This window comes from Chanos chanos, chromosome 2 (assembly GCF_902362185.1).
Source record: "Chanos chanos chromosome 2, fChaCha1.1, whole genome shotgun sequence".
NCBI classification, from domain to species: domain Eukaryota; kingdom Metazoa; phylum Chordata; class Actinopteri; order Gonorynchiformes; family Chanidae; genus Chanos; species Chanos chanos.
The window spans coordinates 3,720,398-3,791,852 of record NC_044496.1 but is presented as its reverse complement, the minus strand read 5'-3'; the positions used below and the strand labels follow the sequence as shown (position 1 = coordinate 3,791,852).

General features: G+C 40.4%; 6 protein-coding genes across 6 annotated transcripts in view; all 6 read right to left on the bottom strand.

Moving 5' to 3' along the window:
* The window catches only part of LOC115829906 (high choriolytic enzyme 1-like), a 3,335-nt gene extending 3,031 nt beyond the window's left edge, over window positions 1-304 (bottom strand). Inside the window, exon 1 of the mRNA XM_030794080.1 lies at window positions 230-304. Within this exon, the coding sequence (XP_030649940.1) occupies window positions 230-304 (75 nt within the window). The remainder of the gene's footprint in view (window positions 1-229) is intronic.
* A 5,492-nt stretch (window positions 305-5,796) lies between these two features.
* LOC115829896 (high choriolytic enzyme 1-like) lies at window positions 5,797-13,553 on the bottom strand. The gene is made up of 8 exons (XM_030794070.1): window positions 13,479-13,553; window positions 12,175-12,244; window positions 7,792-7,947; window positions 7,297-7,414; window positions 6,742-6,920; window positions 6,350-6,431; window positions 6,121-6,268; window positions 5,797-5,874 (listed from the first exon to the last, which is right to left on the bottom strand). Exons 1-8 carry the CDS (start codon window positions 13,551-13,553, stop codon window positions 5,797-5,799), a joined length of 906 nt encoding a protein of 301 aa, XP_030649930.1.
* A 5,216-nt stretch (window positions 13,554-18,769) lies between these two features.
* Window positions 18,770-25,022, bottom strand: LOC115829873 (low choriolytic enzyme-like). Its single transcript, XM_030794048.1, has 9 exons — window positions 24,840-25,022; window positions 24,631-24,670; window positions 24,311-24,391; window positions 23,750-23,902; window positions 23,496-23,613; window positions 23,004-23,182; window positions 22,397-22,478; window positions 22,090-22,255; window positions 18,770-18,991 (listed from the first exon to the last, which is right to left on the bottom strand). Exons 1-9 carry the CDS (start codon window positions 25,020-25,022, stop codon window positions 18,770-18,772), a joined length of 1,224 nt encoding a protein of 407 aa, XP_030649908.1.
* A 1,685-nt stretch (window positions 25,023-26,707) lies between these two features.
* Window positions 26,708-29,483, bottom strand: LOC115829846 (low choriolytic enzyme-like). Its single transcript, XM_030794018.1, has 8 exons — window positions 29,412-29,483; window positions 29,077-29,116; window positions 28,768-28,833; window positions 28,458-28,607; window positions 28,224-28,341; window positions 27,726-27,904; window positions 27,027-27,108; window positions 26,708-26,885 (listed from the first exon to the last, which is right to left on the bottom strand). Exons 1-8 carry the CDS (start codon window positions 29,481-29,483, stop codon window positions 26,708-26,710), a joined length of 885 nt encoding a protein of 294 aa, XP_030649878.1.
* Window positions 29,484-43,054: 13,571 nt separating this feature from the next.
* LOC115829836 (high choriolytic enzyme 1-like) lies at window positions 43,055-45,996 on the bottom strand. Its single transcript, XM_030794006.1, has 8 exons — window positions 45,916-45,996; window positions 45,578-45,617; window positions 45,265-45,330; window positions 44,958-45,107; window positions 44,715-44,832; window positions 44,175-44,353; window positions 43,417-43,498; window positions 43,055-43,283 (listed from the first exon to the last, which is right to left on the bottom strand). Exons 1-8 carry the CDS (start codon window positions 45,994-45,996, stop codon window positions 43,055-43,057), a joined length of 945 nt encoding a protein of 314 aa, XP_030649866.1.
* Window positions 45,997-62,228: 16,232 nt separating this feature from the next.
* LOC115829652 (high choriolytic enzyme 1-like) overlaps window positions 62,229-71,455 on the bottom strand; it is a 15,113-nt gene continuing 5,886 nt past the window's right edge. Inside the window, exons 5-14 of the mRNA XM_030793818.1 lie at window positions 67,541-67,625; window positions 67,213-67,252; window positions 66,904-66,969; window positions 66,594-66,743; window positions 66,351-66,468; window positions 65,807-65,985; window positions 65,048-65,129; window positions 64,786-64,914; window positions 62,452-62,536; window positions 62,229-62,288 (exon numbers count right to left, since the gene is read on the bottom strand). Of these exons, the coding sequence (XP_030649678.1) occupies window positions 62,229-62,288; window positions 62,452-62,536; window positions 64,786-64,914; window positions 65,048-65,129; window positions 65,807-65,985; window positions 66,351-66,468; window positions 66,594-66,743; window positions 66,904-66,969; window positions 67,213-67,252; window positions 67,541-67,625 (994 nt within the window). The remainder of the gene's footprint in view (window positions 62,289-62,451; window positions 62,537-64,785; window positions 64,915-65,047; window positions 65,130-65,806; window positions 65,986-66,350; window positions 66,469-66,593; window positions 66,744-66,903; window positions 66,970-67,212; window positions 67,253-67,540; window positions 67,626-71,455) is intronic.

The window sequence follows — 71,455 nt, the reverse complement described above, 5'->3', positions numbered from 1 at the left end:
AGTTGTTCTGTACTGATACAGGCACTGACACATACTTCCATACTCAGTGACACCGAGACATTTTACTGATACAGACTCAGTGGACAGAGCAGATGCATGACTTTTAAACCTTAGATTCAACACTAAGGCATGCACTGAGCCAGTGAGCAATGTAAGTTATTAAATAAATAAATAGATAAATAAATAAACAAATACAAATCTTTTAGAACAGGAGAGGAGTTTGTCTCACCTCCACCTCCTCAGCCCTCACAGAGCACACCAGCATCAGGGCCAAGAGGCCAATGGTAAACTTGCTCCACATCATGATAACCCAAAGCCTGTGTCCAGATTCAGAACAGAATTAGACCTTCTGATACTGGATTCACTGCTGAGGTGCTCAATTTCTGCAGTGTATTCAAGCAGGATTTGAAACGGTAACCAGCAAACATCAAATCAGGTTACACAGTTATGTAAAAGACCTCTTGCTATTGGCATGGACAAGGCGCATCTATTAAAACAAGCTGAACTGTTCCAGCTGAAGTCACCAACAGTTACTGATACAGCTGTTAAACAAACGACTTGTAAACAAGGTTCAGACTGCAATAATGAACTGAAGACCACCGAGGTGTAAAATTTCTGTGCAGAGTGTAGGAAGTTCTTACCTCAAACCTGCAAGGAGAGATGAGTGAAACTGTGGCAGCAGACATGAGCATTTTATACCCCTCTGAGTGTACTAAGCATCGATAAGAAACCTACAAATATGGTCAAAAGGATGGAATTGCTGACACATATAGAAATTGTTCAGCTATAGATTCATGAGAACTTAAGTGAACTTCGATGAAAGCATGGAGTTTTGATATGTTTTACAGTGACATTTTATCATATTCAAACATGTGTAACCTTGCACAGAAGTACACAGGTGTACGTTTCTCTCTTCTCCCTCTTCCATCTGTCCAGTTCACATGAGTGTCAGCACATCATCCAACTTTACATGGAGTAAACAACACAGGAAGCATGAGTTATGCCTTATACAACCCAGCTATCTTTTGTTAAAAACTTTTTCTTTCAGAACATCAGTCACAGAATTTGCAGAATCAGAATATTATCCCATGTACAAACATGTAAGTGCTTGTGTGACATACACACACACACACACACACACACACACAAAACTTTGTTTATATATGGTGAAAATTTGCTATATCAGAATCAGAATCAGCTTTATTCACCAAGTACATTTATATCTACCAGGAATTTATTTTGGTGTCACTGGTCATGAGATCACAAAAAACAGTGTGAATGAGAAAACAAACAAAGAAGCCAACAAAAATACTAACAGAGCATTAACAAGGTTGTTAGGTACACTAGGTAGGTACACTATATGTAGAATATAGAGGTACTGTGTGTGTGTGTTAAGTGAAAGTATGTGTATCGGGAGTGTGTGACGATAAAGTGTAAGTCCCTCAGGGAGCTGATTAAGCAGGGTGACAGCTCTAGGAAAGAAGCTGTTTACATGATAGGTGGCTCTGGTTTTGCGCGTTTCTTCACCCTCAAGTTGTACTGCCCTGTAATCAGAAGTAAACAGTATCCAATCACCTTTTATACTCTCAGAACTCTCTCAACGTATCAGAGAGACAGTTTCATGTGTGTTATATCTAGTTAAATGTTTAGTATGTGAACTAGCCCCTATATTCACTCTGAATGAATGACACCAGGTAGTTTTTGGGGGTGATCTGGATAAAGTGCACCAGATCCTCTGACAATGGTAGATGTTCCAGAGCTGTCAAGATACTGCTCCAAGCAACTGGAGAGAGCCTGTGAGTTTCTCTGGCTTGACTGGGGAAAGAAGATTTTTTCTTACCCATAATGAGTCCCACAAACCATACAGAGCCCTCTGTAAGGACTTTTCAGGATGGTAACGGAAAACCGTCCAATGGCAATATATCTTAATGGCTTGATGGATCCAAAATGGGAATACAATCCATTGTACCACACATTGATCATTTGTAAATATATTTTAATGGGTCACATTTCCAGTTGGCATATAGAAGTCTATATGCCCACCTCAACCCCCCCACCAAACACTCTGCACCCATCCTATTATCATTTCCATTCCACATTAACTGGAGTCCATAAGTCAGTTCTGATGTTGTCGCTGAACAACATGAAAACCCCTTAATGACCTTTGATGACCTCAAGAAGGCTTTTTACATTGTAAACAGAAAGCTCCTATGAGGCATGCTTCTACAGTTTGGCTTGTCAACCAAATTTGTCGGCATTCACTGCCAATTTCATAATGACATGATGGCTTTTGTGATCTTCGGAGGTCGCGAGTCTATTACTTTCCCTGTACATACAGGAGTAAGACAATACGAAGTCACCTTTGCTCTTCAACATCTTCCTCTTTGTGTCACCCACCCTCTCCATAAAACACCTGAGAACAGCAGCGGTGGCTCCACATCAGCATCAGGGGGATCCAAACAACCATCAAACTATCCAGAGACAGGGTCCTTGAACTGCAGTATGTAGATGACTGTGCTCTTGTGGCTCCATCTGTGCACGACCTAGTCAGAGTTGATTTTCCAGTGAAGCCCCAGAACCCCACCCACTGTGCCTGTCTTCATCATTGACCACAGACATCTTGCAACAGTTCCATCTTTAAAATATCTGGGCAGTGCTCTCTCTGTGGATGGCAGGAATGATCTTGAAGTCTGCAATAGGATCGAGCAAGTGTAGCAGATATTGAATGGGTGTAGCAAGTGTAGGTGGGTGTGACCAGATGAATGGACAAGGCAGGGCTGAATGAAGCAGACACACACAGGAATGGGGTATCTACAGCTCTTTTTACTGATCATGGAATGGGCCAGTTAACACACGCACACACACGCACAGTCTTTCTCTCTCTCTCTCCCCATCCCCCTCACAGCATCCACTTTGTAACGGTGTCTTAGTTCAAAACATGACATACATCACCAGTTACAAATGATACACAGACTAAATAAATATGGGTAACAGACATAGACTATATGTAAGCAATGCATACATATGTAAGACTATGTCAAAGAATGCAGGTATATGGAATATGTCTAGTGTACACAATATTTATAATATGCATACATAGAATGAAATGCAGAAAAATAGAATCAAACATACATAGAGTATAATATACAAAATAAAAGTAACACTGAGTTGTATCACTTTATCATAGACTGTATGATTAAGGACATTTCCTTCACATAAGCTGACAATATAGTCTAATAATGGTGATTACTGAAGAGCAAGCCATAATACAAATTATTCTGTGATCGCACATGCTCATTAATAACTGACAGAACCTAGTTTTCTAGAAAGAACTGTTACTCTGGTCTTCTCATACCTGAACACAGAATTGAACCGTTAACACGCGCGCACGCGCAGTCTCTCTCGCTCCCATTCTGTATAAACAGTAACGGTAAATACTAAATGAAGAAAATGCTACGAACGGTAAAACTATTATGTAGTCTCAAAGTTCGCTAAATAACAATTACAAATGATAACACGACATCTATAAATGGTTGACATCGTTTTTCAAGTGTTGGATAGCAGGAAAAATGTTATGTTCTAACATAAAACGTTACATTAACAGTAACGAGAAAAACGTTAACAACACTTAAAGTATTCATTTCTCTCAAAAGCTTGACAAACCAAAGTTACAAATGATTATACAATATTCACAAAGGATTATGACATCACTTTCAAGGTTTTTTCTATAAGGAATTATATTCTAAAATAAATTATTAATACAGCTCTTTTAGGAGGAAAGAGCATAGCGGCTTACCCTTCACACAGTTACCCTTGTAACTGTGGAAAAGCTGTAAACTCAGGTTGCATAGCAACGGTGTGCACCGCCAATCAGCACACCTTCTACCAGTAATGGGAACACCCAAAGTAACTTCTGTACATGTACAGTATATACATAAAACCAATAGTTTTGGTAAAATTCACTTCCAAAACTAAAGAAAATAAAAGAACAAAGGATTTTACTGCTATACAAGCATCAAGTGCCTCTGGAAGACCCTGACATCTGGTCTTCAAGAATAAAGAATAAAAATAAAAATCTCCATCTCATCAGATAATAAAATTCAGTAAAAATCAGCCAATAAAAAACCCATCACATCAAGTCCCAATAGTGTTTCCATATAAAATTTCTACAACACATCCTGTCACCTGATGTGACCGTGTACTCTATAATCGCCCAGCATGACATCAGGATGCCTCTTAATCGACTGCTGCACAGAGTGCTATATGTCTAGTTACACCCTGGCCAGTGCTCAGCAGGAGGACAGAAAAAGAGATACAAAGACCAGCTGAAGGCCCCACTCAGGCAGTGCAAGATTAGATCTGAGGACTTGAAGGATGCTGGTGTTCACCGTGACGCCTGGCAGCAGTGCTACATAGATGGGAATCCCAGGCCATAGGAGGAAAGGACAGCCAAGAGATCAGAGAGCAAGAGGAAAACACCCATGAGTTTCATTGCCATCACTACGCCTTACACATGCCACCCCCTACAACAAAATGTGTGGGACCAGGATTGGTCCATCAACCATCAAGGAACTCACTGTTAAAGGACCCAGGTAGAACCTGTAATCGGATATGATGGACAACCTAAGCTAGCTAAGCTAAGCATAAAATCACTAACTTTTTATGTGGACAGAAACAGGAAGAGAGACCTCTGCTGAAGCCCCATCATCAGCAGCAGCAGGTACTAGCATCAGCTAAGCTAACATTAGCGTTCGTGCAGAACAAACCAATCTCAGTGTTATATGGGTGGGACACATGGCTACATAAATAAATTTGTAGGTAGAGCAGAAATTTTTAGCAGATGAGAAGGTAGAATTTATACTCTTGTGTTCAGCTCTTCATGCCCAGGCCAGTCTTCTTGCTTAACCATTTTGCCAGACTGAATACAGTAGACCCTAACATTCTCTGCAAAACAAACCAAAAAAATCTATATGCATTTTTAACCTTTAATTACCCAAAGATTGAGAAAAAAGTTAGTTGTTGCGGTCAGATCATTCATATGCGCTATTTTAAGCCGCATTTCACAATACAAGGTGTTTTGTTTTGTTTTGTTTTGTTTTTACATTTGAGAAAACAGACAATTTTCCATAGTGCAGAGACATTACAGCAGAGTAAACACAAATATGCTTCAAGATTCTCTGAAGTGATCTCTGTCTCCATGATACACTATATGTTAACTATTGTACTGATTTGAGTAATTTTTCATATTCTGAACCCAGGAAATGCCTCTCTGAATTGTTTATCATTCCTTTATGCTCATCTTAACAAGGAATTTGCCACTGAGTCCCAAGCACGTATACACAGTCTCAGTACGTCCCATAATCCCAACCCCATTCACACTTCTAAACTCAATTCACAATTTCACTGAAAAAAATCCCTCAATCATTATGACCTATTGAAGGAACAGAAGTGTTACTGTCTCCTTACATCAGCCTTACTGAAGACACCGACAGCAATTGCCACTACAAAATACTCCAAATATTCTGCTAATACACTGCTACTGCTTACAATGATTAGGATTATAACCATTATTATTATTATTTGCTACTATTGTTGGTCTTATTTTATTACATCTTTTTCAATTACAGTATTCTGGGCCTAACAAATCTAATTTGACCAAGAGATCATTGTACTGCAATAAAATCAAAGGATCGACACAAGAGAATCTTTGCGAGTGAAAATGTTTTAATGATGTTTTGATGTGGTTGAACAGCTCCAAACTGAACAGACGTCAAAAGTAAAATAGACCTTTCATTATCAAACAGCTCCTGTGTAATCCAGTCTGACGAACACTTGTACGTTGCAATCATGAAGACTGCTGAGGCTGGAGAATTTCTGTTTGGAAGAAGAGAAAATAAAATGAACAATAAACATATAGAAACTCCAATAACGCTGATGTCCTCTCATCTGCAGTTTGGTGTTTTTATGTCAGCATTTTTACGTTATTTGAAAATGTTCTGTTCACCTCATTTACCTTTTCTCATTACAGTGCATTGCTTAAAGACCTGTAGTTTAAATAGGTAGACTGAGGCTGAAGCAGGCCCCTAAAACCTAAATTCAAATTGCTTTTTTCGTTATTGCCCTGTTCCGTGCGATGTACTTACAGCACTTGTACAGCCTGTTGAGACGAGTGATGTCGTTGTTGCTCATCTGGGTGGCCTTTCCCAGGACCACGTTGCTGTTGGGGATGGGAACCATGGTGGGACGGTTGTTCTTGGAGAAAGCGTACCTGTAACAAACGGCAGCGTGAGTGACAGCGTTGCCATGGCGAAAGTCACGGTCACGACTCATAGGCCTTGGAGTCTCTCACCTTTCGTACTGCATGACAGAGTTGTAGTCATAAGCAGTGCCCTGGTTAAGGGTGTTAATCTTGTTGAAGTTGTACTTCATGTCTAGGAAAGACACAAAAGAGATGTTTAAAAAATTCATTAGTAGGAGTAAAATTCCTTTGGCCCCCCCCCCCCAAAAAAAACAGAGCAGTTACTTCAAAGCAACAAAAGCAAAAAATTCTTATAACATCCTGTGTTGTATTTGACAAACTACAATAAATGCTATCCAAATACCATAACTACTGTACCATACTACTGTAACTAGGCCATAACTACTTCACCCTTGCCAAGAGATTTCTTTTTTATGCAATCTGTTTTAGGTCACTTTGTGAACTTGCTGTTTAAGTTCTATTTATTTTTCGTTCCACAGTACCATCGATGATGTTCTCCCAGTAGACGCGAATGTAGTTGTCTCTGTCGTTGCGTGTCTGCTCGTGGTTGAATCCCAGGGCGTGGAGCAGCTCATGCTGAACAGTGCTGTGGTACAGGCAACCCTGACGACTCAGAGACACAGTCTGAGCGTAACCACGACGACCCACGTAGGAGTAGCATCTGAGGGGGCAGAGCCAAACACAGGAACAGACAATCGAAGGAAAAAAACGTCACATCAGTCAGAAGGGAGTTCTGCACACTCTGCAACACTGTCATTTGAAATTAATATTCAATTAACATTCGAAATTATTTTTAAAAAAGCCTATTATGTGTGGAAAACCAACAACCAATCCATTGACAGAAACCTCAACCAATTGCTGACTCTCTCATATGTTACTAGACTTGTATACTCTTGAGCCTTGACTTTCAGATTGTGGGATGTGCACAGGTACAAGTTTCATGAGGCTGGAAAATGTTTGTTGGGTGCAGGTTGTGGATTAGTGTGTGTTTTGTGTTGCCGTTTCTCTTTGTGCAAAAATGCAGATGTTGGACTGACCCATTGCGAGACTCAATGCTAATGTAGTCTCTCTCGTTGGTGCGACGCTTGAAGCGAATGCAGCTGCTGGAGGCAAAGGAGTCCAGGCCACGCTGAATGATGGACAGCTCACGAGAGGCTAAAGTAACAATGTCAAAAGTCATCACACATTTATCCTGTTCAGGCACTTGGTTTCTGGTTCTTGGGTCAGTCTCTGGTGAAATTTCCTGAATTAGGAACATTTTGTGTGTGTGTGTGTTCTGTGTTAATGTTACACCTTGTACTTATACAGTTAAGCAGGCCATACCCCTGCTTACTCAGACTTAGCATACATCCCATAGCTGAATATGCAGAGCAATATTGAATATTTGACACTTTTTTGGGAAAAACCTCAAAACAAAGAGACTGGCCCCTTTTGTTTTCCCAAGTATGACTGCAGGATACAGCAAAGCTAAAAGACAGAATCAGACAGGCACGTTGTGGTTTTGGGTCACTAAGAGAGGGAGAGAAACTTACAGTAGTGATTAGCAATGACGTAGGGCACGTAGACCTTTCCGTCGTTGTATTTGGGCCACAGGCAGCCCCTGGAGGTGCAGGGATCAGCGTTTCTTTCACTGTCTGAGTCGATGGCGATGTCACCACCGATCAACTGGGGCTCATCAAAGTCACGAACTGGAGAGAAAAAAAAATGAAGTAACAGCAAAACAAAAAAAAATCAGTCAATGACAATTTGCTGAATAAGATGTGTAGGTTTGGACATTTGTTCGGATGTCGCCACTGTACAAAGACTATATTACAATAATTTAGCAGACGCTTTTATTAAAAGTGACCATACATGGGCAATAGGTGAAGGGTTTTTTTGTTTGTATGTTATGGATTACTTTTGTAAACTGTAATCTGTTTATTGTTAATGGACTAGAGAATGCAGTTAGACACATTTATGTAGTATCTTCGGAGAGATTACCGAGTCAGGAAGCCTTTCATGAAGTTTAATTTCTCTTGTAACTGGGTATAACAAATATGACAGGCTGTACTTAAGCATCCATTTTACTATCAGACTGAATTTATATACCATATGGATATACCTGTTCACAATATTACATCTCCCTCCTCTTTAGGCTAAAACATTTTCTAACATAACTTTTGCAGTCTCAAATAATAACAAAACAAAAACAATCCTCCAATTATAACAGCCTCGTTCATTAACAAGTGTACCCACTTCAATCTTTCAAGGTGTACCACTTTTTTTTATATCAAACATGCCATCTTTGCAAAACACCATTCAACAAAACAAGAAGTATTGTATTACAGTTCTGGCCTTTACAAACTCAGCATTACTTTACAACATCAGTTTACACCACAACATTTGTTCTGAACATTGTGCTGTTGTTTCGCTTTTTTTTTTATTTTACATTTTGTTCCATGTGTGAGGTTATGCACTTAACTCACAAAGTCCCTCTCTCTCTTGTCAATGTCTTGTTGTAGCCTCAGGCTTTTGGTGTTGCCCTGGACTCACAGCCTTTTCAGGAGCAGTCTGTTCAGTTGATCTTGACTCTGCCTCCATGGAGGAATCCTTTGTTGCTGGAGGGGTCTGGGCCACTGGAACCTCAGGGCTGTTTGACACTGCTTCTGGGACCCCCTCTGATTCCGAGAGCAGAGGTTCCCTTGTGTACCTTGCCCTCATCTGATCCACATGTCTATACAGGCTTTGACCTTTACCAAAGACCATGCTGTATGACACTGGACCTGTACAACTGCTAACAACTGCAGCAACCCACTTTGGACCATAACTGTAGTTTCAGATGAACACTTCATCAACGGGTTGGAAATTCATCAATTTGGTGTCTTGATCATGGATTTGCTTCTACTGCAATTGCTTCTCTTGAATCTTTGCTTTTAGATCAGGTATCAAAAGGTTAAAGGTCGATCTTAGTTTTCTGGACATGAGCATCTCTGCTAGAGAATTTCCAATGGTGGAGTGAGGGGTAATTCAGTAACTGAACAGGAATCGCAAGAGCTTTCAATTGTCTCGCTTGGCGTTTTCTTTAGTCCATCCTTTAAGGTTTGCATGGCCCTCTCCACCAATCCATTTGATGAGGGATGCTATGGAACAGATGTGAAATGGCAAACACCATTTAGCTTCAAGAATCCCTCGAACTCTGCACTAGTTAAGTGTGCTCCATTACCTGGGAGTTTTGGGTGTTCCATGTGTGCTGAAACTTTGCCTTAGGTTCTCAGTGCTTGCTCAGGAAGTGGATGAGTTCATGACATAAGCTTCCATTCAGTCTGAATGTGCTTCCACGATCACAAAGAACATCTTCCCTAGGAAATGGCCTGCATAGTTCGCATGTAGTCTCGACCATGGTCTCTCAGGCCATTCCCATTCCCACAACAGCTCACTTCTTTCTCCACCTCTTTGTCCAATCCTGGCCAACATACATATAATCTTGCCAATCCCTTCATCTTGGACATTCCTGCATGTGTGCAATGTAGCTGTTTCAATAGGATTGTTTGACCTTGCGGAAGTATCACTCTTGCACCCCACAAGATACAGCCATCTCTGACACTCAAAGCAAGTCTTCCTGAGTAGTATGGTTCTATCCTGAAATCTGTCAATACATGCCATCTTCTCAGAACATATTCACGGACCTGTGACAAGATCACATCTTGAGCTGTCCACTTCCTAATTTGTTCTGCATTCGGGGGAGCGGTATCTAACAACTCAGGCATCAATACCTTGTCCTCCTCTGGCTGTCCCTCATCCCCAGACTCAGGCACTGGCAGTCTGCTTAGCTGTTTTCCCGGTTTGTACACAAATTTGTACTCATAAGCTCTCAGCCACACAGACCAGCGTTGTACTCAAGGTGATACCATTTGCGGTACTTGTTTCCTCTCATTGAACAAGGTTATCAGGGGTTTATGGTCGATGACTATCACAAAGATCCGTCCATACAAATACTTGTGGAGTCTTTGGATCCTGAGAATCACCGCAAGTCCCTCTTTGTCAAGTTGGGAATAGCATCTTTCTGCTGGCATCAGGGTGCGTTACATGAGTCCCAATGGTCATTCACTCCCATCCTCTTGTGCGATAAGACTGCTCCTACGTCTCTTGGAGAAGTATCACATGAGAGAATGAGCTCTTGATTTGCTGAGTAGTGAACCAAAACATCAGCAGATTTCAAAAGCACTTTTGATTATTGCAAAGCGTTCTCTTGTGGTTCATTCGTCCTTTACCGGGAGCTTATATAGCGGAGCTAACAACGTGGCCAGGTTGGGAAGAACCTGCTATAAAACCCAAAGTACGCAGCAACTCAGCAATATTTGCTGGAGCAGGTGCCTCCTCAATGGCTTTAACTTTGGTCTCCATAGGGCACAAGCAGTGCTCAATTTGTAAATCAGGAGGTCCAGGAAAACAGAGAGGGTGTTGTTCCGGCGGGTTAGGCGAGAGTCATGGAACGCATCAAAACTGGAGCACATTGGACAATGCCTCGGTGCTAGCTGTAAAAGCTAGACAAAACTAAACAAAACTGTCATCACAAACAAAACTATTTATTTACATTCACAATAATCGCTCAAAATCAGCAGGGGGAGACTGTCCCTTTACTTCCCTGTCATTTCCCTTTTGTCTGCGGCTTGCTACAGTGGGGGGAAATGGAATTAGGTCTGAAAATTCTATTGACAACTATGAAAAGCAAGCAGGCTAAGAACCCGAACTGAGTGACACGTTCTGTCTGTCTGTCTATCCATCTCCCCCACTCCGTTCAGTACTATGACAGTGCAGCATCTGCACACAACAAATAGCGCTGTGAACGAACAAGCGATTTACAAGTAACTTCAATGGGAAATAAGAGAATGACAGAACAGATGGCATTAAATATCACGCAACATTTATTTACTGATTCTGATAGTGACAAAGGCGGTGCCAGATCCAATCAAATAGGTGTCAGTCCCAATCTGGGAGGTCCCGGATCCTGTTCCGGCAGGATCCAGCACAAATTAAGCCCTGGGTGCAAGCCCCATGCATCCACAATGTGTCTTAGTTACTGCCCTTCTGTTTCCTGGAAAGCACACTTGTTTCTTTTCAGCCACAGTCCAGCTTCTTCCAGACGCTTCAGTACTTATCTCAAGCTCCTCAAATGACCTTCCCGTGTTGTCCCTGGGACTATAATGTCATCTAGGTACACTGCTACCCATGGCACTCCTTGCAGGAGACTCTCCATTGTCCTGGTGCTGAGGAGACTCCATTTAGGAAGCGACTATACGTAGAAAGTCCCTTATACTTGTTTATGGTCACGTACTTCTGGGACTGCTCAACCAACGTGATCTGTTGGCATGCATGACTCATATCCAATTTGGAAAACGTCTGTCCTCCTGATAGCACTGTGAACAAATCTTCCAGCTTGGGGATTGGATACTGCTCTAACAAAGCCACTTGATTAACTATCAGTTTATAATGTCAACACAACCTGACTCTTCTTTCCCTCCCCCTTTTCCTTTTTCTCAAAAGAAACCAAAGTTGGCTACCTAGCGTGTCCACCAGCGTGTTATCCTACCCTCACTCTCAGCCCAAAACATGTGACCGCAACGACCGTTTTTCTCGTCATCAATTTTACGTAGGCTAGTATCTTAGGAGAGATGACCAAGTCAGGAGGCCTTATATGAAGTTTAATTTTTCTTGCAACAGGGAGTAACAAATATGGCAGGCTGTACTTAAGCATCCATTTTACTATCAGACTGAACTCCTTCTCCGTTCTCTTTCAGGATTACATCGAAAATAAATGCATGACAGCGCCACCTGGCAACTACTCCAGGTAAGGTATTTTACATATATGTGTTCACAATATTACAGACATAAACTGGATTGCAAAGCCGGACTGTATGTGTGTGAATGAGACGTACCAATGTCACGGTTGGCTCTGTCCAATAGTTCAGAGACACTGAGCTCAGCAGAGGTGTCTTCCACAGGGCTCTCTGTGAGAGATATAAAGCATAGAGTCATTTAATGGACATGAATAAATATTTTTATTCTTGTCTTTGATGATACTTTCATTTGATTGTACATTTGTTCTTTTATTAGTTATTTTGTTCAAAATGTTCATATGTGTCAATTTATTCATTTTCATACACAAACGATTCAAACAGTAACTCTGCTAAAGAAACACTATAATATAATATAATATAATATAATTAAGATCGTCAAAATTAATGCATTAACAGCACGTTAATGCCGTGTTAAGGCTGCTTTATAGTTGCTCTATGCAGAGCCTACGCCATAGCCTACGCAAGTGGCCTATGACGTTGTGAACATTTGTACTATTGCGCTGGTGTGTCTGCGTTGCTCTGCAATTACAGCCCCAAAACACTGGGAAAATGTGTAGGAAGAAATGTGATGCTACCAAGCAGACCATTCACGGTTGTTGTGGTCTGTGTCGCATGTTATTATATTTCTGGGGAGGTGCGTGTCAGGCTATGGCGTAGGCTACGGTGTAGAGTATGTGGCTATGCCATACCTAAGCCGTACCTTTGGCGTAGATTCTATGTAGAAGTATAAACCAGCCTTTGACGCATTATTAATACGTTAATTTTGACAGTTATAACGCGTTACCGTGTTAACTTTCACTTTGACTATTAGTCAAAATTAACGTTTGACACGTTAATACTGCATTTTAAAGACCTAAATATAATATAATATAATATAATATAATATAATATAATATAATATAACGCACCCTTATGCCTTAATGTATATACTTTAATATATACACTTTAATATCCCATTTTGATATCATATTAGTATTCATATTCCTGGTATCCAGTCACAAGGAAATGTCAGTGTTTTTACTTACCAGACTAAACAAGACCGTGAGAAAGAAAGAAAGAAAGAAAAAGAGAGAGACAAAGAGAAAGAAAAAGAGAAAGAAAGAGGATTAATGCATACTCCTCGTGAAATGCATAGGTTAAAAATGAGTTCTAAAGTTGTTCTGCACTGATACAGGCACTGACACATACTTCCATACTCAGTGACACCGAGACATCTTACCGATACAGACTCGGTGGACAGAGCAGATGCATGACTTTTAAACCTTAGATTCAACACTAAGGCATGCACTGAGCCAGTGAGCAATGTAAATGATTAAATAAATAAATGGATAAACAAATAAACAAATAAAAATCTTTTAGAACAGGAGAGGAGTTTGTCTCACCTCCACCTCCTCAGCCCTCACAGAGCACACCAGCATCAGGGCCAAGAGGCCAATGGTAAACTTGCTCCACATCATGATAACCCAAAGCCTGTGTCCAGATTCAGAACAGAATTAGACCTTCTGATACTGGATTCACTGCTGAGGTGCTCAATTTCTGCAGTGTATTCAAGCAGGATTTGAAACGGTAACCAGCAAACATCAAATCAGGTTACACAGTTATGTAAAAGACCTCTTGCTATTGGCATGGACAAGGCGCATCTATTAAAACAAGCTGAACTGTTCAAGCTGAAGTCACCAACAGTTACTGATACAGCTGTTAAACAAATGACTTGTAAACAAGGTTCAGACTGCAATAATGAACTGAAGACCACCGAGGTGTAAAATTTCTGTGCAGAGTATTGGAAGTTCTTACCTAAAACCTGCAAGGAGAGATGAGTGAAACTGTGGGAGCAGACATGAGCATTTTATACCCCTCTGAGTGTACTAAGCATCGATAAGAAACCTACAAATATGGTCAAAAGGATGGAATTGCTGACACGTATAGAAATTGTTCAGCTATAGATTCATGAGAACTTGCGTGAACTTCGATGAGTTTAAACCTGTTTTACAGTGACATTTTATCATATTCAAACATGTGTAACCTTGCACAGAAGTACACAGGTGTACATTTCTCCCGTCTCCCACTTCCGTCTGTCCAGTTCACATGAGTGTCAGCACATCATCCAACCTTAGATGGAATAAACAACACATAAAACATGAGTTATGTCTTATACAACCCAGCTATCTTTTGCTAAGAACCCTTTTTTAAGAACACCAATCTCAGAATTTGCAGAATCAGAATATTATCCCATGTATAAATGTGTCAGTGCTTGTGTGACACACACACACAAAACTTTGTATATATATATGATGAAAATTTGCTGTATCAGAATCAGAATCAGCTTTATTCACCAAGTACATTTATATCAACCAGGAATTTATTTTGGTGTCACTGGTCATGAGATCACAAAAACAGTGAGAATAAGAAAACAAACAAGCAAGCCAACAAAAATTCTAACAGGGCATTAACAACATAGAACCATAAGTGTAACAGTTCACAATTAGTGCAACAGGAAACAAGATGCATTCAAGACCACATCCAGAAACAACATAAATATACATAACAATGTGGAATGTGTGTAGGTACACTATATGTACTGTGTTACTATAAAAATAAACAGGACATAGAGGTATTGGTTTAAAGTGCAAAGTGCCTGCCCATATATTTGCGTGTGTGTGTGACGGGGGTTTGTGACGATAAAGTGTAAGTCCCTCGGAGAGCTGATAAAGCAGGGTGACAGCTCTAGGAAAGAAGCTGTTTACATGATAGGTGGCTCTGGTTTTCTTCACCCTCAAGTTGTACTGCCCTGTAATCAGAGGCAAACAGTATCCAATCACCTTCTATACTCTCAGTGCTCTTTCAGCGTATCAGAGAGACAGTTTCATGTGTGTTATATCTAGTTAAATGTTTTGTTAGTTCAGTAGTATGTTAACTAGCCCCTATGTATGGTTGGGTTCTCCATTCACTCTGAATGATGAGTGACACCAGGTAGTGCTTGGGGGTGAAATGGATAAAGTCCACTCGATCCTCTGGCAATGGTAGATGTTCCAGAGCTGTCAAGATACTGGTCCAGGCAACCAGTGAGAGCCTGTGAGTTTCTCTGGCTCGACTGGGGAAAGAAGATTTTTTCTTACCCATAATGAGTCCCACAAATCATACAGAGTCCTCGGTAAGGACTTTTCAGGGTGGTAACGGAAAACTGTCCAATGGCAATATATCCTAATGGCTTGATGGATCCAAAATGGGAATACAAGCCATTGTACCATATATTCATCATTTGTAAATATATTTTACTGGGCCAAATTTCCAGTTGGTATGTTGGTATATAGAAGTCTATATGCGCCCCCCCCCCCCCCCCCCCCCCCCCCCCGCCCTCTGCACCCATCCTACTCCTACTATTGTTTTCACTCTGCACTAATTGGAGCCTGTAAGTTGCTGTTTTCATATTAAAATACAGACAATGATGGCAGTCTTGACTCTTTTCAGTGATTCAAATTTTTTCAAATCTTTTCCTCTGAAAGATTTGTTTACTTTATGCTTCCAAGTGATACAAACACGATTGCTGTCACACTGCAAACAGCCTACGTTCACTGACAGCTCGAGAATGATCTGTTGGTTAATCAGCCAGTGGTTATTTAAAAGCCCTAGATGTTTAAACACTCGCATGCCCTACTTAACCAACACTGCAGACCACAACATTCAGGAAACATTGTCAGAAAGCAGCAACCGTACACAACCAACATGACAAGTCCCCCGACGATGATAGCTTCCCTGCAGAAACACTGAAGGAAGGACACAAGAGCTCTCCATCAATACATCATAATAGGCCTGGGTAGATGAGAACATCCCCTAACAGTGGAGGGATGCAAACATCATTACCGTCTTTAAAAACAAGGGTGACAAATCCATCTGTGGTACCAGTAGGAGGATATATCTCCTTGCTGTTGGCTTAAAGTGCGGGCCAAGGTGATGGTGCAGAGGCTAATCGACTAGACTACCTGAACAATAGTGGGGGGTGAGGGAAAAACAGGAGTACAGTCGACATCTCCCTTGCAGCAGGGCAACTACAGGGAGAATGCAGAGAACAACATCAAAACCCCTTAATCACCTTTGATGACCTCAAGAAGACTTTTTACATTCTGAACAGGAAGCTCCTTCAGGGCATGCTTCTACAGTTTGGCTGCTCAACCAAATTTGTCGACGTTCTCCACCAATGAGGCAGAGAAGATGATGGCCTTTGTGATCTTAGGAGGCCGCAAGTTTGTTACCTTCCCTGTGCGTACAGAGGAAAGACAATACGTTGGCATCTGTGTTCTTCAACATCTTCCTCCTTTTGTCACCCAGCTTCTCCATAAAACACGTGAGAACAGAAGTGGTGGCTCCACATCAGGAGGATCCAAGCAACCATCAAACTGTCCAGAGAGTGGGTCCTTGAACTGCAGTATGTAGATGACTGTGTCCTCGTGGCTCAGTCTCTGCAAGACCAAGACAGAGACGCCCCAGAACCCCAACCACCGTGCCTGTTGTCATCATCGACCACAAACAACTTACAACAATCCCATCTTTAAAATATCTGGAAGGTGCCCGATCTGAGGATGGCAGGACTGACCTTAAAGTCTGCAATTGGATCAAGCAAGCATCAGCTGCCTTTAGAAGACTCTGCTTTCAGTATCTTAGTATCAACACGGCACATTCGTTAACATTACTTAAGGAAAACTATTTCACTAAACTCATCAATCAAGTCAAGGCTGACCTCAACGGATGGAATAATTTCTCTCTCTCTCTTATGGGAAGAATACAGACTATCAAAATGAGCTCATTGCTTAGATTTATTTCTCTTTTTGTTTCAATGTCCCCCCTTATTTTCCCCAAATTATTCTTTAAAGGGGTAGATGAGATGACATCATCTTTCATCTGGCAAAGTAGATCACCAAGAGTGGCAAAAATAATTCTTCAGTGCAGCAAACCAGACAGTGGTCTGGCCCTACCGAATTTGATGCGTTACTACTGGGCGGCTAACATGCAGAAGATACATATGTGCTGTGTCTATCCGGACACTGACTGGTGCCAGCTAGAAGCTCACTCATGCCACTCGTCCTCCTTACGTGTTTTGGTTTGTGCTCACCTCATCCCTTCTTCCCTTCTCTGGGAGGTGCTCCTTTAATCCCTTCGTGCAATTATCACTCAAAATATGGAACCAAATCAGGCAGCACTTTAAAATATCAACTCATGTCCCCTTCACACTCCTATTTGTACATCTATTGCCACCATCTGCAGTGGACTTGGAGCTAAAGGCATAAACTTTGTCTCTGTCTTATTTCTAAATAGCAGTTTTGCCTTCTTTGGAGATTTGGCCAAGAAATACGGATTCAATTCAGACTCCTACACAGAATCCTTTACACCAAATTTAAACTTAGTAAACTGTTCCCTAAATCAGCTGATGCACGTGATAGGTGCCATGCGTCTCCTGCCAATCACACTCATATGTTTTTCACTTGTCCCAAACTTTCAAACTGTTGATCACAAGTTCTTTAACAGAATGTCAGAAGTCCTTAATGTGGCCTTGCCACCATGTCCCCTTGTAGCTATTTTTGAAATCCACTCTGATCCACTGATGCTCACCCTCACAAATGTTCTTGCCTTTGCCTCCCTAATTGCACGTAGGAGAATTCGATAACACTGGAAATACCCTAAACCTCCTCATCCTTCCCTATGGCTGAAAGATCATTTATCTTTCTTGCATTTGGAAGAAATAAAATTTACTGTGAGAGGGTCTACAGTAAAATTACATGTGAGATGGGAGATATTACTTTCCTTCGTTCATTCAACACAATTTCAACTGCCTTTGTTGTTTGTTTTACTTTTTTTTTTTACTTTACCATAATAACACCCCAATGCATTTCATTTTCAACCCCTTTCTTTTTTTCCCATGATTAACTGAGATGTTCATGTATACACTTTTCCTTCCGGGGTAGGGATGGGGGATGGGGGTTTAGTTGAGTGGATCTGTTCTAGTCCCTTCGCTTGTCATATGTGTGCTCCAACTCCTTTGACATGTGGTCTTGTTCCATTACTCATTTTAACATCCAATAAAAAAAATACAGTTCCAGAATTGGACTCATCAGCCATCAAAGAGCTCACTGTTAGAGGACCCAAGTAGAACCTGTAATCGGATATGATTGACAACCTAAGCTAGCTAAGCTAAGCATAAAATCACTAACTTTTCATGCGGACAGAAACAGGAACATTTACCTCTGTTGAAGCCTCATAATCAGCAGCAGGTACTAGCAGCAGCTAAGCTAACATTAATGTTTGTTCAACTGAGTTATCTGAGGAGAACAGATCAGTGAATGTGAGAAAGAGCAGGAGCCGGGTCAAGGAGCAAAAAGCTAGTCAGCAGCAATAAGGATGACAATGTAAATATCCTGGGAAATGTCACTGATAGGCCTGATCCGCAGCAGGATTCTACCATCTCGGCCTACCCTGAACTATGGGGACCCATTACAGAGTAGTTCAGGGCGGCAGCTTTGGTTGCTTACAGTCATTTACAATCACTCAGATCTCTGGCTATGAGTCTTTCCTGAACATTCAGGAGAGGCTCCTGTAGCAAATCCTCTTTGGTAAGCAGTCACTAACCCAGGCTTTCCTCCTGTCCCACCCAGGCCAGCAGCCTTCCAAGTTATGATTATCTCTAATTCCACCAAGCCATTCCCTCCTGAAACCTCTCCGGCAGCTCCTGAGTGGCTCCTGGGTACCTCTGGGACCGCCTCTCCGTCTCCTGGGTCTTCCCTGGCTTCTCCCTAGTGGTCACAGCCATCTCCTGAGTGTCTCCAGACTTCTCCCCATGTGTCCACAGTTGTCTCCCATGCCTCACCTGGCTTCTCCCAAGGGCCTGCAGTGGCTTCTCTGGTCTCTAGAGGCCTTTCCCAAGTGACCAGAAGCTGTAGTTACATGGTAATTACATGACATTTTCCTGCTTTATCACCCATCAGTGGAAGCTAAGGTTCACATTTAGCCACTTTTTTGTTGCAGATTATATGTTGTATTTTTTGGTATATATTACCGGTAATATCTATGTTAGACTACCACTACTGAGCATTCACAAAGCATATTCACATATCTCACATATTAAGCTACATTTTCCAGAGGTTTAGGATGTTAACATTAAAATTTATTCAGTGGCCACAGAAAACACTCTACAAGGTGTCCTTTAAAATTGTATGTCAGGACACTTCAAACACAGATCTAATCAAAAGTTTGATCACCATTATGAGTTAGTGCGCCTAATTCATTAAAAGGCATGTAACCATAACAACAGTATTAAGTGTAATAAATTTAACTGAAGCTATACTGACCTCTGTTCCCATTTCTCTCAAAAACACCACTTATCCATACTGCACTGCTCCACTTTAAGCAGGGTCATCATTTTGAGCAAAGGACCACAATTTTTTCAAATTAGTTGTCTAGTAAAATATCAAGCCCTCTTGTGGAGCAGTGAAATGCTTTACTGTAACAAGATGTCAGTTGCAACTGCCTGCGGTCTGGAGGGGGCAAAATAAAACCAACGGCCCACACTTTTGCCTGCCTTGGACTAAACAAACCAATATGATCCAAATATTGTGGATAACAAACAAGACTGAGTGTTATATGGGTGGGACTCATGGCTACATAAATAAATATATAGGTGGAAATTTTTAGCAGATGAGAAGGTAACATTTACACTCTCGTGTTCAGCTCTTCATGCCCAGGCCTGTCTTCTTGCTTAACCATTTTGCCAGACTGAATACAGTAGACCCTAACATTCTTTCCAAAACAAACCAAAAAAATCTATATGCATTTTTAACCTTTAATTACCCAAAGAATGAGAAAAAAGTTAGTTGTTGCGGTTAGGTCATTCATATGCACTATTTTAAGCCGCATTTCACAATACAAGGTGTTTTGTTTTGTTTTTTTTTGTTTTTACATTTGAGAAAACAGACAATTTTCCATAGCGCAGAGACATCACAGCAGAGTAAACACAAATATGCTTCAAGATTCTCTGAAGTGATCTCTGTCCCCAGGATACAACTATAACTTAGCTGTTGTACTGATTTGGGTAATTATTCATATTCTGAACCCAGGAAATGCTTCTCTGAATTGTTTATCTTTTTCTTCTCAGCTTAACACAGAATTTAACAATAACACTAACTGAAATACAATAACAAATTAATATATTATGTAAGAAAACAGTATATGGCTCCCACGATGCCATTGGATGGATGTTTTCTGACCCCTGGTGTTTGTCAGTGAATTGCAAGTATTTTCCATATCTTGACTCCTGAGGGCTGTACTATGAAGGTAACTGGCTTTTGCCGGTAACTTCTGGTCAACTCAGAGTAAGTGGGGGGTGGGGTTGGACAGACTATGTGGCCTGCTCTTGTACACCCTCAGCCAATCACATCATGTTTTTACCAAAGAATTGTTGTGGTACGCTACCCTCTGTAAACCATATTGGTGTACATTACAGGGCTTCTTCACCCGCAAATCACATTAAAAGTTCTCACATTAAAAGGAATGGTAAGCGTATTGCATCTTTGTCAATGAGCCTGGTTCCGCTTAAAATTACTGTCCAAATCCAGGTCAGGTCCAAATCATATTAATGCTGGAAGTCATGTTGTTTCTCCAACAGGGGAGCATAGACAGCTTCTCCTTTTAATTTTTCAACATGTGGAAAGGAATTTGAGTGCTTAACTAGTTGTTAGGCAAATCAAGTCAAAGACAAGGTTTTATTATGACATGGAAACAGGTACTCTTGAAATGTAAAACTATACTAAAATACAACCAAACAAATAAATAAAAAAGAAATATTCAAAAACATGGAGAAGATCTAAGGCCCTGTTTACACCTTGCGTTAAGATCCGATTTTGGTGATCCGATCACAAGTGGACAGCTCGAAGTACGTCCGTTTACACCTGGTTTTGGAATCCGTGTATCGGGTGACCACTTGAGATTACAGCTCACTTCCCCGGTCTATATGCAAATAAGCACATCCTTTACAACACGTTACCCCTTTCATTGAATTTCAGTTTTGCTTATGACATGTGAAATGTCGGACAAATTTGGTGATCACGGATCCCTGTTTTGAGACATTAAGGCATGTTAAGCTGTTTCGTTATAATGGGCATCAATGGAGAGGAAAATGCTTAACATGAGATAACGACCATACCCCTTGGATTTCGATTTTGATTTTTTGACAGGAGGAAGCATTTCTGAGAAGAGATGTCCGAGAGAAATTTGGTGATCATAGATCGCAGTTTTAGAACATTAAGCCACGTTAAGCTTTTTCACGTTACATTGTTATTTTTAAGCGGCAGGAGGCATCAATGCACTTCCCGTGCATAGTCTGTCGGAAAATAAAAGAAGAAGAAGAAGAAAAGAAATGAAAACAATATACATTTTGCCTATTGTTGTTGTTGTTGTTGCCTGTGATCGCATTATGAGCGATTGTATACATACGTGAATGAGTTCGTACTTCCGCGTAAGCAGAGGACATCAGAGTAGGCGGTCGTTCATTGTGGTCAAGCTTGCATTCGCGTTTACACTGCTATAAGAATGTGGTCATATGCAGTCCAGACCACCTCCGAATGTGGTCTTAGTGATCGGATCTCAATGCGACCTCAATGCGCATTGGATGTGTTTACACCTGTACTTTTAAGCTGTCCACTTGTGATCGGATCACCAAAATCAGATCTTAATGCAAGGTGTAAACTGGGCCTAAGTCTGAATTCAGAATGGCAGGATTTCAGTTCAATTTAAATTCAAATCCATACACCTTTGTACTACCACCCAAACTTCTTGCATCATGCCGTTTGTCCTGAATAACGGAAATAGAGAGGGAAAGGGTTTATTAGATCACACACTACCTGAGAAAAAAAGCTCTTCTCATTGTCCAGATGTTTGCACTTTTCATTCACCTGTTTCACTGATTCATAATTGTTCATAATTACTTGCAATTACATACCATGATGATACATGCGGACATGTGTGTTTTGTGTATGTAGGAGCATACTCACTGCATCTGTATAGCCTGTTCACCCTCAGGATGTCATTGGGACTCATCTGTGTGGCTTTACCGATGGGCACCCTTGGGTCAGGTATGGGAACTATGGTGGGTTGTCCATTCTTGGAAAAAGCAGTCCTGAAATGTACACAGTAGTCAACACATGACTACCTGTGCTATGTAGTTCTGCTTTTGTTCTCTACGGTTCTTCTTTGTAGTGTTTTCTTAAATTAATAAGAGAACTCAAAACTCATTTCCAGTGTACTTTCAATAACTGACCTGGAATAGTGCATGACTGAGTTGTAGTCATAAGGAGTTCCCAGGTTATTGGTTTGCACTTTTCGGAAATTGTGTTCCATCCCTGTAGAGAAGATATATATATATATATATATATATATATATATATACACATACACATTTATATAACACTATATGTGATGTCAGAAGCTTCTCTCTTTACTGTAAAACACAGCCCCAGATGACTGGTAATTGTTTCAGCTACAGCAGAAGTACTGAATATCACTTTCAGTATCAGAGGGATTAAAACAAACTTATAAACCAGTGTTTTGAAAACAAAGCGTGGTTTGGCATCGTTCTAGTTCCCTTCGAAAAAAGAGGAACCACAAACTAGATTGATGATGTTTGCTGGGAAAATATAGGTTATATATTTCAAATCACAAAAAACAAGTACATAAGGAATATAGGCAATTTCTTTGTGTTGTTTGTAACAAAATCTGCCCTTGCATGAGTAATTTTATCATCCCAATGTGAGCAAGGGGCTAAAAGTTCAAGGGCTAAAAGGAAAACTTTTACTTTTTGAAGTAAACTGATGTGTTTTATTTATGTGTTTTATGTACTTGTCTGTGTTTGAAAGGATCCAGCCCACCTGAGATGACGTTTTGGAAGAGGATGCGAACATGATCGTCGCGGTCAGAGCGAGACTGCTCGTGGTTAAATCCAAGTGCGTGCAACATCTCATGCTGTATTACACTGTGATGGACGCACCCCGTTCGCATCAGGGACACCACCTGAGCGCCTCTCGTCCGTCCAACGTAAGACCAGCACCTGAATGTCCCCAGAATGACAAAGTCAAACCAAGACGTGTGTTTGAAACGCCGTTTTTCATAGCAGCCTCACTGATCAGAATTCAAACACAGATTTCACCTGGCCTCTAAAGCACTACAGCAATGTTTTCAGCCGTTGCCCTGATGTGCCGATGAAGACAAAGGTTGTAATTAAACTGAGAACTTGGTTTTAGAAACTTAGCTGACATCCTGAACAGTGCACGTCACATCAGTTCATGATTGTGTAGTATGATATTGGTTTATGATTTTTTTTTTGTCAGAGAACATGTGTAGGGTGACAGAAGGGCTTTTACCCTGAACGTGACTCAATGCTGATGTAATCTCTCTCTCCAGAGCGAGGCCTGAAGCGAACACAGGTAGAGGAAGCAAAGGAGCCGAGAGCCGATTCAATCACTGATTTCTCACGGTTTGCTGTCAGTGGTACAATGAAGTGTAAATACAGAATCGCTGCAGTCACATACAAACGGTATGATAACACCGGTACCTTGATTAGATATTGCTTCGAATGATGGGACAGATTAGGAAGATTGGGAAAGATGTTGCTTACAGTACTGATTTGTGATCTCGTAGGGCACGTAGACATTCCCATCGCTGGACTTGGGCCACGTGCAGTTCCTGGCCGTGCAAGGGTCTGCATTGTTTAAACCAGTATCCACAGCAATGTCCCCAAACATCACCAGTGGCTCACCTGGACCTTGACCTTTACATCCGAATAAAAGTGGAGCATGAAATAAACTGTGTCCCAAAAATGGCAAACTTGAAAAAAATGGCATTGACACTTAAACAACGGACAGCTATTTAATGGCTATTCGCTTGGTTTGTTTGGGATAAAAGTGTCTGCTAAATGAATGAACATAAATGTGGATGTAATGTAAATACAGCAGTCATACATTAAGCTTCAATACACACAAAATACCACACAAATTGATAAAACACTTGAAAATTTTGTGCCTCTCACACAGCAGAAAAATCATGCTTGAAAGCTTTTTTTATACATTTTGTGTACGTGGATCAATTTATACGGTATTAACGATTGCTGAGTGATGAGTGAACGAGAACCCTCTGTATTTCGGCATTGGCCAGCACTGATAAAAGACTGTACACTTACCAACTTTCTTATTGGCCTTTTCAATTAAACCTGACACAGTGTTTTCATCATTCTCAGAACTGTTCTCTGGGCCTGTGAAATCTGAAATGCATATGAAAGAAATCGAGAGCCGACGATTTAAATATGCATCATATTAAAAATATGGATTCAATTCTTGGCACTGGTACTTATTATACAGCTAATCAAGATCTACTAGGGGAAAAAAATCTATTTGGTTTTACAAGTATAATGAATTTCGAATGGTGCTTGTTTTCTGATATCTTTGTTAGCTGGATCAACTTTGCAACAGCTGGAAGTGAAAACATGCAGAAAATTCTCACCATTATCCAAATATTTGGCATTGTACTCAGATGACTGCGTCTACACAGTACAAAAATACCACAGTGTCATGAAACTCCTCATATGATTCAGTGGAGACGCATGTTACAAATCTGCTGGTGTACAGTTTATTGCCTCATATTAACTAATTCAAATTCATTTTTTGTCAACATGACACAATAATACATCATGATTTGTGTGCAACCCTTACCTCCACAGACCAGCAGTGAGCTGTGATCAAACCCAGAAGGAGCAGCAGTACTGTGGATATAGAGGGGAACATGGTGAACGTGGTCCTGTCCAGGTTAAGATCAGTCGATCTGACTCTCAGAGAACCCCGTTTATATACATTGCCTTCATGAACACTTCCCCTCTCTGAGAGGAGAAGTTTCATTTCTGTAGCAAAACAGCTATTGGAATCAAACTTGTGGGAACTGAAACTGAACTGATAAATGAAGCGATTGCATTCGCATGGGTGAGTTCTACTGAAAACTCTTTTGAGAAGTGTTATTTTCAGCCAAATGACACCTGCTCACCCACAGTGGAAATTGAAAAAAATACATGAGTATTACCTATGAAACCACGTAAAAGCAGAACTTAATGCAGCAGTAGTAACAATTTCCTTAAAGTTCTGAATTTTCTGGTATGCATTGCAAGACGTAATGTAAAAGGTCACAGAAGAATCTAGCCAAATGTTTGCGTTAATGGATATCAAAAAAAATTCTGAATTTCTAGAATTTGAATAAACAATGAAAAGTAAACCAAAGGGTCAAGGAGCAACAGGTGTTTCTGCATGGAGCAGCTGCATGGGCACATGGGCCAAGCACCACAGGACAGTGTCTCGATTTTATTGTTTTTGTTTGTGGATGTTTGTTCATTTGTGGATTCCAAAGGTTCTGCTCAAACTTATGACCACAGATATTCAAAAGTGGTTTCTAAACTGAAATTTTTTAAAAGATCATTTTTGACATCTGATCATTTCTGTTACATCTCAGATTGGCCATCAGAGGGAGCTGTAGGACAAAGCTACTCCTGGCCACTCATGTTCACCTTATTATTTGTGTGTTAAATATTAGTCTACCACTCACACCTGTTTCCCATTCTCTAGAGTATTTAAGTTAATCGTGTGTTCATTGTTTAGTGCTCAGGTTAACAGAGGTTATAAATCCCTTGAATATGGAGGTTCCACTACCTGAAATTAATCATAATCTCCTTGGTTTTATTCCTGTTAAACTGGAGATGATTTTGTCCACACCACCTCACCAGTCCAGCAACCTCTTGTATGTAAATGGATCCATTATGCCTTTTGATTAAAGCAGATCTAAGCCTGCAGAGTCAGACCAATTTTAAACAGTAATCACATGTCAGCAAGCTCAACTCAGAGCCCAACCCAGGTCTGGGGTTTCCACCCTGTCACTAATAGGCCGTTCGCACATGGTGTTGGTTCAGTGACCGGGGTGATGACATCATCCTTTTCCAGCTAGGAGAGTGTCTCTATCAGTCTGCCCTTGACTCCAAATGGAATCTCTCTGCATCCATGTACAACTGGAGTTCATTTCTGGATCAATGTGTTTGTTCTTCACCAGGGAACTCACCTAGACCTTTGAACACCTCTAACATGTGGAGAGGATTTTCAGGGGCTAACTATTTATTAGGCATGAATCAAAGACCAGTATTTTTAAAATGCAGTTTTATTAACACATAAAATCAGGTGCTGCAATTCTTGTATAAGGTGCTCTTGACAAATTTGTTACGCTTTTGTACTCTGAAACTGAAAATGATATGTTTTGAGATGCTGGAATACAAGCTGAAAAATAATCAAAAATGTGAAAATGCACAGAGATCATCTAATCTGAGTCTGAGTTCAGAATAACAGAAACAAGCTTGTTGAAGAACAAGATATAAGTTCATGCACCTCAGAAGTAGTAGACAAACTTCTTCCATCACTTTGTTTGTCCTGAACAATGAAAAGAGAGAGAGAGGGGGATTACTGGACCACACACTGACTAACGGAAAACTTCAGTTCTCACTGTCCGGATATTTGAATGTAACATTTACCTGTTTCACAAATGGTTATGGCTATGATGATACATGCAGACATGTGTGTGTTGTGTATGTGGGAGCATACTTACTGCATCTGTATAGCTTGTTCACCCTCAGGATGTCATTGGGACTCATCTGTGTGGCTGTACCAATGGGCACATTTGGGTCAGGAATGGGAACTATGGTGGGTTGTCCATTCTTGGAAAAAGCAGTCCTGAAACGTACACAGTAGTCAACACATGACTACCTGTGCTATGTAGTTCTGCTTTTGTTCTCTACGGTTCTTCTTTGTAGTGTTTTCTTAAATTAATAAGAGAACTCAAAACTCATTTCTAGTGTACCATCAATAACTGACCTGGAATAGTGCATGACTGAGTTGTAGTCATAAGGAGTTCCCAGGTTATTGGTTTGGATTTTGCGGAAAGCGTGTTCAAACCCTTTAGAGAGGATAGATATATCAGCTAATGATGTTTTTGTGAGAGTTGTAAAAAAAATGGTCATGACAAAACTGAGTATTATACTTCTGTTAATTTGTCAGAGGGATTAAAACCAAACTTATAAACCAGTGTTTTGAAAACAAAGCGTGGTTTGGCATCGTTCTAGTTCCCTTCAAAAAAAGAGGAACCACAAACTAGAAGCAGACTCTTTTCAAAGACCAGAATGAACTGGATGAAGTAGCTAACTAGTCTTTAGTCTATGATACTTAACAACTGTTGTAACTAATTAGGGAATATTTGTTTTTGCAACACATAAAGTGGAACTAATGATAGTAGTTTGTTGCCAAGGAAAATAAAGCACTGTAGGACCAAAAATTAATAATGTTTGCTGGGAAAATACAGGCTATATATTTCAAATCACAAAAAACAAGTACATAAGGAATATAGGCAATTTCTTTGTTGTTCTTCCCTCACATGAGTAATTTTATCATCCCAGTGTGAGCAAAGGGGCTAAAAGTTGAAGGGCTAAAAGGAAAACTTTTACTTTTTCAAGTAAACTGATGTGTTTTATTTATGTGTTTTATGTACTTGTCTGTGTTTGAGAAGATCCAGCCCACCTGAGATGACGTTTTGGAGAAGAATGCGAACATGATTGTCGCGGTCAGAGCGACACTGTTCGTGGTTAAATCCAAGTGCGTGCAACATCTCATGCTGTATTACACTGTGATGGACGCACCCGGTTCGCATCAGGGACACCACCTGAGCGCCTCTCGTCCGTCCAACGTAAGACCAGCACCTGAATGTCCCCAGAATGACAAAGTCAAACCAAGACGTGTGTTTGAAACGCCGTTTTTCATAGCAGCCTCACTGATCAGAATTCAAACACAGATTTCACCTGGCCTCTAAAGCACTACAGCAATGTTTTCAGCCGTTGCCCTGATGTGCCGATGAAAACAAAGGTTGTAATTAAACTGAGAACTTGGTTTTAGAAACTTCTTAACTGACATCCTGAACAGTGCACGTCACGTCAGTTCATGATTGTGTAGTATGATATTGGTTTATGATTTTTTTTTTTTTGTCAGAGAACATGTGTAGGGTGACAGAAGGGCTTTTACCCTGAACGTGACTCAATGCTGATGTAATCTCTCTCTCTGGTGCGCCGCCTGAAGCGAACACAAGTAGAGGAAGCAAAGGAGCTGAGAGCTGATTCAATGGTGGATCTCTCTTGGCTTGCTGTCAATGGCACAATGAAGTGTAAATGCAAAAACCAGCACAATAACAAACAAGCAGTAAGCAGTGTCTCAACCAGCCTGATAAAGCCATTTTTATCAAGGAAAGATGTTGCTTACAGAACTGATTTGAGATCACATAGGGCACAGAGACAGTCCCTCTCCTCTTAGGCCACTTGCAGTCACGGGAAGTGCAGGGATCAGCGTTCTTTAAACCAGGATCCACAGCAATGTCCCCAAACAAAACCAGTGGTTCACCTTCAGCTTGACCTTTACATCAGAATTAAAGAGGGACATGCAATAAACTGTGCTTTAAACAAACAAAAAAAAAACAAAAACAAATCAAACTTCAAGCTTCTTCAAAGTTTCGTTTAATAGAAACTTCTGTATTGCGGCACAGGCCGGCACTGATAAATGATTGTACTCTTACCCAGGTTCTTATTGGCCTTTTCAATCAAAGCTGACACAGTGTATTCATCATCCTCAGTGCTGTTTTCTGGGCCTTAAAAATTTGAAAATCATGTATAAGAAATTGACAGCTGATGTGTATATGTATGTTGAACTACTACACATAAGTGTAATTCCTTTTGAAATGTTTCAAATATGCAACACATACTAAAACATAAATTTGGTTCACTGCACTGCTACTGATTATACAGCTGAGTGAGAGCTCACTTCTAAATCTTCACAAACTTCAGTTTGCACGTTCTGGAAATCAAAACATCGAGCAAATGCTTACCATTGTCCAGATATTCTGCACTGTACTCCTGTGATTCCTCCTACAATACAGAAATACCACAGTGGTCATGGAGCCCCTCATATGATTCAATCCAGATATGTGTTTGAAATCCACTAGGTTTCAGTTTATTAACACATATGTACTCGCTAACTCAAAACCACTACCAAAGTCATTCTTTACCAAACTCCATGTACTAAGCCTTTTTCATATCTGAAGTGTCCCTTAATTGACCAATAACAATAACCACACGCATATCCTTCACTGCATTAATGGTTTTGTACGGAGTTATACGTCATGTTATATTTTAACGTTGTGGTTCTGTGTGTAACCCTTACCTCCTCAGACCAGCAGTGAGCTGAGACCAAACCCAGAAGGAGCAGCAGTACAGTGGATATAGAGGGGAACATGGTGAATATGGTCCTGTCCAAGTTAAGATCAATCAATCTGACTCTCAGAGAAACCCATTTATATACATTGCCTTCATGCACACTTCCCCTCTCTGAGAGCAGAAATGTGGGTTCTGTTACATAAGAGCAGTATGTGGCAAGTCTTTGGCAATTTAATCTCAAGTCACGAACATGCTAAAATTTGGTTCAGTGGATTTTAAAGGCTCTCTGCTGTAACATTCGAACAAAGTGACTAAAAGGTACTTCCCATAATGAAAAATGATAAAAATTCGTTGTTTTGTTTTTCTGCACAACCTGTTTCAGTGTGATCCTTCCATACTCCAGGTATACGCCTACTCAAGAATTTAACATGAAAGAAAATTAGATCGCTATATTGCATTGCATTGCAAGACACAAACAGTTACACATACTTCTGTTTTTTAATTAACTGACACATTCCTGGTCGATTCAGCCAACTGCTGACCTGACTGAATTTTGTTTTGCATAAGACAGTATAAAAAAAATCAAGCAATGATTAGTAATGTCATTATCACAGCAATACTATTAAACACAAATATCAGTCTAATCCACTCAGAATATAGTCCATTGCTCCTGTATAAGTTCACCTTATGCATTTCAATGCATTTCAGCCAAGTAAGCTCTTCAGGCAACCTGATCTCATGTAAAAAAAGATATTTGTTTTTTTGGGGGTTTTTTTTTGTGATTTTATGAAATGTTGCCTAAACAGTTTTGTGAAACATTTCCATGCTGCATACTAACCTTATACCTTACAAACATTAGTGACCTCCAGTTAACAGGGAACAGAATCAAAGCTGTGTCAAAAGTTTTCCCACAAAAATAGGAGACTGAGGTTCGGCCACACAAAAAAATGCCAGTTATCCCAATTCATTACTGAATGTACATACTGTGAATAGATATATGGCTGACTATTCTATGTGTGTTTTATATGTGGCAGTGGAAATATGATTTACAAAAAGTGTGCTGCATCTCATTCTCACCAGTGGAAGACTATTGTTAGGAAATGCACAAACACAAACAAATTCTGAATTAAAATTAGCATTTGACATATTTATGTATTGAACCCTGTTATTTGGCCTTGTTTTGGTTGGCTGGTCCTGTCCTGGTTGTGTGCGCTTGTTTTCTCTGCCTCTCTTATACTTAGAAGTATTGTCTGGACATGGTTGCAAGAAGAAAAGATTAAATAAAAAAAAATATATGTTTTGTCATGTTCCGGTCTGTCAGCTGTCTCCCCTTAAATTTTTGGCACCAAAACAATGTTTCATGAGATTTTTTATGATAACCACTGATTGTACCTTAATGAGTTATGGGTTCAGTGATATTGCTGCTGTAGTGAGTAAAGCTGGATAGTGAACAAGCAGCTACCTCAGTTCCTAAAGATTTCTCAGGAATGACCCAACAACTCTGATAACAGAAGGTGATCTAACTAAAAAGGGAAAGAAATTGACCATTCCAGTTTACAAGGGAATGACCGAAACGGTATTCAGGAAAATGTTTCAGACAAAGTCAGAGCGAAACAATGACATTAAACCCAGGCTGATCTGTGACATTTATTTTTTTCCCCACTGGTGCAGGATCCTGCCAGAACTGATCATGGTTCTCCTGATGGCCAGTCCAATATTGAACAGAGAGACTGAATATTACAACCAGTAGGTGATTTGTTATTTTTCAACAGGGGCGATGGCCCAATTTGCCTCCACACTGCTCGGCATTTGGATTTGGGGCCTCTGGAGGCAGTGTTATGATCTGGGGTTGCTTCAACTGGTCAGGTCTAGGCTCAGCAATGTTATGTGGCAATAAAATGAAGGCAGCTTAGTACCTGAATGTACTTATCCCATCAATGGATTTTTTCTTCCATGATGGCATGGGCATATTCCAGGATGACAATTCCAAGATTTATTGGGCTCAAACTGTGAAAGAGTGGTTCAGAGAGCATGAGGAATCATTTTTACATATGAACTGGTCACCACAGAGTCCTTAGCTTAACCCCATTGAAAGTCTTTGGGATGTGCTGGGGAAGACTTCAAGTTTTTTAAGTTTCCGTGATTGCACTCACTGTGAACAGTGAGCAGTGAATTTGTCCTCTGCATTTAACCCATCCAACACACCAGTAGTGAACACACACACCAGACGCAGGAGCAGTGGTTAAGTGCCTTGCTCAAGGGCACACAGCCGTGGATGTTGGGCCTGGGAATCGAACCGCCAACCCTCCAGTCACAGTTCTCTAACCTTCAGACCACGGCTGCCTTACGGAGTGGTTCAACTCTCCCTTCGTCGACAAGATCTCAGCCAAAAATGAATGCAGCTCTGGGTGGAAATAAATGTTGTGACGATGCATAAGGTTCCACAGCGAACACGTGCCGTACTCAAAGCTAAATTCAGTCCAATGAAATATAAGAGTGTTCAACTTCAGTCCAATGAAATATAAGAGTGTTCAACTTCAGTCCAATGAAATATAAGAGTGTGTGACTTTTTTTTTTGGCCAGGCAGTCTACGTCACCATGATCCTGACACTTCCAACTCCCATCAACAGACAAAGGTTTGTGAGCACTGCAGTTCTTAGTTAAATTTAAGGTGTCTGTTCACAAAACTGAGCAGGTTATTTGATTTTAAAATGTTAGATTGCACCTTTTCCCCAAGTTTTTACACTACAATGATTTCATACTGTCAGGGGGAAAAAAGTTGTTATTACCATATAGTCACTTCACAGTGTGAGGCCTTTTTATCAATGTTTTTTTACGTTATTCTGCTGATGCACCATAGTTCTACATACCAGTGCTGATTTCCCAATGTCATCACCATACTTATATACAAAATATCAAACTCTACAATCATTGTTTTGGTCATTAATGGTAGTTAACTTCTACATGCTGTAACATGTTGTAACAAAATGTTAAGCTTCATTGCAGCTGCATTTGGAAAGAATTCGATTGCATATGATCCATAATTTAGCGTTCTCGGTTTTATTTGAATGCATAGTTTGGGTAATGTGGACTGTGCCATCCAGAAGAGAGACAGGGAGTCTGAACGTTCCGTTAGTTTCACAATTTTAACACGAACACAGCATTGTGGTCTGTTGTAAGAGAAGGAAGAAGCATCTTCATATAAATGTAGCTTCATTTCACTGCAGAGTTGCTGAGCAATAACTGCTTCAATCATATCTTGACAGTGTGAATATAGTGATCCTTTCAAGGATCTTTTATCTACGACATTCTTCAGCTATACCTTTTTCCATTCCACATATACATTTGACATCTATCTAAATAATCTATATGGAAATATCTAATTATTATAAGCCACTGCTCAATCTTGTAAAACTGAGTAGTTTTGAAATCACCATGCACAATACCATTGGTAAAATTTTGAAATATTGTGTGTGTTTGTGTGTGTGTGTGTATGTGTGATGCATGATCTCTGCTCTCCCTGCTTGTTAAGTTACCCTATGTTGTCTAATGTAAACAAGCACTGGCACGCTGGCAATAGAACTTACTGATTAAAATCAACGGAACACTGACTATGGAAGGTAATCCCTGCCAAAATTCAAATGAAAATGAAAACGATAAAATAAAAGTTCAAACCCCTGTTTTGCCATTTCTTTTTCATTACTTGCCCGGACATATCCTGCCAAAATGAAAAATGAAATTAAATAACTCGATATACATTTTCATTCTCAAGACAAACACGAGTCTTTCCTGAAAAAAATAAAATATCTTTTTGTCCTTTCACTTCATTAGTTAGACATCTCGTTTTAACAGACTTTGCTGTACAAATCAGACAAAATGCTAACGAAAAGACAAAGTTGATAAACTTGTTGCAAAGTCCTGGTTTGCCATTTAATTTTCGACATCAACACGCTGTATCTGACAATATGAAAAGGCAAAGGCAAACGAGCATTGCGTTATCGTTTCCCACTTTGCCTTGTTGTTTTCGAGTTCGCCAACATGTAAATATATTTAAATATATGTAAATTGGAAATGGGCGTAACCTAAAACACTGAAGTTAACAACTGCAGCGAATTTCGCTTAGCTCTTCGCTTATAGGTTGCATGGGGGCGAACTTCGCATACGTGACGTTCGCTAGAGAGGCGGGAGTAAGAAAGAAGTCTGACCAAGTGGCGGAGGCTAAAGGCTACATGTAGCATGAAAATATGTATATGATTAAAAGATGTATTGGTAATCTTATTGTGTGTATAAACACGAACTGTTGTTTATGGGTTATATGAAGTTAGGCGGGGCCAGAGCGATAGAAAAAAGTCTCTCAACGGCTCTGGTCGGGACACATAGACCACTGTAGACTTTCATTTAAGCATTGAACTTTTGAGCTAGGTGATTTGCTTGCTGTTTTCACGAATACGCCTCCAGAGTGAAATTTTGTAGGGCGAAATTTGCAAAGTGATTCGCTGCTCTGTGTGTTTTTGAAGCTTTCGCACACTTTTGTGATCACTTCACTTCTGTCATTGGTGTTGTGATGTGTGTGAAGGACTGTATATGGTTCACAGGAAGTGTGTGGCCGCTATGGCACATCCAGTTAGAATGCAAGACAAGATGTTTCTTTGGAGGTTTTTATGAAATAGAAATGGAAAGTACGGAGAATGTGTGGGTATGTATATACAATCACTGTTGTATACAGCTGTTGTTTGGGGGTGTATGTATCTGGGTGTGTTTGTATTTGTGTGTTTTGGTATCCGAACGCACACAAAGATTCTGATAAACGAAGAATACTACAGCGCTCCGCGATGAATACCACAGCAGCAGTCTCTCCGAAAGTGTCCAAACAATCGCAGCCTCCCCACAAGTCTTCTCCCTTTGAATTTCGCGCCGACAAAGACGGCGGCCGTTGCGGTGGTATTTAGGGAGACTCGTGCGGCTGTGATTGGCGAATCTGATGGAGAAGGACAACCAATAGTGAGTGACTGCTTGCGCTATTGGTCGCTGCTGGAAACCGGAGCCGTTACTCAAAGTCCTTTGTTACAATTGGCGTCCGTGTTTTAGGCTACGTTTCTAATTAACATCTATTTACATCCAGGCAAAGTGGGAAGCGATAACGCAGTGCTCGTTTGCCTTTGCCTTTATTGTCAGATACAGCGCGTTGATGTCGAAAATTAAATTGCAAATCTATTGAAACGAGAAGTCTAACTTATAAGGTGAAATGACAAAAAAAATTTTAATTTAATTTTTTTTTCGGGAAAGACTCGTGTTTGTCGTGAAAATGAAAACGAATATCCAGTTATCTCATTTCATTTTTAATTTTGATAGGTTTTGAAAAAGAAATGGCAAAAAGGGGTTTGGACTTTTATTTTAACGTTTTCATTTTCATTTGAATTTTAGCAGGGATTACATCCCATACACTGATCTCCATAGAAACATGTTTATTCTCACCGGAATCCTGCCACCTGCCAGTCTGATTTATTGTCATCATCATTGTTATCATCATCATCATCATCATCATCATCATCATCAACAACAACAACAACCATATTACAACTACAACAACAACATCAACAAAAGCAGTTACAGTGTCAGTAACAACAATTAATTAAGCACCATTGATATCACTGTCATGTGTCAATGTCCTTCCTTTAATCTGAGGAGAAACTGTTAATTTAATCAGTTTTTTAGCCACTGCACTGATGCACGCAGTATATATTTTTTATATATATATATACACTTCACAACAAGCACAGTGAACACAGGATCCTCATGCATACTGCAGTGTCTAGCAATGAGTAGTGATGACACACCATGGACTTTCCAACTTCATATATCACTGCTATTTAAAGCTTGGCTTCACAAAATACTAATGAATACAAATAAAGTAAAGCAAAATGCTGAAGAAAAGTCAAGAGCGGAAATGAAGTCACCCTGTAGATCATTTGACTGAAATAGAGTAACTGTCCATAGACTTATTAAATACGAACACATTGTTTGACTCAGTGTGGTTACATGCAGGTAAACAAGCCGATTTCAATCGGATTATGATCTTTACTTCATCATGTTGATTGGGTCATCCTACTGAAATACAATTTCATGAAATACAAGAGTATTCCATTTCTATCTGATTAGATGGCATGTAACTGAGACGCTGATTTCAGCTTGAGTTTAATTGCGCGTGCCTGGTCTTTGGTACCGCGCGGACACTTACAATATAAATAGTTTACCATTACCAAATTTATGATAGGCTGCTAACTAACTAGCATGGAGAGACACAACAATAATTTTGGAGACTATATTTATGATTAGAGTTTTAAAAGAATCAAACACATTAAAATATAGACGGCAGGGAGACCAGAAATGATGAGCTTTTCTCGAAAGGTCTCCAGTAAACTTTCTGATGCCGGTTTCATATGACTCCGGAACAGATCCGAATGAATTCGAAAACCCCAAGCAACAGTTTTGCCACTGTTCTGGTTTTTTAAGTGTGTTGGCCTAGCTATAGTCTTTAGTATTACAGACCTCTCAGGACGTGCAAGCATAATACAGCAAAGAAATGTGACCTGCGAGTTTTTCAAAATATACCTGTATGCTAATTAGACAACCGATACCTATCCCTCCTTGATTGAAGACATTTCTTTATGTGAATCGGATTGTATTGCTTCTCTTACCATGTAAACTGGAATATTACTTTATCTGATAATAATCCAGTAGTTGCTTTAATCAAATTGTTCTGCACATGTAACCACACTGAGTGTCTGCCAAACGACCTGTCATTTACAGTCGAATCAAAAATGACACCACTAAATGGTTTCCAATCTAGTCTGTAAGTTTGCAGCTGTCATTGCATTTATGTACATATCAATCTACATATTTCTGAGTATTTTTCTGTGACTTCACATTCAGAACAGGAGTGTCTGAATATTTTCAACCAGTTAAAATTTCAACATTCAAGCTCAAATTTTTTCGACTAGTGACAATTTGAGCATACAACTTCAGATTTTTGTTCTACAAGTTCTCACATGATATTCTACAATTTCTTAAAATCAAGTCTACAAGCTCTGGCATTTTGCAACATATTTACCTTCATACCTTAGCGCTGCAACAAGGGATTGCAAATAGTGGTTTCCGATAGTTGGATTCAGCGGTCTTTTGCTACGTGACTACAGCTGGAGACAGATTGAGTATTTCAACAGTTAAGATTCAATGATGCTGCGGTGCAATGACGTTCGCATTTTCTCGCAGAAATGCATCTCAAGTTTATGTGTATTATTAACATAATAACCCTATTTCATCATCATCATCATTTTCTCCCGCTTATCCGGGACCGGGTCGCGGTGGCAGCAGGCTGAGGAGGGTAGCCCAGACATCCCTTTCCCCGGCTACATCCACCAGCTCCTCCTGGGGGATCCCAAGGCGTTCCCAGGCCAGCTGAGATATATATTTCTCCCAACGTGTCCTGGGTCTTCCCCGGGGTCTCCTCCCAGTTGGTTGTGCCCAGAACCCCTCCATAGGGAGGCGCCCAGGAGGCATCCTGACTAGGTGCCCGAACCACCTCAACTGGCTCCCTTCAATGCGGAGGAGCAGCGGCTCTACTCCAAGCTCCTCCCGGGTGTCCGAGCTCCTCACCCTATCCCTAAGGGTGCGCCCAGCCACCCTGCGGAGGAAGCTCATTTCCGCCGCTTGTATCCGCGATCTCATTCTTTCGGTTACTACCCAGAGCTCGTGACCATAGGTGAGGGTTGGAACAAAGATCGACTGGTAAATTGAAAGCCTTGCCTTCTGACTCAGCTCCTTCTTCACCACGACGGTCCGGTACAATGACCGCATGACTGCCGCCGCCGCCCCGATCCGCCTGTCGATCTCCCGCTCCATTTTACCCTCACTCGTGAACAAGACCCCGAGATACTTGAACTCCTCCACTTGAGGCAGGAACTCAGTCCCAATTCGGAGGGGGCAAGCCACCTTTTTCCAGCATAGGACCATGGCCTTGGACTTGGAGGTGCTGATCCTCATCCCGACCGCTTCACACTCGGCTGCAAACCGCCCCTACGCGTGCTGGAGGTCACAGTTTGATTAGCCCAACAGAACCACATCATCTGCAAAAGGCAGAGACGCAATCCTGAGGCCACCGTACTGGACACCCTCCTCACCCCGCCTTGAGATCCTGTCCATGAAAATTAAGAACAAGATCGGAGACAAGGTACAGCCCTGGCAGAGTACAACACTCACTGGGAATGAGTTTGACTTTGTGCCGAGAATACGGACACAGCTCTCACTACGGTTATACAGGGGCCGAATGGCTTGCAGCAGTGAACCTGGCACCCCATACTCCCGCAGTACCCCCCACAGGACACCCCGGGGGACACGATCGTAAGCCTTTACAGGTCCACAAAACACATGTAGACTGGATTGGCAAATTCCCATGATCCCTCCAGTATCCGTGCATGGGTGAACAGCTGGTCCGCTGTTCCACGGCCAGGACGGAATCCACATTGTTCCTCCTGTATCCGAGGTTCGACAATCGGCCGCAGTCTCCTTTCCAGTACCCGTGAGTAGGCTTTCTCAATTATCGGGGTAGTGTGATACCCCGATAATTGGAGCACACTCTCCGGTCCCCTTTTTTAAAAATGGGGACCACCACCCCCGTCTGCCACTCCACAGGCACTGTCCCTGACTCCCACGCAACGCTGAAGAGGCGTGTCAGCCATGACAGCCCAACAACATCCAAACCCTTCAGCATTTCGGGGCGGATCTCATCCACTCCTGGCGCCTTGCCACTGGGGAGTTTTCTAACTGCCTCAGTGACCTCTGCCAGAGAGATGGGTGACAACCCTCCTGAATCTGCTGGCCCTTCCTCCTCTATGGAGGGCATGTCAGTCGGGTTTAGGAGCTCCTCAAAGTGTTCCTTCCACCGTCTGACCACATCCTCAGTTGAGGTCAGGACCTCCCCATCCCTGCTGAGAACAGCCTGGACGAGGCCCTGCCTGCCCTTCCTGAGTCGCCTTACAATTTGCCAGAACCTCTTTGAGGCCAAGCGAAAGTCCTTTTCCATGGCCTCCCCAAACTCCTCCCATACCCGAGTTTTTGCTTCCATGACAGCTGTCACTGCAGCCCTTTTGGCATGCCGGTACCTCTCAGCCAATTCCGGAGTCCCCTGTGCTAGCCAAGCCCGGAAGGCCTCCTTCTTCAGCCTGACGGCGTCCCTCAGCGATGGCATCCACCACCGGGTCCTTGGGTTGCCGCCACGACAGGCACCGACGACCATCTGGCCACAGCTCAAAGCTGCCGCTTCAACAATGGAGGCTCTGAACAGGGTCCATTCAGACTCCATGTCCCCAGCCTCCCTCGGGATCAGGGAGAAGCTCCTCCGGAGGTGTGAGTTGAAGATCCTCCGTACAGGGTCCTCAGCCAGCCGTTCCCAGTTCACCCTCACTATGCGCTTGGGTTTACCAGGTCTGTCCGGCAGCCTCCCCCGCCATCTGATCCAACTCACCACCAGGTGGTGATCAGTTGACAGCTCTGCCCCTCTCTTTACCCGAGTGTCCAGAACATACGGCCGCAGGTCTGATGAGACGACTACAAAGTCGATCATCAACCGTTGGCCTAAAGAGCTCTGGTACCAGGTACACTTATGAGCTGCCTTATGCTCGAACATGGTGTTTGTTATGGACAATCCATGACTCGCACAGAAGTCCAATAACAAAACACCACTTGGGTTCAGATCGGGTAGGCCGTTCCTCCCAATCACTCCTCTCCAAGTCTCTCCATCATTGCCAACGTGAGCATTGAAGTCTCCCAGTAGAACTACCGAGTCCCCAGATGGTGTCTTCACTAGGACACTTTCCAGTGTATCTAGGAAGGCTAGGTACTCTGAGCTGCCGTTCGGCGCGTACGCCGTCATGACAGTCATAGATTTCACCCCGCAACCCGAAGGCGCAGTGAGGCGACCCTTTTCGTTCACCGGGACAAACTCCAACACAGTGGCGCTCAGTTGGGGGCTAACAAGTAACCCCACACCTGCCCGTCGCCTCTCACCCCCGGCAACTCCAGAGAAGGACAGAGTACAACCCCCATCCAGGAGTTTGGTTCCAGAGCCAAGGCTGTGCGTAGAGGTGAGCCCAAATATATATAGTTGGTATCGCTCCACCTCCCGCACAAGTTCTGGCTCCTTCCCCCTCAGAGAGGTGACATTCCACGTACCAAAAGCCAGTTTCTGTACCGTAAGTCCAGTCCGCTGGGGCCCTTGCCCCATCCTGCCACCCGTGTGGCATTGCACCCGGCCCCTATTTCTCCCCTCGCAGGTAGTGGGCCCACGAGAGGGCAGCCCCACGTTGCTAATTCAGGCTGAGCCCGGCCGGACCCCGTGGCAGGTCCAGCCACCAGGCGCTCGTCTACGAGCTCCCCTCCCAGGCCTGGCTCCAGGAGGTGGCCCCGGTCTCCCTATTCCGGGCGAGGTGCCTGTATCTTTGTATAATAACCCTATTTCATTTTTTAAAATATCACGGTTATCGTCAATACCGGTATATCATGACACCCCTAATACAGAAAATCCTCACCATCATCCAGATACTCTGCATTGTATTCAGATGACTGCGTCTACACAGTACAAAAATACCACAGTGTCATGAAACTCCTCATATGATTCAGTGGAGACGCACGTTAAAAATCTGCTGGTGTACAGTTTATTGACACAAATTAACAAATTCAAATTCATTCTTTGTCAACATGACACAATAATACATCATGATTTGTGCGTAACCCTTACCTCCACAGACCAGCAGTGAGCTGTGATCAAACCCAGAAGGAGCAGCAGTACTGTGGATGTGGAGGGGAATATGGTGAACGTGGTCCTGTCCAGGTTAAGATCAGTCGATCTGACTCTCAGAGTACTCCATTTATATACATTGCCTTCATGAACATTTCCCCTCTCAGAGAGGAGAGGTTTCATTTCTGTAGCATAACAGCTATTGGAATCAAACTTGTGGAAACTTTAACTGAACTGAAAAATGAAATAACTGCATTGGCATGGGTGAATTCTAAAGAAAATTCTTTTAAGAATTGTTATTTTCAGCCGAATGACACCTGCTCACCCACCTGCTCATACATGAGTATAACCCATGAAACCACATAAAAGCAGAACTTAATGCAGCAGTAGTAACAAGTTCTGAATTTTCTGGTATGCATCGCAAGACGTAATCAGAGTGTGAATCATACAATGACAATTGGGGGGTCAACTTTCTCTCTAGGGCTACATAGCATAGGATATATAAAGGTTTCGACCCAAGTCTTTCAGGTCCAATTCTTAATTAGGGGTGTCAGACCCCTCCAATCCCTCCCGTGATTCGAACCCTGGACGTCATATAAAATGACACAGAAGAATCTAGCCAAACGTTTGCATTAATGAATAGCAAAAAAAAAAAAATTAATCTCTAGAGTCTGAATAAACAACGTTTCTGCATGAGGCAGTTTCATGAGTACATAGGCCAAGCACTACAGGACAATGTCTCGATTTTGTTAACTGGGATCAGGGGAAAATTCGGATCGTCACGGTTCATCAGTACATCAGTGTCTGTTCATTTTGAATTTCTTCTATTGTCGTTGATTACAATTCTAAAATGTTTTGAAATTTGTAACACACAAATGGATACAGTTTCAGTTTGTGGATTCCAAAGGTTCTGCTCAAACATATGACCACAGATATTCTAAATTGAAATTTTTAAAAAAAGATCATTTTTGACATTTCTGTTACATCTCAGATTTGCCATCAGAGGGAGCTGTAGGACAAAGCTACTCCTGGCCATTCTGGTTCACCTGATCCCAACCAATATTCAAAACAGTGGTGTTTATCCCACCCAATATTTTCCACGATTTTGCTTTTAGAAATATGAATAATTCGGTTCTCATCTAACCTGCTGGCTGAGGGGACAAAAAACTTTTTACCAATGACTTCAGTTGCATAAGCGTAAATGTATATGTTGTAATGGTAACGTTTATCAATGACCCAGAGCAAGCAGCGTTGACAGGGATAGTGGGAATAGTGACATCTTTCCGTCATGGATAAAAGGAAGCAGAGAACAATCAGGCTGATACAGACTAGTCTACTCAACGCGTGGAAGAGCCTACGTTCTTGGCTAAATTAGCGAGTAATTAAAATTTGTTTTGTTTATTTGTTTTTTGTTTGTTTGTTTGTTTTGTTTGTTTTTAATCCACAAGGAGTAATCGTTAGACTAAGGCTTGTTCCCCCCCAGTATTGAAAATACAGTTACCCCCTTGATTGTAGGTTTATTTATGAAACAATGTGGCAGTTCTAGCAAGTAAACAAACAACGGTCATTTCACCCATATCATTCCCAAGGATTATATCTTTTGTACTTGATTTTTTATTATTATTATTATTACTATTACTTAATAATTTCTCTTTGATGTTCATATGACAGGCCCACACAATGTACACACATACACTATTTCCATTAATGTGCATTAGTAGTAGTACTCTATAGTTTATAATGGATCTATTTTTTTTTCTTTTTTAACCTTTTTTGTATTTTTATACATTTGACTCTTATTTATCAAAACTTTATATTTTGTGGTACTTTTCTTGAAAGTACTGTTTAACAATAAAACAAGTTTATTTTTAAACTGCCTTATGTCATGTTATCTCGGTGAGGACTCTTAAATATTTACACATAACAAATATTAGGGAAAATCTTTATTTATGTTATGTGTTTCTGAAAAAAAAAAAGAATATTGGCTGATATATCATTATTGGATTTTTAAATCCTCAAATATCAAAATTGGTGTTGGCCTTAAAAATCCTATATCAGTTGGGCTCTAGTGTGTGTTTAGTGCTCAGGTTAACAGAGATTATAAATCCCTTGAATATGGAGGTTCCACTACCTGAAATTAATCATAATCTCCTTGGTTTTATTCCTGTCAAACTGGAGATGATTTTGTCCACACCACCTCACCAGTCCAGCAACCTCTTGTATGTAAACAGATCCATTATGCCTTTTGATTAAAGCAGATCTAAGCCTGTAGAGTCAGACCCATTTTAAACAGTAATCACCTATCTGTCCAGTCACTAACAGGCCAATTGCCTATGGCATTAGTTCAGTGACCGGAGTGATGACATCATCCTTCTCCAGCTAGGAGAGTGTTTCTTTCAGTCTGCCCTTGACTCCAAATGGAATCTCTCCGCATCCACGTACAACTGGAGTTCCATGGATTTTGAATAGTTAACTATTTATTAGGCATGAATCAAAGACCAGTATTTTTAAAATGCAGTTTTATTAACACATAAAATCAGGTGCTGCAATTCTTGTATAAGGTGCTCTTGACAAATTTGTTACGCTTTTGTACTCTGAAACTGAAAATGATATGTTTTGAGATGCTGGAATACAAGCTGAAAAATAATCAAAAATGTGAAAATGCACAGAGATCATCTAATCTGAGTCTGAGTTCAGAATAACAGAAACAAGCTAGTTGAAGAACAAGATATAAGTTCATGCACCTCAGAAGTAATAGACAAACGTCTTCCATCATTTTGTTTGTCCTGAACAATGAAAAGAGAGAGAGAGAGGGATTACTGGACCACACACTGACTAACGGAAAACTTCAGTTCTCACTGTCCGGATATTTGAATGTAACATTTACCTGTTTCACAAATGGTTATGGCTATGATGATACATGCGGACATGTGTGTTGTGTATGTGGGAGCATACTTACTGCATCTGTATAGCTTGTTCACCCTCAGGATGTCATTGGGACTCATCTGCCTGGCTGTACCAATGGGCACATTTGGGTCAGGAATGGGAACTATGGTGGGTTGTCCATTCCTAGAAAAAGCAGTCCTGAAACATATACAGTAATCAAAACATGACTACCTGTGCTATGACATTCTCTTTGTTTCTGGTTTGTAGCCTTTGCAGTTATCTTATACCAAAAAACAGTCAAACCCATTTCTAGTGTGTCATCATAACTGACCTGGAATAGTGCATGATTGAGTTGTAGTCGTAAGGAGTTCCCAGGTTGTTGGTTTTGATTTTGCGGAAATTGTGTTCCATCCCTATAGAGAAGACAGAATATATGTGACATTAGAAATCTTCTCACAGTGAATTTAAATCATGCCATTGTTGTGAAACAAAAAAACAAATGATCATGACAAAAGTGAGTGTCAGACCTCTGTTACATCTTCAAAGTATAAAAACTGAGCTTCTCAACAAGTTTCTCACGAACCAAATGTGGTTTGACATCCAAAAGAGAGGAACCACAAACAACAAACCACCAAAAAAAACAAAACAAAACACAAACTTAGCGATCAGAATGAGCTGGCCGAAGTAGTTCTACCCTCCAGTCTATGTTCATCAGCAACTGTCAGAACTAGCAACAGACAAAGTGGAACGAACGACTATGGGGTGTGGGCCAGGAGAATATAGTGTCATATATTTACAGGGTTTGGCTTTCATCACACCTCTCTTACCATCCTGTGACCGTTCACACCATTCAGTGTTCATCTTGACTAGTCTTTATGTTTAGGTACTTGACTGTGTTTGAGGAATGATCCAGGATGTAACACTGTACTTTACTGGTAGGGTCAAGACTGTACACAAACTAATAACTGCATTTCATTGTAACTTTTTCAGCCGTTACTCTAATTTTTGTATTGAACAATGGTTGTGACTGGGGGAAAACTTTTATTTTAATACATCATGTTCCATCTACTTTACATCTTTTTTACTCACCCTGGATGACATTTTGGAGGAGGATACGGACATGCTGATCACGGTCAGAGCGTGTCTGTTCATGGTTGAATCCAAGCGCATGCAGCATCTCATGCTGGATCACATGGGGAAAGACACACCCCCTCCGCTGCAGAGACAGCTGCTGACGGCCACCTCTCCGCCCAACGGAAGACCAGCATCTGAATGCCCCAAATACAACAACAAAGTCAAACCCAGCCATGTGTTTGGAGGGGTGTTTTTCACAGTGCAGTACGACAGAGCAACCATGTCAACTCTAAAAAACCTTGAACGTTTCACTGATCAGTGAGGTATAGCTATGGAGATAATGCTGATTTAAAGACAGTTTCCATCTGGCCTCTAAAGGCACTGAAGCTATGTTGTTCAAGTGTTGCCTTGGTGGGCTGCTGACTACAAAGAATGTAATTAAACTGAGAACTTGGTTTTAGAAACTTCTTAACTAACATCCCTCAACAGTGATCACGTCAGTTCATGATTATTGTCTCTCAGGGAGCATGTTTAAGCAGATAGGTGTTGTTTTACCCTGAACGTGACTCAATGCTGATGAAATCTCTCTCTCTGGTGCGCCGCCTGAAGCGAACACAGGTAGAGGAGGCAAAAGCACCAAGAGCTGATTCAATGGTGGATCTCTCTCGGTTTGCTGTCAATGGCACAGTGAAGTGTAAATGCAAAAACCAGCACAATAACAAACAAGCAGTAAGCAGTGTCTCCACCAGCCTGATAAAGCCATGTCACTCATCTTTATCAGGGAAAGATGTTGCTTACAGAACTGATTTGAGATCACATAGGGCACAGAGACAGTCCCTCTCCTCTTGGGCCACTTGCACCGACGGGAAGTGCAGGGATCAGCGTTCTTTAAACCAGGATCCACAGCAATGTCCCCAAACAAAACCAGTGGTTCGCCTTCAGCTTGACCTTTACATCAGAATTTAAGAGGGACATGCAATAAACTGTGCTTTAAAAAAAAAACAAACAAAAAAAAATCACACTTTATTCCCTTAAAGTTTAGTTTAATAAAACCTTCTTCTGTATTGCGGCACAGGCCGGCACTGATAAATTATTGTAGACTTACCCAGGTTCTTATTGGCCTTTTCAATCAAAGCTGACACAGTGTATTCATCATCCTCAGTGCTGTTTTCTGGGCCTTAGAAATTTGAAAATCATGTATAAGAAATTGACAACTGATGTGTATATGTATGTTCAACTATTACACATAAGTGTAATTCCTTTTGAAATGTTTCAAATATGCAACACATACTAAAACATAAATTTGGTTCACTGCACTGCTACTGATTATACAACTGAGTGAGAGCTCACTTCTAAATCTTCACAAACTGTGTCAAGTTTGCACGTTCTGGAAATCAAAATGTCCAGCAAATGCTTACCATTGTCCAGATATTCTGCACTGTACTCCTGTGATTCCTCCTACAATACAGAAATACTACAGTGGTCATGGAACCCCTCATATGATTCAATCCAGATATGTGTTTGAAATCCACTAGGTTTCAGTTTATTAACACATATGTACTCGCTAACTCAAAACCATTACCAAAGTCATTCTTTACCAAACTCCATATGCTAGGCCTTTTTCATAACAGAAGCAGTTCCTTAATGTACCAATAACATAATAATCACATGCATATCCCTCACTGCATTGAATGTGTTGTATTGAGTTATACCTCATGTTATATTTTAACGTTGTGGTTCTGTGTGTAACCCTTACCTCCTCAGACCAGCAGTGAGCTGAGACCAAACCCAGAAGCAGCAGCAGTACTGTGGATGTGGAGGGGAACATGGTGAACATGGTCCTGTCCAAGTTAAGATCAGTCGATCTGACTCTCAGAGAACCCCATTTATATACATTGCCTTCATGCACACTTCCCCTCTCTGAGAGCAGAAATGTGGGTTCTGTTACATAAGAGCAGAATGTGGCAAATCTTTGGCAATTTTCAGTTTCAGTGAGATCCTTCCATAATCCGGATATAGGCCTACTCAAGACTTTAAGATGAAAAAGAATTAGATTGCTATATTGCACTACATTGCATTGCAAGACACAAACAGTTACACATACTTCTGTTTTTCTATTAACTGACACATTCCTGGTCGATTCAGCCAACTGCTGACCTGACTGAATTTTGTTTTGCATAAGACAGTATAAAAAAATCAAGCAATGATTAGTAATGTCATTATCACAGTAATACTATTAACCAAAATGTCAGTCTAATCCAATCAGAATATAGTCAGTTGCTCCTGTCTAAGTTTATGCATTTCAATGCATTTCAGCCTAGTGTGCTCTTTAGGCAACCTGATCTCATGTAAAAAAGATTTTTGCTTTTTTGGGGGGGGGGGTTTGTGATTTTCTGAAATGTTGCCTAAACAGTTTTGTGAAACATTCCCATGCTGCATACTAACCTTATACCTTACAAACATTAGTGACCTCCAGTTAACAGGGAACAGAATCAAAGCTGTGTCAAAAGTTTTCCCACAAAAATAGGAGGCTGAGGTTCGGCCACACAAAAAAATGCCAGTTATCCCAATTCATTATTGAATGTACATACTGTGAATAGATATATGGCTGATTATTCTATGTGTGTTTTATATGTGGCAGTGGAAATATGATTTACAAAAAGTGTGCTGCATCTCATTCTCACCAGTGGAAGACTATTGTTAGGAAATGCACAAACACAAACAAATTCTGAATTAATATTAGCATTTGACATATTTATGTATTGAACCCTGTTATTTGGCCTTGTTTTGGTTGGCTGGTCCTGTCCTGGTTGTGTGCGCTTGTTTTCTCTGCCTCTCTTATACTTAGAAGTATTGTATGGACATGGTTGCAAGAAGAAAAGATTAAATAAAAAAAATATATTTTTTGTCATATTCCGGTCTGTCAGCTGTCTCCCCTTAAATTTTTGGCACCAAAACAATGTTTCATGAGATTTTTTATGATAACCACTGATTGTACCTTAATGACTTATGGGTTCAGTGATATTGCTGCTGTAGTGAGTAAAGCTGGATAGTGAACAAGGAGCTACCTCAGTTCCTAAAGATTTCTCAAGAATGACCCAACAACTCTGATAACAGAAGGTGATCTAACTAAAAAGGGAAAGAAATTGACCATTCCAGTTCACAAGGGAATGACCCAAACGGTGTTCTGGAAAATGTTTCAGACAAAGTCAGAGCGAAACAACGACATTAAACCCAGGCTGATCTGTGACATTTATTTTTTTCCCCACTGGTGCAGGACTCTGCCAGAACTGATCATGGTTCTCCTGATGGCCAGTCCAATATTGAACAGGGAGACTGAATATTACAATCAGTTGGTGATTTGTTATTTTTCAGCGGGAGCGATGGCCCAATTCCCAATAAAGGGCGGGGGGGGGGGGGGGGGGGGGGGGCAGTGGCCCAATGGTCACTGACACTACTCTATACAGTATATAAGGGGATGGCAGGTTAACAATGGGGATGCATTTTGGTCATTTTGCTAACAAGGGGGATGGCACCCCCCCTCATCACCTTACAAATCGCCTACTGATTAGAACATTTCATTGCAACTGACCTACTGTTTTTAAAACCTCTTCAAATGGCTTCTGGCCATCATACCCACCCTTCATTGGCTAATGTCAATGTCAAACGAACTTACAATTATAATATTATATTTTATTACATGGCTTTGCTGATTACTCGATTCTGATTGGTCAATTATGGCATTCTATGGTCTGTTATTTGTGTATAGAAGACCGCTGCTATGTATAACACACCGTTGCTATGTAACTATTTTTTTTTTTTTTTTTTTGAGCGGAAGCAATAAAATAATTTTTTAATTAATAAAATCATTTATACATCAACATTTTAATAATTATTGATTTCTGTAGTAAGTAGCCATGTAATAAGCAGGATAATGCACAGCGAGCCAGTTATTATTGCGAAATAAACCCCGACAGGTTGATGCAGGATCCCAGCACGGCTCGCTGTACATTATCCCTTACATATTATATCATATTATATTAGATTAGATCATATTATATTATATTATATCATTTTATATTATATTATATATCATGGGAATCCTTGCTAGTTATAGGCCCATAGATGTGTAACTTGTCTGTAAGCTTCCATACTGCTCGGCCAAAAAAAAAGTTGCCAATTGGATTTGGGGCCTCTGGAGGCAGTGTTATGATCTGGGGTTACTTCAACTGGTCAGGTCTAGGCTCAGCAATGTTATGTGGCAATAAAATGAAGGCAGCTTAGTACCTGAATGTACTTATCCCATCAATGGATTTTTTTCTTCCATGGTGGCATGGGCATATTCCAGGATGACAATTCTTGGGCTCAAATTGTGAAAGAGTGGTTCAGAGAGCATGAGGAATCATTTTTACATATGAACTGGTCACCACAGAGTCCTGACCTTAACCCCATTGAAAGTCTTTGGGACGTGCTGGAAAAGACTTTATGGAGAGGTTCGACTCTCCCTTCATCAAAACAAGATCTCAGCCAAAAATTAACGCAGCTCTGGGCGGAATTAAATGTTGTGACATTGCATACGAAACAATGTTATCGAGACAATGCCACAGAGAATGTAGGCCGCAATTAAACCTAAAGGTGGTCCAACGAAATGTTTGACTGTTCGACTTTTTTTTTGGCCAGGCAGTCTACGTCAGCATGATCCTGACACTTCCAACTCCCGTCAACAGACAAAGGTTTGTGAGCCCTGCAGTTCTTAGTTAAATTTAAGGTGCCTGTGTTTGCAAAACCGAGCAGGTTAATTTGATTTTAAAAATGTTAGATTGCAACTTTTCGCAACTTTTTACACTACAATGATTCGGAAAAAAACAGTTGTTATCACTATTTAGTCACTTCACAGTGTGAGGCCTTTTTATCAATGTTTTTTTTACGTTATTCTGTTGATGCACCATAGTTCTACATACCAGTGCTGATTTCCCAATGTCATCACCATACTTATACACAAAATATCAAACTTTACAATCATTGTTTTTGCTGGTCATTAATGGTAGTTAACATCTACATGCTGTAACATGTTGTAACAACATGTTAAGCTTCATTGCAGCTGCATTTGGAAAGAATTCGGTTGCACATGATCCATAATTTAGCGTTCTCGGTTTTATTTGAGTGCATACTTTGGGTAATGTGGACTGTGCCGTCCAGAAGAGAGACAGGGAGTCTGAACGTTCCGTTAGTTTCACAATTTTACCACGACCACAGCATTGTGGTCTGTTGTAAGAGAAGGAAGAAGCATCTTCATATAAATGTAGCTTCATTTCACTGCAGAGTTGCTGAGCAATAACTGCTTCAATCATATCTTGACAGTGTGAATACAGTGATCCTTTCAAGGATCTTTTATCTACGACATTCTTCAGCTATACCTTTTTCCATTCCACATATACATTCGACATCTATCTAAATAATCTATATGGAAATATCTAATTATTATAAGCCACGGCTCAATCTTGTAAAACTGAGTAGTTTTGAAATCACCATGCACAATACTGCACTGGCACGCTTGCAATAGAACTTACTGATTAAAACCAACGGAACATAAAACCAACGGAACACTGACTATGGAAGGTAATCCCTGTCAAAATTCAAATGAAAATGAAAACGATAAAATAAAAGTTCAAACCCCTGTTTTGCCATTTCTTTTTCATTACTTGCCCGGACATATCCTGCCAAAATGAAAAATGAAATTAGATAACTCGATGTACATTTTCATTCTCACGACAAACACAAGTCTTTCCTGAAAAAAATAAAATATCTTTTTGTCATTTCACTTCATTAGTTAGACTTCTCGTTTTAACAGACTTTGCTGTACAAATCAGACAAAATGCTAACGAAAGTTTGCGATTTAATTTTCGACATCAACGCGCTGTATCTGACAATATGAAAAGGCAAAGGCAAACGAGCATTGCGTTATCGTTTCCCACTTTGCCTTGTCGTTTTCGAGTTCGCCAACATGTAAATATATTTAAATATATGTAAATCGGAAATGGGCGTAGCCTAAAACGCTGACGTTAACAATTGCAGCGAATTTCGCTTAGCTCTTCGCTTATAGGTTGCATGGGGGCAAACTTCGCACTGATTGGGAGAAACAGGAGCGAATTCACCGAGGCAATCGAAATTGATGGCGAATGCCCAACTTCATGCAAATAGAAACCACGCGAGAACCAATCAGTTCAGCATGTGATGTGTTTGATACGTGACGTTCGCTAGAGAGGCGGGATTAACAAAGAAGTCTGACCAAGTGGCGGAGGCTAAAGGTTATATGTAGCATGAAAATATGCATATGATTAAAAGATGTATTGGTAATCTTATTGTGTACATAAACACGAACTGTTGTTTATATGTCATATGAAGTTAGTCGGGGCCAGAGCGGTAGAAAAAACTCTCTCAACGGCTCTGGTCAGGGCACATAGAGACTTTCATTTAAGCATTGAACTTTTGAGCTAGGTGATTTGCTTGCTGTTTTCACGAATACGCCTCCAGAGTGAAATTTTGTAGGGCGAAGTGATTCGCTGCTCTGTGTTTTTGAAGCTTTCGCACACTTTTGTGATCACTTCACTTCTGTCATTGGTGTTGTGATGTGTGTGAAGGACTGTATATGGTTCACAGGACGTGTGTGGCCACTATGGCACATCCACTTAGAATCCAAGACAAGATGTTTCTTTAGAGGTTTTTATGAAATAAAAATGGAATGTACGGAGAATGTGTGAATGTGTGGTTATGTATATACAACCACTGTTGTATATAGCTGTTGTTTGTGGGTGTACGTATCTGGGTGTGTTTTATGTGTCAGTGTGGTTTAGTATCCGAACGCACACAAAGATTCTGATAAACGCAGAATACTACAGCGCTCCGCGATGAATACCACAGCAGCAGTCTCTCCGAAAGTGTCCAAACAATCGCAGTCTCCCCACAAGTCTTCTCCTTTTGAATTTCGCGCCGACAAAGAAGGCGGCCGTTGCGGTGGTATTTAGGGAGACTCGTGCGGCTGTGATTGGCGAATCTGATGGAGAAGGACAACCAATAGCGAGTGACTGCTTGCGGTATTGGTCGCTGCTGGAAAACGGAGGCGTTACTCAAAGTCCTTTGTTACAATTGGCGTCCGTGTTTTAGGCTACGTTTCTAATTAACATCTATTTACATCCAGGCAACGTGGAAAATGAAAAGGCAAAGTGGGAAGCGATAACGCAGTGCTCGTTTGCCTTTGCCTTTAGTGTCAGATACAGCGCGTTGATGTCGAAAATTAAATTGCAAACCGGGACTTTGCCATAGGTTTATCAGCTTTGTATTGTCGTTAGCATTTTGTCTAATTTGTACCGCAAAATCTATTGAAACGAAAAGTCTAACTTAGTGAAATGACAAAAAAGATAGTTTAATTAAACTTTTTTTGTTCGGTCTTAAGACTCGTGTTTGTCGTGAAAATGAAAACGAATATCGAGTTATCTCATTTCATTTTTCATTTTGATAGGTATTGAAAAAGAAATGGCAAAAAGGGGTTTGGACTTCTATTTTATCGTTTTCATTTTCATTTGAATTTTGGCAGGGATTACATCCCATACACTGATCTCCATAGAAACATGTTTATTCTCACCGGAATCCTGCCACCTGCCAGTCTGATTTATTGTCATCATCATTGTTATCATCATCATCATCATCATCATCAACAACAACAACCATATTACAACTACAACAACAACATCAACAAAAGCAGTTACAGTGTCAGTAACAACAATTAATTAAGGACCATTGATATCACTGTCATGTGTCAATGTCCTTCCTTTAATCTGAGGAGAAACTGTTAATTCAATCAGTTTTTTAGCCACTGCACTGATGCACGCAGTATATATTTTATATATATATATATACACTTCACAACAAGCACAGTGAACACAGGATCCTCATGCATACTGCAGTGTCTAGCAATGAGTAGTGATGACACACCATGGACTGCCTTTCCAACTTCATATATCACTGCTATTTAAAGCTTGGCTTCACAAAGTACTAATGAATACAAAAAAAGTAAAGCAAAATGCTGAAGAAAAGTCAAGAGCGGAAATGAAGTCACCCTGTAGATCATTTGACTGAAATAGAGTACCTGTCCATAGACTTATTAAATACGAACACATTGTTTGACTCAGAGTGGTTACATGCAGGTAAACAAGCCGATTTCAATCGGATTATGATGTTTGCTTCCATTAAAAAATGTCATGTAAATTGGGTCATCCAACTGAAATACAATTTCATGAAATCCAAAAGAATAACCCGGAGTATTCCATTTCTATCTGATTAGATGGCATGTAACTGAAACTCTAATTTCAGCTTGAGTTTAATTGCGTGTGCTTGGTCTTTGGTACCGCGTGGAGACTTACAATATAAATAGTTTACCATTACCAAATTTATGATAGGCTGCTAACTAACTAGCATGGAGAGACACAACAATCATTTTTGGAGACTATATTTATGATTAGAGTTTTAAAAGAATCAAACACATTAAAATGTAGACGGCAGGAAGACTACAAATGGTGAGCTGTTCTCGAAAGATCTCCAGTAAACTTTCTGATGCCGGTTTCATCATGACTCCGGAACAGATCCGAATGAATTCGAAAACCCCAAGCGACAGTTTTGCCACTCTTCTGGTTTTTTTAAGTGTGTTGGCCTAGCTATAGTCTTTAGTATTACAGACCTCTCAGGACGTGCAAGCATAATACAGCAAAGAAATGTGACCTTCGAGTTTTTCAAAATATACCTGTATGCTAATTAGACAACCGATACCTATCCCTCCTTGATTGAAGACGTTTCTTTATGTGAATCGGATTGTATTGCTTCTCTTACTATGTAAACTGGAATATTACTTTATCTGCAGAGGTGGACAAAGTACACAACTCCATTACTTGAGTCAAAGTATAGATACTCCTGGTCAAATATTACTCCACTACAAGTGAAAGTTGTTCAGTCAAATTTTTACTTGAGTTAAAGTACTGGAGTACTTGCCTTTAAAAATACTTAAGTATTCAAAAGTACATTTTCTTTTTAATGTAATCGCATTGTTGTATTGTTGCCACAATAGATTTAGAGAACCTAATGACTTTGAAACAACCTACTGAATGCACTGACTTGTTTGTTGAACCTGTAGGATAAAAAGCTTGTGCAATATTCTACAAATCCTGTAGAGACACAATTGAATCAACAAAAGTACAGCCATTTTTGTTTTCATTTTTTTATTTAACACCCCCCCCCCACATCTGTTCATACATGCATCAGGCAGACAGTGGAATTGCTGTAGATGCAGCTTCCTCAGAAAATACACATAAATAAAACAAGCAACCTACCTTTAACTCCCAGTTACAAACCTCGAGCTTTATAACTGCCCAACAGCAACACTGATTTAAGCAAGAAAAAAAACCTCAAGATTGTACTCATTCACAACCAAAGAAAACTCTCAGACAATGAAGCAGTTTTGAGGTAACATCCACCTAATTTTAAAGTCCAAAAGAAGTGCACTGTGACAGGTCACAAAATTCTCAGTCTGGTCAAACTAGTCAAACTTGAAGAAGTCCTTATTCAACTTCAGTAGAAGCTGGTTTTCGAAGTTGCGTGAATTAATTCTTCCCCTTCTTGGGCCGAAGATCAATCCAGCTGCACTAAAAAGCCCTTCACAGGCAGCAGAGGCAGGCAGGGCTGTGTTTAGTGACAGGTTGGATACAGCTGGGTAAGATGTCAACATGTCAATACCTTTAGCTGTGCACGTCAGGTCTGCATCCAGTTGTTTGGTCGTGTTCTGTGTGTGTACTTGCTTCATATTGGAAAAGAAATCGTCTTCATCAGAAGCACTTGAGGAGTTGTCAGCAGGCTGCAGCAGAGCCTCATCATGGTCAGGAAGATGTTCCTTAATGTAACTAAGGCCTAAATCAGAAACAATGATAGTTTTTTATTATTATCTTTTTCATCATCATTGTCATGATCATCATGATTAAGCAAGTCAGTAAACAACTATACAAGTTCAATATTTAAAAAAGTGGAAATGAGAACTGACCATGAAACATTCAGTTTTTTTTCTTACCTTGTTTGAGGACGTCTTCATCACTGGTCCAGGATGTTTTGAACATTGGATTAAGAATGGCTGCAGCAACCAGCTCTGGGTCAGACATCATTTCTCCAAAACATATCTTCAAACCATCTCGCAGGGCATCAACTAGCGGCTTGCAGAATCACAGTGACACTCTTGTTTTCTCAAGCTTGTTGATCAGGGAGGTGATTGTAGGGAGCAGCCATCCCATCTGAATGTTGGATTCTCCCTGTAGTATGTTTATCACCTTAGCAACTGGACTCATGGTGATGGTATACTCACCCAAAAAGGCAATGTCAGCTGGACTGTACCTAACACACACAAAAGAAAACAAAACAATTCTTCCATATACAGTAGAACCACTATGCATTCAGGCATATTTAATCTAAAAGACTGATTATTTCAGATTACACAGGATGTTATGTAATTACTCCTTGTCCTTTGGACAAATCATGCAGAAAGGTTCAGAACTAGAGCTAGCAAGGTAAGTGATTAGTGTAATAAATCTAACCATTACTACTCTTCAGTCACAGAACTTCAAAAAGGTAAGTACTATGATTCGTTGGAAACCTCTCTACAGGTTCAACATAGAGGAACTGTAAGTATTAGTACTGTAGGTAATGAAACAGAAAGAGAACACACACCCATTCAGACATTCACTACTTACATGGGAACACTGAGTGCAGCACAGACAGCTCTAACAGTCCCCTCTCCTTGGTCTTTGAGGATTCTCACTCCAGCTGTAATGTCTTCAACACTGATGAACTCCTCTTCCATGTCCTCATTATTAGGCCCATCATCTTGAGTTTCTTCTTCCTCAGTTACCTCTTCAGCAGTAACATTGTTGTTTTCATCTTCTCCAAACACACGAAATGCTTTTATGAAGTTTGGACCATTATCAGTTGTGGTTCTGACTATTTTCTCACGGATTTCATACTCTGAGTGCATGTCATTCATCGCACATGCCAAGGCATCAAATGTATGAGTGCCCTTCAACTGCCTGCATGCAAGACCAACAGAATGCCTCTTAAAACTGCTGGGATCCAGCCAATGTGCTGTAACTCCAATAAAACTCCTTCTTCTTGCAGTCCAGCAATCAGTTGTTGTGGCAATGTATGCAGTCTTCCTTACTGCTTCTTCCACCTGCTCCTTCATCACTGCTGTGGCTTTATCAATCTTGCACCGCACAGTGGTTCGAGATAGGACATTCCAGTTTGGCTGTAGATCTTGGATAAGGCTTTGGAATGACGGCTGTTCAACAAGAGAGAAGGGCTGGAGACCCTGAACTATAAAGTTGAGTACTGCATTGTCAACACGTTTCTGAGAGACTTGCTTTGTTTCTTCAAGCTTCATCTGTTTGATATTTGAGGAAGATGTCCCAGCCCCAGCTTTTCTCTTGTAGGCAGTTGTAGTCAGTTCACAATATTTCTTCAAGTGACATCCAGGCGTCCTCTATAAAAGACAGTGTATAACTTCAGTTAAATAGGCTGTAGGCTTACTCAGATTGGTGATAAAAGGATAAACACTTCATGTTGTAGGCTAGCTGAAATGTGAAACAGCTGGATCAGAGCCGTTGAGAGAGAGAGTTGTGACACTCCCATAGGGGACCATTGTAAAAAATGGCGGACACAATTCTGGCCAGTTTCCGGGTCATGGGGACAGTGAATAGTTCCAAACATTGACATTCACGGCATAGAACCGCATGCATTTTCATTGCTTGCCATGCGCTTCCAGCGGTAAATTGATAAAATAGGAGATTTTTTTAAAACATTTAACGCATTGTCTGTCATTAATTCAGTAAATATTGGGGTTTTTTTGTACGTGCTCTGCATAAACTGTTAATGTGTATCCTAATTAATAGTTATGATCGAAGGTAGCTCAGCCAGCTATCGAGGCTAACGTTTCCATTTCACTACCATGTTAGTACACCTGATGAGAATTAATGTGGCTAATGTAATTTGGCTAACCTGATATTAGCTAGTTAGCTTGTTGGTTGTAGACAAACTGAGGAAAAACGAGAATGTGTTCTTGATGAAATACATTTTATAGACATAGCCTATTTGTTGTTTGCCAATTAATTTGTGGCGAACATCAGACACGGTGGGAGAGGCTACCCTGACATAAGTGATCATTGCATTTTGTTCAGTCGGTGTGCAGTCTTTGTGAATAAGTAGGGCTTATTTACTCTGATATTTACTTTGTCTGGTATGGATAACTCAAAAAGGCACCCAGGTTCATTATACTATGAGAGAGGAGATGTGTTTCCATCCATAAAATATTTTTTTATTAACAGAGTTAATGATCAAAGAAAACATTTAAGCAAAAATGGGAAAGTTATTCAAATAAATCGCAGTGCATAACAGAATTCAACTGGAGTTGGGACAGGATTCCTCTGTCTAACACAGCTGAAGGCGTTTTCCAGGCAGTTTTGTGTGAATCTGCTGGTCAACACAAACTTGTGTCCCTGGCTCAGCATGTCTTGCTGGATTTCCAGTATTGTCGAAATAGCCATCACCACTCCGGTTTGTACTGGTTTCCAGCTTCCCTGACGACTGATCCTCAGGCCACGAAATAGATGGATCATGTCCTGTAGGAAGTTGATGGCCTTTTGATATTCCTCCGGTTTGAACCTGCTCAGGGCTGTGACGACATGGCGTGAGGACATAAGGTCAAACCAGTGGTCAACCTGCTCTAGGAACCAAGATGTTGTGAGGTATGATTGAGGGCATTGTTCCTCTTCCACCAGGTACCTCAGCCCAGCACTTGTTGCCATGCTGAAGACATGCATCACAGAGCTCACCTTCATTTTTTCAAAGTGGCTGGGCTGAAGTATGTTCCCGGACAGATTTGGAGCAATTTTTAAAGCCATCCCCTCTTGAAATGTTACTAGATCCTGTAATGGACCAATGGAAACTTCATTGGAGGTAAGTTTCTCCTTTTCAACCACATCTGGTGGAACCATGAAAATCTGTCCACGGACCAGGGCACTTTTCAGATTCTTTACCAGATGTGGGACATCTGGCATGAAGTATAGCCTCCTGTGTGATTGGACTGGATGTTGGACCAATGTGTGATTGTAGTCCACTCCAAAGGACTTCCACATCGCCCTGTTAGGGCTGCCCATGTCTGTCGTGACACTCACCACATGAAGCCCTACAGAGGGTGCTGTTTCTATGATGCTAAGTATGATTGGCCGGTATACTGCCCCATCAGTGGAATTACCACTGTAGTGGTATGCTATTATCTGTTTCCACCATGTGGTGATTCCTGCCAGCATAAACACACAGGCATCGGTTGCAGCTCCTGTGTGACCAGGTAGCGTCACATCCCCATACAGCCTCCCTGTCCCCATGTGCAGCTCCACACTCAGGGTGATGGCCATCTCATCCAGAGTAAGTACACACTCCCTCTCCATCTTTGTCAAACCATCTGCCTTAAGCTTCAGCATCTCAAACACCTCCCCTAATACTCCTGGCTCCAGCTTAATGTGCTGCATCCTCCTTTGTATTGTTCTTACATCTGGTAGTGAAATTTGCATTTCCTGGAGTGTTTTGTAGCCTGTTGTGCCTGTAGTGAAGTGGATTTTTATTGCTTTTTTTACAGTTTCATTTCCCCACCACATCCCTCTTTTATTCTTTAGTCCAATTGCTCAGATTTGATCTTTTGTTAGAACTGCTGCAAATTTCTTTTGAATCATAATGTTTTCTGCCTTAGTGCTGCATTCATTCTTTTCTGCTGTTCTATGCTCTCTGTGCTCTTCTTCTCATTGCTTTCTCAATTCTGAGTTCTTCCTTCAGGTCTTCCTGACTGGTTCCTGGCTGACTGGCTCCTGGATCACTGACTTCAGGTTTACTAACTACATGCTCACTGACTACATGCTCCCTGTCTCCTGGCATATCCCTCTCACTCATCTCACAATAACCACAATCTGTGCCCCCTCTTCTCTGCATTTCTCCCTCAAACTCTGTAATAACAATAAGGTGTTGTTGTTTTTACATGGTGGTTGTGTAGGCTAGACCTGAAATATCGTGAAATGAGAAATATTATTAAATGTTATTATGAGTTACATATACAGTATCATACCCAAGTTTGTTGCAGCACAATAGGTGTGGTCACTGCCCAATGCAGTAACTGTTACCAATGCTGATGGCATTCTCAGTGAAGGGGCCTTCCTCCTCTTAGGCCTCGGGTGATGGACAATTATGGTGGGTACAGCATCGGCCCTTAACTTCAGTTGGCCTTTTTTTGTGGCCACGAATTGATCCTCCTCAAAATGTGCTTGCAGAGAGAGGCTTGCAAGTTCAATTTTCACACATATTCCAGACATACCCCGTAAGGATCAGTTGGAATTTAATTTTGCTCTACATGTAAAAGCATAAAACCCTTTGAAATAGTAACCACAAGTAATTTGTCTATTTCACCTGTTTAAGCATAACTTACTTGACACAGTTTTCTGTTATTGTAGTCTCTTGTGAGTGTCAGGTTGCTTCTGCTGACCATTGCTAACCATTTTTTCCTTCTATCTGTTTCCTTTGGGAAGCCATACATCCGCGTGCCTTTCTCCGACCGATCAGTGCATCCAAATGCCGCACAGCCAACCATGGTATGACAATTGATCTATAAAATGTTAGATGTAGTCATTGCTTTAAGACCTCAGACAATAGTGCAAACCACAGAGAGCGGATGACAGCCTCTTCCTATCCACTCATGTCTCCCTGACTTGAGAGGCCTGAGTTCATTACAAGACCAGCAGGACAAATCCTCACAAAAAATGGTGTATCAGTTGTGTTATATTGTTACTTTTGATATACTTTTGTTCCTTATAAATACCAATACCACAAGCAACATGTATGTGTCATGATTTCTCTTTATTATCACTGTATTCGAGAGGTGGGGCATTCCTGTCTCAGGCAGTAGTAATGCCATGGTCCAAGTTCCCTCTTTGGGCTTCGACACACTCACAGAGCTGGGCATTCAGAGGGTGATAATTTAGATTGTGCTCCTAATTTTAGACAGCGTTGTAATTTCACTGTGTGTGTGTTCCCTTGTCAGCAGAAGCAAGGATGCAGAGGAAAAGGGGGATTTGGGGTATGACTGGAGTGGTCACAGGAGGTCTGTTTGTGTTTTGTTGTAGGTCTCCATGAAGGAGCCCTTTTAGGGAGGGAGGTGTTACAACCCTCAGCACCCCCACTAGTCCTGCAGTGGCAGTGCAGAGGCTGTGGTGCTAACAGGGGGATAAATTAATAAATTCTATCATTTATTTAAAACCTAAATATTTGTCAGTCTCCCTTTTTATGTTGTGGCCTCATCAGCCGGGCCATAACATGTGTTACAATTGTTTTCTTGAATGCAGTTGGTTGCCTTGTATGTTTTGCACTATGGACCAAACTTGCTTATGTAATTTGAGCAGTTATTGGCATGCATTGATATTTATTTGTTACGATACATTCTTATGTTGTATGTGAAAGTCTTAAAATAATATCAGTGATGCGTGGTGGATCTAGGGTTGCCATTTTCGTCTCATCAAAAACCTGGACACCAACAGACTGAATGCCCACTCAGTAACACATTCTAACATCAAATGTTTGATCTTTGACAATGCAGGTAAGTGATGTAGGGTAGTGTCTTTTTGTGTCTGCTCAATGAAAATATTACGAAACCAGTAACATAACTGATGCTTAGTATCTGGCAAAACCCGTTTAATATTAGAAATCCTCAGGAAAGTGAAGGGAGGTCGATTCACGCTAAATAATTAAATCCGACTACTCCAGGATCTTGCGTTATGTAAGGTATGCTAACTTAATGTATGTTAACACGAACGAGCTCTTTCCCTCCAAAAACAAAAATGATGTAAATAAATGATAAACTGATTAAGTTGTCACTCTGCCACTCCACATACCAAACTGACATTAACATATAGACAGTAAGTGTAAAGTCAGTTAATAATACACACAAATGGTTTAATATTTTAATATTTACCGTTTGATGTCGCTTAGGCTGCTGTAGCCTATAGAGAACTTGACAGCGCTTGGTATGTTTGGAACTATTGAATGTGTACATGAACCACGTGATCGCGTAGGCGAGATCAATCAGTGTCGCAACTCTCTCTTTCAACGGCTCTGAGCTGGATGACCCTCGCTTACAACCCGCCCCCCGCTTTTTTTTTTTTCTAAAAACTAGGACCGGGTCCTACAATCCACTGCCTTGATGTGACGTTACTAATAGTGCTGTGTTTATTTGACAAGATTAAAACATATATTTCTGAAAGGACTTAAGTCAGTAACGTTAACTCGACATTTTTGCTTGCTAACTATTAGTATGTGTCAGCAGTGCATTCACGCAGGACCGGGTGTCCCAACTGCTTTCCAAGCTAACTGGTTTCCCTACGCGTTCACGTGCTGTGTAAGCAGTACTTGTGGTCTGCCTCTGTCACCATATTCACAAGTGTATGACTCGCGATTTTCAAGTCGCATCTCGGCGAATATGATTGTACAAATGAGCAGTGAGCACAACATCACAGCCACGAAAAAAGCTAGCGCGTGAACGCGTACGGGAACAAGTTAGCTTGAAAACCGGTTGAGACATAACATCGGTCCCAATAACACAACTTGGCGGGAAAATCCATAAAAATTCATTAAAAAGTCGTTTGACCAAACATAACATAAAATCTGCAACCACTACAAGCAGAGACAACTTTGTTTAAAATGTTTACTGGAATTAAACAAATGTTTACATACCTCGACATGCTTTCTCAGGTTGGACGGCGAATTTTTGAAGGCATTGATGAAGTTTGTGCGCGGCAAACAGAGCATTTAAAACGATACGAATCCCTCCTCATTTCAGAAATCTCAAACGTGGACTTCAGATATGTCCATGGGTGCTCTGGCATGGAACCTTTATTTTTACTTTGATCTTTATCTGCTGTAGTAGTAGTCATTATAACTGCCAAGTTCAACTGTTCCAAATATGCAGCACGCACTGAACTTGACTGACAGCGTAGGAATAATTTACTGTTATTGGTTTTTCTCCTGTGACGAACACAATATGGCCTATCGCATTTTAGAAAAGAAAATTTGTCCGCTGACTTCAAAGCGAAGCCTCCAAGTAACGAGTAACGACAACCTTCATAGAAATGTAGTGGAGTCAAAAGTACAGTATTTGTCTTTCAAATGTAGTGGAGTAAAAGTCAGAAGTTTCCAAAAAAAATTGATACTCAAGTAAAGTACAGATACTCGAAAAATATACTTAAGTACAGTACTCAAGTAAATGTACTTCGTTACTGTCCACCCCTGTTTATCTGATAATAATCCGGTAGTTGCTTTAATCAAATTGTTCTGCACATGTAACCACACTGAGTGTCTGCCAAACGACCTGTCATTTACAGTCGAATCAAAAATGACACCACTGAATGGTTTCCAGTCTAGTCTGTGAGTTTGCAGCTGTCATTGTATTTATGTACATATCAATCTACATATTTGTGAGTATTTTTCTGTGACTTCACATTCAGAACAGGAGTGTCTGAATATTTTCTACCAGTTAAAATTTCCACATTCAAGCTCAAATTTTTTCTACTAGTGAAAATTTGAGCATACAACTTCAGACTTTTGTTCTACAAGTTCTCACATGATATTCTACAATTTCTCAAAATCAAGTCTACAAGCTCTGGCATTTTGCAACATACTTACCCTCATACCCTTGTGCTACAACAAGGGATTGCACATAGTGGTTTCCGATAGTTGGATTCAGCGGTCTTTTGCTGCGTGACTACACTTCAGCTGGAGACAGATTGAGTATTTCAACAGTTAAGATTCAATAATGATGCTGCGGTGCAATGCCATCCGCATTTTCTCGCAGAAATGCATCTCAAGTTTATGTGTATTATTAACATAATAACCCTATTTCATTTTTTAAAATATCACAGTTATCGTCAATACCGGTATATCATGACACCCCTAATAAAGAAAATCCTCACCATCATCCAGATACTCTGCATTGTATTCAGATGACTGCGTCTACACAGTACAAAAATACCACAGTGTCATGAAACTCCTCATATGATTCAGTGGAGACGCACGTTAAAAATCTGCTGGTGTACAGTTTATTGACACAAATGAACAAATTCAGTCTTTGTCAACATGACACAATAATACATCATGATTTGTGCGTAACCCTTACCTCCACAGACCAGCAGTGAGCTGTGATCAAACCCAGAAGCAGCAGCAGTACGGTGGATGTGGAGGGGAACATGGTGAGCGTGGTCCTGTTCAGGTTAAGATCGACCAATCTGACTCTCAGAGAACTTCATTTATATACATTGCCTTCATGCACATTTCCCCTCTCAGAGAGGAGAGGTTTCATTTCTGTAGCATAACAGCTATCGGAATCAAACTTGTGGAAACTGAAACTGAACTGAAAAATGAAATAATTGCATTGGCATGGGTGAATTCTAAAGAAAATTCTTTTAAGAATTGTTATTTTCAGCCGAATGACACCTGCTCACCCACCTGCTCATACATGAGTATTACCCATGAAACCACATTTTTGACATTTCTGTTACATCTCAGATTTGCCATCAGAGGGAGCTGTAGGACAAAGCTACTCCTGGCCATTCTGGTTCACCTGATCCCAACCAATATTCAAAACAGTGGTATTTGTCCCACCCAATATTTTCCACGATTTTGCTTTTAGAAATATGAATAATTCGGTTCTCATCTAACCTGCTGACCGAGGGGACAAAAAACTTTTTGCCAACGACTTCAGTTGCATAAGCGTAAATGTATATGTTGTTATGGTAACGTTTATCAATTACCCAGAGCAAGCGGCGTTGACAGGGATAGCGGGAATAGAGACATCTTTTCGAGCGCAGGTTTTCCGTCATGGATTAAAGGAAGCGGAGAACAATCAGGCTGATACAGACTAGTCTACTCGGCACGTGGAAGAGCCTACGTTCTTGGCTAAATTAGCGAGTAATTAAAATTTGTTTTGTTTGTTTGTTTTTTGTTTGTTTGTTTTGTTTGTTTTTAATCCACAAGGAGTAATCGTTAGACTAAGGCTTGTTCCCGCCAGTATTGAAAATACAGTTACCCCCTTGATTGTAGGTTTATTTATGAAACAGTGTGGCAGTTCTAGCGCGTAAACAAACAACGGTCATTTCACCCATATCATTATTATTATTATTATTATTATTATTATTACTTAATAATTTCTCTTTGATGTTCATATGACAGGCCCACACAATGTACACACATACACTATTTCCATTAATGTGCATTAGTAGTAGTACTCTATAGTTTATAATGGATCTAATTTTTTTTTTCTTTTTTAACCTTTTTTGTATTTTTATACATTTGACTCTTATTTATCAAAACTTTATACTTTTCTTGAAAGTACTGTTTAACAATAAAAACAAGTTTATTTTTAAGCTGCCTTATGTCATGTTATCTTGGTGAGGACTTATTTACATATTTACACATAACAAATATTAGGGAAAATCTTTATTTATGTTATGTGTTTCTGAAAAAAAAAGAATATTGGCTGATATATCATTATTGGATTTTTTAAATCCTCAAATATCAAAATTGGTGTCGGTCTTAAAAATCCTATATCAGTTGGGCTCTAGTGTGTGTTTAGTGCTCAGGTTAACAGAGATTATAAATCCCTTGAATATGGAGGTTCCACTACCTGAAATTAATCATAATCTCCTTGGTTTTATTCCTGTCAAACTGGAGATGATTTTGTCCACACCACCTCACCAGTCCAGCAACCTCTTGTATGTAAACAGATCCATTATGCCTTTTGATTAAAGCAGATCTAAGCCTGTAGAGATATAAGCCTTACTTTTAAACAGTAATCACCTGTCTGCCCAATCACTAACAGGCCAATTGCCTATGGCGTTAGTTCAGTGACCGGAGTGATGACATCATCCTTCTCCAGCTAGAAGAGTGTTTCTTTCAGTCTGCCCTTGACTCCAAATGGAATCTCTCCGCATCCACGTACAACTGGAGTTCCATGGATTTTGAATAGTTAACTATTTATTAGGCATGAATCAAAGACCAGTATTTTTAAAATGCAGTTTTATTAACACATAAAATCAGGTGCTGCAATTCTTGTATAAGGTGCTCTTGACAAATTTGTTATGCTTTTGTACTCTGAAACTGAAAATGATATGTTTTGAGATGCTGGAATACAAGCTGAAAAATAATCAAAAATGTGAAAATGCACAGAGATCATCTAATCTGAGTCTGAGTTCAGAATAACAGAAACAAGCTTGTTGAAGAACAAGATATAAATTCATGCACCTCAGAAGTAGTAGACAAACTTCTTCCATCACTTTGTTTGTCCTGAACAATGAAAAGAGAGAGAGAGGGATTACTGGACCACACACTGACTAACGGAAAACTTCAGTTCTCACTGTCCGGATATTTGAATGTAACATTTACCTGTTTCACAAATGGTTATGGCTATGATGATACATGCGGACATGTGTGTGTTGTGTATGTGGGAGCATACTTACTGCATCTGTATAGCTTGTTCACCCTCAGGATGTCATTGGGACTCATCCGTGTGGCTGTACCAATGGGCACATTTGGGTCAGGAATGGGAACTATGGTGGGTTGTCCATTCCTAGAAAAAGCAGTCCTGAAACATATACAGTAATCAACACATGACTACCTGTGCTATGACATTCTCTTTGTTTCTGGTTTGTAGCCTTTGCAGTTATCTTATACCAAAAAACAGTCAAACCCATTTCTAGTGTGTCATCATAACTGACCTGGAATAGTGCATGATTGAGTTGTAGTCGTAAGGAGTTCCCAAGTTGTTGGTTTCGATTTTGCGGAAATTGTGTTCCATCCCTATAGAGGAGACAGAATATATGTGACATCAGAAATCTTCTCACAGTGAATTTAAATCATGTCATTGTTGTGAAACAAAAAAACAAATGATCATGACAAAAGTGAGTGTCAGACCTCTGTTACATCTTCAAAGTATAAAAACTGAGCTTCTCAACAAGTTTCTCACGAACCAAATGTGGTTTGACATCCAAAAGAGAGGAACCACAAACAACAAACCACCAAAAAACCCCAAAACAAAACACAAATTTAGCGATCAGAATGAGCTGGCCGAAGTAGTTCTACCCTCCAGTCTATGTTAATCAGCAACTGTCAGAACTAGCAACGGACAAAGTGGAACGAACGACTATGGGGTGTGGCCCAGGAGAATATAGTGTCATATATTTACAGGGTTTGGCTTTCATCACACCTCTCTTACCATCCCGTGACCGTTCACACCCGTCAGTGTTCATCTTGACTAGTCTTTATGTTTAGGTACTTGACTGTGTTTGAGGAATGATCCAGGATGCAACACTGTACTTTACTGGTAGGGTCAAGACTGTATGCAAACTAATAACTGCATTTCATTATAACTTTTTCAGCCGTTACTCTAATTTTTGTATTGAACAATGGTTGTGACTGGGGGAAAACTCTTATTTTAATACATCATGTTCCATCTACTTTACATCTTTTTTACTCACCCTGGATGACATTTTGGAGGAGGATACGGACATGCTGATCACGGTCAGAGCGTGTCTGTTCATGGTTGAATCCAAGCGCATGCAGCATCTCATGCTGGATCACATGGGGAAAGACACACCCCCTCCGTTGCAGAGACAGCTGCTGAAGGCCACCTCTCCGCCCAACGAAAGACCAGCATCTGAATGCCCCAAATACAACAACAAAGTCAAAATCCAGCCATGTGTTTGGAGGGGTGTTTTTCACAGTGCAGTACGACAGGGCAACCATGTCGACTCTAAAAAACCTTGAACGTTTCACTGATCAGTGAAGTATAGCTATGGAGATAATGCTGATTTAAAGACAGTTTCCATCTGGCCTCTAAAGGCACTGAAGTTATTTTGTTCAAGTGTTGCCTTGGTGGGCTGCTGACTACAAAGAATGTAATTAAACTGAGAACTTGGTTTTAGAAACTTCTTAACTAACATCCCTCAACAGTGATCACGTCAGTTCATGATTATTGTCTCTCAGGGAGCATGTTTAAGCAGATAGAAGGTGTTGTTTTACCCTGAACGTGACTCAATGCTGATGAAATCTCTCTCTCTGGTGCGCCGCCTGAAGCGAACACAAGTAGAGGAGGCAAAAGCACCAAGAGCTGATTCAATGGTGGATCTCTCTTGGTTTGCTGTCAATGGCACAGTGAAGTGTAAATGCAAAAACCAGCACAATAACAAACAAGCAGTAAGCAGTGTCTCCACCAGCCTGATAAAGCCATGTCACTCATTTTTATCAAGGAAAGATGTTGCTTACAGAACTGATTTGAGATCACATAGGGCACAGAGACAGTCCCTCTCCTCTTGGGCCACTTGCACCGACGGGAAGTGCAGGGATCAGCGTTCTTTAAACCAGGATCCACAGCAATGTCCCCAAACAAAACCAGTGGTTCACCTTCAGCTTGACCTTTACATCAGAATTAAAGAGGGACATGCAATAAACTGTGCTTTAAAAAAAACAAAAAAAACAAAAAACAAATCAAACTTCAAGCTTCTTCAAAGTTTTGTTTAACAGAAACTTCTGTATTGCGGCACAGGCCGGCACTGATAAATGATTGTACTCTTACCCAGGTTCTTATTGGCCTTTTCAATCAAAGCTGACACAGTGTATTCATCGTCCTCAGTGCTGTTTTCTGGGCCTTAAAAATTTGAAAATCATGTATAAGAAATTGACAGCTGATGTGTATATGTATGTTGAACTACTACACATAAGTGTAATTCCTTTTGAAATGTTTCAAATATGCAACACATACTAAAACATAAATTTGGTTCACTGCACTGCTACTGATTATACAGCTGAGTGAGAGCTCACTTCTAAATCTTCACAAACTTCAGTTTGCACGTTCTGGAAATCAAAACATCGAGCAAATGCTTACCATTGTCCAGATATTCTGCACTGTACTCCTGTGATTCCTCCTACAATACAGAAATACCACAGTGGTCATGGAGCCCCTCATATGATTCAATCCAGATATGTGTTTGAAATCTACGTGGTTTCAGTTTATTAACACATATGTACTCGCTAACTCAAAACCACTACCAAAGTCATTCTTTACCATGTGCTAAGCCTTTTTCATATCTGAAGTGTCCCTTAATTGACCAATAACAATAACCACACGCATATCCTTCACTGCATTAATGGTTTTGTATGGAGTTATACGTCATGTTATATTTTAACGTTGTGGTTCTGTGTGTAACCCTTACCTCCTCAGACCAGCAGTGAGCTGAGACCAAACCCAGAAGCAGCAGCAGTACAGTGGATGTGGAGGGGAACATGGTGAACATGGTCCTGTCCAAGTTAAGATCAATCAATCTGACTCTCAGAGAAACCCATTTATATACATTGCCTTCATGCACACTTCCCCTCTCTGAGAGCAGAAATGTGGGTTCTGTTACATAAGAGCAGTATGTGGCAAGTCTTTGGCAATTTAATCTTAAGTCACGAACATGCTAAAATTTGGTTCAGTGGATTTTAAAGGCTCTCTGCTGTAACATTCGAACAAAGTGACTAAAAGGTACTTCCCATAATGAAAAATGATAAAAATTCGTTGTTTTGTTTTTCTGCATAACCTGTTTCAGTGAGATCCTTCCATACTCCAGGTATACGCCTACTCAAGAATTTAACATGAAAGAAAATTAGATCGCTATATTGCATTGCATTGCAAGACACAAACAGTTACACATACTTCTGTTTTTTAATTAACTGACACATTCCTGGTCGATTCAGCCAACTGCTGACCTGACTGAATTTTGTTTTGCATAAGACAGTATAAAAAAAATCAAGCAATGATTAGTAATGTCATTATCACAGCAATACTATTAAACACAAATGTCAGTCTAATCCACTCAGAATATAGTCCATTGCTCCTGTATAAGTTCACCTTATGCATTTCAATGCATTTTAGCCAAGTAAGCTCTTCAGGCAACCTGATCTCATGTAAAAAAAGATATTTGTTTTTTTGGGGTTTTTTTTTGTGATTTTATGAAATGTTGCCTAAACAGTTTTGTGAAACATTCCCATGCTGCATACTAACCTTATACCTTACAAACATTAGTGGCCTCCAGTTAACAGGGAACAGAATCAAAGCTGTGTCAAAAGTTTTCCCACAAAAATAGGAGACTGAGGTTCGGCCACACAAAAAAATGCCAGTTATCCCAATTCATTACTGAATGTACATACTGTGAATAGATATATGGCTGATTATTCTATGTGTGTTTTATATGTGGCAGTGGAAATATGATTTACAAAAAGTGTGCTGCATCTCATTCTCACTACTACTGTTGTTAGGAAATGCACAAACACAAACAAATTCTGAATTAATATTAGCATTTGACATATTTATGTACTGAATCCTGTCATTTGGCATTGTTCTGATTGGCTGGTCCTGTCCTGGTTGTGTGCGCTTGTTTTCTCTGCCTCTCTTATACTTGGTGTTGTATGGACATGGCTGCAAGAAGTGAACGTTAAAATTTTGCAGTGCTGTCATGCTCTCGTCTGTCAGCTGTCTGACCTTATGTTTTTGGTGACAAGAGATGTTTCATGAGATTTTTTATGATAACCACTGACTATAACCATAATAGCTATGGGTTCAGTGATATTGCTGCTTTTTAAAAACCCTTCAAATGGCTTACTTTCCAGCCATCACTAATGTCAACATCAAATGAACTTACAACTATATTACATTATATTATTTTATATTTTATTATGTTATATTATATGATATGATATGATATGATATGATATGATATTATATTATAGTATATTATATTACATTATATTATATTATATTATATTATATTATATATCATGGGAACCCTTGTTCGTTAGAGGCCCATGGATGTGTGACTTGTCTGTAAGCTTCTATGTCACTGTGGTCCTGACACTTCCATCTCCCGTCAACAGACAAAGGTTTGTGAGCCCTGCAGTTCTCAGTTAAATTTAAGGTGTCTGTTCACAAAAAAAAACCCCTGTAAAATCAGGAAAAACAGTTGTTATTACCATTTAGTCACTTCACAGTGTGAGGCCTTTTTATCAATGTTTTTTTTTACATTATTCTGTTGATGCACCATAGTTCTACATACCAGTGTTGATTTCCCAATGTCATTACTTTACTTATATACACAATTTCAAACTCTACAGTCATTGTTTGTGCTGGTCATTAGCGGTAGTTAACTTTTACATGGCAAAATGTTAAGCTTCATCATGGCTGCATTTGGACAGAATTTGCATATAGTCCATAATTTAGCATTCTCAGTTTAAGTTGAATGCATAGGTTTGGGTAATGTGGACTGTGCCGTCCAGAAGAGAGACAGGGAGTCTGAGCAATAAGTTAGTTTCACAATTTTACCACGACCACAGCGTTGGTCCACGGGTGGTCTGTTTAAAGAGAAGGAAGAAGCATCTTCATAAAGATGTACTCTGTGGCTTCACTTCACTGCAGAGTTACTGAGCAATAACCGCTTTTTCCATTCCACATACACATTCGACATCTGTCTAAATAATCTATATGGAAATATCTAATTATTATAAGCCACTGCTCAGTCTTGTAAAACTGAGTAGTTTTGAAATCACCATGCACAATACCATTGGTAATATTTTGAAATATTGTGTGTGTGTGTGTGTGTGTGTGTGTGTGTGAGAGAGAGATGCATGATCTCTGCTCTCTCTGCTTTAACCCATGTTGCCTAATGTTAACAAGCACTGGCACGCTGGCAGTGGAATTTACTGATTAAAATCACGGAACACTGAACTCCATAGAAACATGTTTATTCTGACTGGAATCCTGCCAGCTGACCGTCTGATTTATAAACATGCTGCACTGTATAGAAGCATGAGCTTAATACAAAGTACTAACACTTGGCAAGTAGGAATCTCATGCTATTATTTACTTATTATTACACATATCATTTCTACTCGCTACTCTCACCACACATACAGCTGCTGCTATCAAACATAAAAATGCAGCCATGAAATACATCTGTAGCTTCTACTTAAAAAGAAATCATAACAACAATTTCAGTATCATCATCATTATCATCATCATTCTCTTCATTGCCATCCTCGTCATCATCATCACCATCCTCATCATCATCATCACCATCATTTTCATTGTCATCATCATTATCATTATTGTTTTCATTGTCATCATCAACAACAGCAACGACAACAATAGGCCTAACTATATTACAACTACAACAACACCATCAACAACAAAAGCAGTTACAGTGTCAGTAACAACAACAACAACCAAGTAAGGACCATTGATATCGCTGTCATGTGTTAATGTTCTTCCTTTAATCTGAGGAGAAACTGTTCATTAAATCAGTTTTTTAGCCACTGCACTGATGCACGCAGTATACAGTGGAAACTACTTATAGTGATCACGGTTATAGTGATCAACCGTTTAGATGGATCAAAAAGCTTAGGACAGAATCATTCCTATAGGAATGATTCTGTATATATACCAGTACAGTACTGTATAAGTCGCTTATAGTAATCAAGCAGTTCGCTTACAGTGTTCATTTGGGGTCATTTTATATATGGCAACATATGGATAAAAATTAAACCTACGGCAATCCTTTTTTTAGGCCTACTTTGTCCCGCGGTAAGCCGCCTGCTTCCGACTGGCCACTTGAGGCTAATGCTGCGTGAACAGAAATTGTGACGGGAAAAAGAAAGTAATTTTCTCTCTGTGAAGAAAGTAGATTCATTGAAGCTTATGACAAACTGCCAAAACGAGTCAACGAGATGCAGCAGCGAAACTTGGTGTTCCTCAGAATATTTTATGGATAAATTTGATTTCAAACTCTGCTACCAGTTCGGCATCGATAGTCTACAGTTTATTTTCAATTCTGTTAAAACTTGAGAAATGCACTGAAACCCCTGCCAAGCTGTGGCTTAGACTGTATTTTCAACACTGACGTTACTTAATTGTGAACCGCACAATACTTTTACGTTTTAGGCTATAGCCTTATTATAATTTGAACTACAGTAAGCTACATTTCATGTACGGTACTGTACTGTATTTGAATTAAACATAGTTCAGTAATTTAATTTGTACAGTACTGTAATCTGAGAAGCGTTTGAAACAGCTGTAGGTCTACTGTATTTTGAAAGAG

Excerpts from the sequence above, each read along its gene's own strand:
- LOC115829873 (XM_030794048.1), bottom strand. The coding sequence starts at position 25,022 with ATGAAACTTCTCCTCTCAGAGAGGGGAAGTGTTCATGAAGGCAATGTA. Across the intron at positions 24,392-24,630 it reads TGCCAAATATTTGGATAATG|ATTTCACAGGCCCAGAGAAC; the intron begins GTGAGAATTTTC and ends TATGCATTTCAG. Across the intron at positions 23,614-23,749 it reads CGAGATCACAAATCAGTACT|CAAACCGTGAGAAATCAGTG; the intron begins GTAAGCAACATC and ends TACCACTGACAG.
- LOC115829896 (XM_030794070.1), bottom strand. The coding sequence starts at position 13,553 with ATGATGTGGAGCAAGTTTACCATTGGCCTCTTGGCCCTGATGCTGGTG. Across the intron at positions 7,415-7,791 it reads CGTCATTGCTAATCACTACT|CCTCTCGTGAGCTGTCCATC; the intron begins GTAAGTTTCTCT and ends TTGTTACTTTAG. Across the intron at positions 6,269-6,349 it reads TCTGTCATGCAGTACGAAAG|GTACGCTTTCTCCAAGAACA; the intron begins GTGAGAGACTCC and ends CGTTTGTTACAG.
- LOC115829836 (XM_030794006.1), bottom strand. The coding sequence starts at position 45,996 with ATGTTCACCATGTTCCCCTCCACATCCACAGTACTGCTGCTGCTTCTG. Across the intron at positions 45,618-45,915 it reads CTCACTGCTGGTCTGAGGAG|GAGGAATCACAGGAGTACAG; the intron begins GTAAGGGTTACA and ends TCTGTATTGTAG. Across the intron at positions 44,833-44,957 it reads TGTGATCTCAAATCAGTTCT|CAAACCGAGAGAGATCCACC; the intron begins GTAAGCAACATC and ends TGCCATTGACAG.
- LOC115829846 (XM_030794018.1), bottom strand. The coding sequence starts at position 29,483 with ATGTTCCCCTCTATATCCACTGTACTGCTGCTCCTTCTGGGTTTGGTC. Across the intron at positions 28,834-29,076 it reads TGCAGAATATCTGGACAATG|AAAACAGCACTGAGGATGAT; the intron begins GTAAGCATTTGC and ends TTTAAGGCCCAG. Across the intron at positions 28,342-28,457 it reads TGTGATCTCAAATCAGTTCT|CAAGCCAAGAGAGATCCACC; the intron begins GTAAGCAACATC and ends TGCCATTGACAG.